At 43.5% G+C, this 60,948-nt stretch overlaps 1 protein-coding gene across 1 annotated transcript; it reads left to right on the plus strand.

Annotated features, from left to right (window-relative positions):
* Nucleotides 1–9,606: 9,606 nt before the first annotated feature.
* LOC118362128 (brain-enriched guanylate kinase-associated protein-like) lies at nucleotides 9,607–55,862 on the plus strand. The gene is made up of 6 exons (XM_052485834.1): nucleotides 9,607–9,807; nucleotides 13,050–13,211; nucleotides 16,283–16,349; nucleotides 47,467–47,574; nucleotides 48,295–48,378; nucleotides 52,106–55,862. Exons 1-6 carry the CDS (start codon nucleotides 9,737–9,739, stop codon nucleotides 53,693–53,695), a joined length of 2,082 nt encoding a protein of 693 aa, XP_052341794.1. The 5' UTR covers nucleotides 9,607–9,736; the 3' UTR covers nucleotides 53,696–55,862.
* Nucleotides 55,863–60,948: the final 5,086 nt, after the last annotated feature.

Genomic DNA, 60,948 nt, shown 5'->3' on the forward strand with positions numbered 1-60,948 from the left:
CTCAACACTCAATCTGTGCCTAGCCATATGGAGATGGTTCCTCTAGGCAAGATGTTCAATCTTGCCATGGCATGAATGGCAGGGCCGCAGGGCAAACTGGTCTTGATGCTGTTAGAACGTTGACTCTTCATTGGAGAACTCTCCAGAGGGAGCATGTGGCTCAGTGAGATTGATTAGATTGGTTTTCCTTTAAGGTTTTCCAATCTAACCAATCTCATAGAGCCACATGCTTCCTCTGGAGAGGTGTCAGAGACTGATCCAGATCTCGATGTGCTTGTCACAACTCTACACACTGACACCTCTACATACTGACACCTCTACACAATGACACCTCTACATACTGACACCTCTACACAATGACACCTCTACATACTGACACCTCTACACACTGACACCTCTACCCCCTGACACCTCTACACACGGACACCTCTACACAATGACACCTCTACACACTGACACCTCTACACAATGACACCTCTACACAATGACACCTCTACACAATGACACCTCTACACAATGACACCTCTACACACTGACACCTCTACACACTGACACCTCTACACAATGACACATCTACACAATGACACCTCTACACAATGACACCTCTACACACTGACACCTCTACACAATGACACCTCTACACACTGACACCTCTACACAATGACACCTCTACACAGTGACACCTCTACACACTGACACCTCTACACACTGACACTGACACCTCTACATACTGACACCTCTACACACTGACATCTCTACACACTGACACCTCTTACTACACAGGGCGGTAGTCATTTAGGCAGGTTACCTTTGATTTCTTGAGCACAGGGACTATGGTGGTCTGCTTGAAACATGTAGCTATTACAGACTTGGTCCGGGAGAGGTTGAAAATGTCAGTGAAGACACTTGCCAGTTGGTCCAGGCATTCTCTGAGTACTGCCTTGATCAGCCTGTTGCATGATGACGAGGAACATCATGGCCCGGTCCTAGATGACTTTGTAGAGTGGTGTGAGGAACATCATGGCCCAGTCCTAGATGACTTTGTAGAGTGGTGTGAGGAATTACACTTGGTCCTCAATACCAACAAGACCAAAGAGATGTGCATAGACTTCAGGAAGCGTACAACACCTACCTCTGCAACATCTATAAGAGGTCAGAATATAGAGATTGTAGAGGAATACATATACCTGCGTGTCCTCTTGGACAATAAGCTTCAGTGGAGTAAATGTACAGACCTGATCTACAGAAACTGTACTTTCTCAAAAAGCTGGGATCTTTTAATGTAGACTATACTATACTGACTGTGTTTTACAAATGTACAAATCTTTAATTGAGATTATTTTGAACTTTTTGTATTGTTTGTTGGTTTGGCAATGCCACTGTCAGCCAGAGAAATATGCTGAGAAGGATTATCACCACAGCAAGCAAGGTACTTGGAGTCAAACAGACAGGCCTGGATGAGATCTTTAAGGTCAGGGCCCTCCGCAAAGCTCACAAAATAATTTTGCTTATATCGGCTACGAAGAGCGTGATCACAGTCATCCGGAACAGGTGGTGCTCTCATGCATGCTTCAGTGTTGCTTGCCTCGAAGCGAGCATAAAAGGCATTTAGCCCCCGTCTGGTAGGCTCGCGTAACTAGGCAGCTCAGGGTCAGCCATAGTAGTACTCAGGGTCAGCCATAGTAGTACTCAGGGTCAGCCATAGTAGTACTCAGGGTCAACCATAGTAGTACTCAGGGTCAGCCATTGTAGCACTTAGGGTCAGCCATAGTAGTACTCAGGGTCAGCCATAGTAGTACTCAGGGTCAACCATAGTAGTACTCAGGGTCAGCCATAGTAGTACTCAGGGTCAGCCATAGTAGTACTCAGGGTCAGCCATAGTAGTACTCAGGGTCAGCCATAGTAGTACTCAGGGTCAGCCATAGTAGTACTCAGGGTCAGCCATAGTAGTACTCAGGGTCAGCCATAGTAGTACTCATGGTCAGCCATATTAGTACTCAGGGTCAGCCATAGTAGTACTTAGGGTCAGCCATTGTAGTACTCAGGGTCAGCCATATTAGTACTTAGGGTCAGCCATAGTAGTACTCAGGGTCAGCCATATTAGTACTTAGGGTCAGCCATAGTAGTACTCAGGGTCAGCCATATCAGTACTCAGGGTCAGCCATAGTAGTACTTAGGGTCAGCCATTGTAGCACTTAAGCCCCCCCCGACCCCAGACAAACACATACACAGGCAGGGATGAGGCATGAGGGAGTATTAGTGAGTTTAGTGAGTTTAGTGATGTGGCACCACAGCAGGGGAGAACTATTTATTATGAACAATTTCCTCCCAATGAGCTTCAAGTGTTACAATAACACAATGTGAGGGATTCCCTCCTCGTTATGGTATACCTCTATGGTTTATCTCTATAATGCAGATGCTCATCAAGCATCATCATCCTCCACCTGATCCACAAGTAACTAAATTCAAACATGGCCGATACACTTGTGTTTCTTAAACAATATACCAGACCTGTGTTCAAGTAGTATTTGAAATATTTCTAATACCTTGATGAACGTTTGGTTAAACCTGCCTGGAGTGACAGATTGGGATGGTTGTGCACTTTTGGAACTATGCCTTTGGGTTCCATTGCATTTGACAAATGTATTTTTAAATACTATTTGAACCCAGGTATACAACTGGCAAATCAAGGACTATGATCAGATTAAACAGATGATGTGGGCTGCTTGTCGTGGCTACTCACAACATCATTAATGTTCTTCTTCTCGTGGATAGAGCTTGCTGTGAGGATGTGGTTTCCTCAGAGAACATTCGAAAAATAGAGAACATATGAAAACAAATGCAGATACTGTATGTATATTGCATGATTTATTTGACAATTAAAATAATTAAAATACAACCACACATGTGCATTTAAAAATAATCCAGGAAAACAGAAACTAGTTTAGAAATGTATTTCCATTGTGGTCCTCAATGGAACATCAGATAATCCCTTTTGAGATGTGAACTTTGAGTTGTATTTTCCCCTGGTCATTGCACAGTTCCCTAGTCTCATATTGTTGATTTTTATTTATTTAACTAGGCAAGTCAGTTAAGAACAAATTCTTATTTTCAATGACAGCCTAGGAACAGTGGCTTAACTGCCTGTTCAGGGGCAGAATGACAGTTTTGTACCTTGTCAGCTGGGGGATTTGAACATGCAACCTTCCGGTTACTAGTCCAAAGCTCTAACCACTAGGCTACCCTGCCGATAAGTAATTACTCTGCTGACAAGATCCACGGTGTTGGTTATTGCCTTTGGTGAAGTACACGGGGGAATACACAAGAGAAACGTACATTTCTGGAGTGTTGCATCACAATCCATTTCTGGAGTGTTGCATCACAATCCATTTCTGGAGTGTTGCATCACAATCCATTTCTGGAGTGTTGCATCACAATCCATTTCTGGAGTGTTGCATCACAATCCGTTTCTGGAGTGTTGCATCACAATCCATTTCTGGAGTGTTGCATCACAATCCATTTCTGGAGTGTTGCATCACAATCCATTTCTGGAGTGTTGCATCACAATCCATTTCTGGAGTGTTGCATCACATTCCGTTTCTGTGCTGTGCCCACAGAAAATATTGAAAGAAGTTGGACGGAAACTTTTTAAAATTCATGCAATTCGTACAGCCAACATTTCATAATGTTGTTTTCACATTGATATACATATACACAGTTTTTGCATTAATTTACACCAGGTACATGTACTTATTTTTGGTTTGTTCTCATACTTACACCAGTGTCATTACATTGTAAGTACTGTAGATATTATTACCGAGTACAAGGGTTGGCAACAGGCAACCTGCAGGCCAAGTTCAACAAGTGCAAAAAATGTGCTTCATTTTAGGAAATCTGTTCCTAAGTCGTCCCACAAACGAACAAAAAAGATAGATATGTGATCATGTCTCAATGTAATCAAGGTATGAAATTATTGTTATTTTCAAATGAAATCTATTCGCTCCGCCAGAAATTGGCCGGCGGCTGAACCCAGTTGACCTCTGACCTAGTACCTACAACTGTTATACTCCATCATGTAAAGTGGGACGGCTACTCAGCCAGTACGTTTTGTGGTCGTTATGAAGTCAATCTGGTTCCTTGAATAAGATTTTAACAGATCTGTTTTCGATGAAAGGCCCACACAGTCTCTAGGCTATAAAGAGTGATTACATTACATTACATTGTGGGCATTAACATTTCAGACATCCGTTTGATCATTTATAAATATATCTGGGAGGTAGCTCGATCTCACCTCCCATGACTCACAGACACCAAATAACCTCCTGACGCTGGCATCAGGCACTACACTTAAGATGGATGGCGCATTGCAGACCTGTTCATCTGAATTAAACAGCGTTGATATTTCATTAACACAAAGAACCACGAGAGCTGCTCTCTCTGAGAATAGAATGAGAACGTTATGATTTTACAAATGTCACAATAGGGGACACACAGTGAGGGAGTCACAATAGGGGACACACAGGGAGGGAGTCACAATAGGGGACACACAGGGAGGGAGTCACAATAGGGGACACACATGGAGGGAGTCACAATAGCGGACACACAGGGAGTCACAATAGGGGACACACATGGAGGGAGTCACAATAGCGGACACACAGGGAGTCACAATAGGGGACACACAGGAAGGGAGTCACAATAGGGGACACACAGGGAGGGAGTCACAATAGGGGACACACAGGGAGGGAGTCACAATAGGGGACACACAGGAAGGGAGTCACAATAGGGGACACACAGGGAGGGAGTCACAATAGCGGACACACAGGAAGGGAGTCACAATAGGGGACACACAGGGAGGGAGTCACAATAGCGGACACACAGGGAGGGAGTCACAATAGGGGACACACAGGGAGGGAGTCACAATAGCGGACACACAGGAAGGGAGTCACAATAGGGGACACACAGGAAGGGAGTCACAATAGGGGACACACAGGGAGGGAGTCACAATAGCGGACACACAGGAAGGGAGTCACAATAGGGGAGACACAGGAAGGGAGTCACAATAGGGGACACACAGGGAGGGAGTCACAATAGGGGACACACAGGGAGGGAGTCACAATAGCGGACACACAGGGAGGGAGTCACAATAGGGGACACACAGGAAGGGAGTCACAATATCGGACACACGTGGAGTCACATTAGGGGACACACAGGGAGGGAGTCACAATAGGGGACACACATGGAGGGAGTCACAATAGCAGACACACAGGGAGTCACAATAGGGGACACACATGGAGGGAGTCACAATAGGGGACACACAGGGAGGGAGTCACAATAGGGGACACACAGGGAGGGAGTCACAATAGGGGACACACAGGAAGGGAGTCACAATAGCGGACACACAGGGAGGGAGTCACAATAGGGGACACACAGGGAGGGAGTCACATTAGGGGACACACAGGGAGGGAGTCACAATAGGGGACACACATGGAGGGAGTCACAATAGCGGACACACAGGGAGTCACAATAGGGGACACACAGGGAGGGAGTCACAATAGGGGACACACAGGAAGGGAGTCACAATAGGGGACACACAGGGAGGGAGTCACAATAGGGGACACACAGGAAGGGAGTCACAATAGGGGACACACAGGAAGGGAGTTACAATAGGGGACACACAGGAAGGGAGTCACAATAGGGGACACACAGGGAGGGAGTCACAATAGGGGACACACAGGAAGGGAGTCACAATAGGGGACACACAGGAAGGGAGTTACAATAGGGGACACACAGGAAGGGAGTTACAATAGGGGACACACAGGGAGGGAGTCACAATAGGGGACACACAGGGAGGGTGTCACAATAGGGGACACACAGGAAGGGAGTTACAATAGGGGACACACAGGAAGGGAGTTACAATAGGGGACACACAGGAAGGGAGTCACAATAGGGGACACACAGGGAGGGTGTCACAATAGGGGACACACAGGGAGGGAGTCACAATAGCGGACACACAGGGAGTCACAATAGGGGACACACAGGGAGGGAGTCACAATAGGGGACACACAGGGAGGGTGTCACAATAGCGGACACACAGGGAGTCACAATAGGGGACACACAGGGAGGGAGTCACAATAGCGGACACACAGGGAGTCACAATAGGGGACACACAGGGAGGGAGTCACAATAGGGGACACACAGGGAGGGTGTCACAATAGGGGACACACAGGGAGGGAGTCACAATAGCGGACACACAGGGAGTCACAATAGGGGACACACAGGGAGGGAGTCACAATAGGGGACACACAGGGAGGGTGTCACAATAGGGGACACACAGGAAGGGAGTCACAATAGGGGACACACAGGAAGGGAGTTACAATAGGGGACACACAGGAAGGGAGTTACAATAGGGGACACACAGGGAGGGAGTTACAATAGGGGACACACAGGGAGGGAGTCACAATAGGGGACACACAGGGAGGGAGTTACAATAGGGGACACACAGGGAGGGAGTTACAATAGGGGACACACAGGGAGGGAGTTACAATAGGGGACACACAGGAAGGGAGTCACAATAGCACTGGGGAGTAAAGGGGAATGAGAGGGGGGCGGGTAGCTACAAGCACAACTCCTTACTCCAGCAACAACATAGTTCCGACCTCTCACACTGCAGCTGACAGATAAGCCTCAGCTAGCGACCGTATTCAGCCTCTATCCCGGCTCCTCTTTGTCTTCTACCCGGCAGTGTCAACGCGAGATTAAAATACAATAAGTAGTGGTGTCTTTGGAGCGAATGAGGCAGGCGACAAACATTAATTTTGCCTCTGTGTTCTGCCGGGCCCCGATAAAGTTTTACTGCAGCCCTGTTAGTATTTACACTGAGGCTTTGGCTCTTTAAGCACAGTGATAACACTTTCCCAGGGATATGTAGAACTTCTTTGTCATGATATTATCAGGTTAATAGGTGCCTGTAGTTGGCAGGAGTATCGTTTATCGGGTGCATTGCTAGACATTTACAGTATCTAAGCCTATTCTGTTTGTGCTGTTATTTCAATAAGATACTATCTGAGTGATGGGGAGTACTAAGTGGAGTCACAAATTTACACTTGACGTTCGTTTCGAAATTCCCTCTTGCATTTCAACTTCGTTTATGCCTTCAACCTCTTGAAATCTTGAAAAGAGACCATTAGTGGAGAGATTTCATTTACTAAATGTTGAAAGCATACAATGGTGGAAGGTTCCTTTTGACTAATCACTCACCGTAGTCCAGATCCTGGAGTTGGGACGAGCATTAAGACTGGTGTCATTGTGAATAATCTACAGCCTGAAGTTTCTCTTTCATTTTCGAAATTTGAATGAACTGAATTAGAGTGAATTAGAGTTGGTACTTATCCATCACATTCTACTTTGAAATGTTTGAAGGACAGAAACCAGTGTTGAAAAAATCTGTGTTGAAAAAATAGTAATCTGTGAACGAAATCTGTTTAAAAAAAATCTGTTACCTTAATAGAAAATTACTCAAGTTCAAGTGAAAATACCAATTGAGTCAAAGTATTTGGTTTTAAATATACTTAAGTATCAAAAGTAAATGGAATTGCTCAAATATACTTAAGTATCAAATTAAATCAAATTAATTTATATAGCCCTTCGTACATCAGCTGATATCTCAAAGTGCTGTACAGAAACCCAGCCTACAACCCCAAACAGCAAGCAAGGCAGGTGTAGAAGCACATCACATCACATCTACCTACAGTAACTAGTATGCTGTACAGAAACCCAGCCTAAAATCCCAAACAGCAAGCAAGGCAGGTGTAGAAGCACATCACATCACATCTACCTACAGTAACTAGTATGCTGTACAGAAACCCAGCCTAAAACCCCAAACAGCAAGCAAGGCAGGTGTAGAAGCACATCACATCACATCTACCTACAGTAACTAGTATGCTGTACAGAAACCCAGCCTACAACCCCAAACAGCAAGCAAGGCAGGTGTAGAAGCAAGTATCAAAAGTAAAAGTAGAGATCATTTCTTATATTAAGCAAACCAGAAGGCACACTCCAACACGTAATTGGCAAACAAAGCGTTTGTTTTTAGTGAGGCCGCCAGATCAGAGGCAGTGGGGACAACCAGGGATGTTCCCTTGATAAGTGTGTGAATTGTCTTTCTAAGCATTCAAAACGTAACGAGTACCTTTGGGTGTAAGGGAAAATTAAGGAAATTAAAAATCCATCATTTTCTTTAGGGAAAAAAAGACTACATAAGTAGTACTTCAAAGTATTTTTTACTTAAGTACTTTATACCACTGGAAATGAGTGATAGAGGAATCAGTGTTAGAGAAATGAGTGATAGAGGAATCAGTGTTAGAGAAATGAGTGATTGAGGAATCAGTGTTAGAGAAATGAGTGATAGAGGAATCAGTGTTAGAGAAATGAGTGATTGAGGAATCAGTGTTAGAGAAATGAGTGAGTGATTGAGGAATCAGTGTTAGAGAAATGAGTGATAGAGGAATCAGTGTTAGAGAAATGAGTGATTGAGGAATCAGTGTTAGAGAAATGAGTGATAGAGGAATCAGTGTTAGAGAAATGAGTGATAGAGGAATCAGTGTTAGAGAAATGAGTGATAGAGGAATCAGTGTTAGAGAAATGAGTGATAGAGGAATCAGTGTTAGAGAAATGAGTGATAGAGGAATCAGTGTTAGAGAAATGAGTGATAGAGGAATCAGTGTTAGAGAAATGAGTGATAGAGGAATCAGTGTTAGAGAAATGAGTGATAGAGGAATCAGTGTTAGAGAAATGAGTGATAGAGGAATCAGTGTTAGAGAAATGAGTGATTGAGGAATCAGTGTTAGAGAAATGAGTGATAGAGGAATCAGTGTTAGAGAAATGAGTGATAGAGGAATCAGTGTTAGAGAAATGAGTGATAGAGGAATCAGTGTTAGAGAAATGAGTGATTGAGGAATCAGTGGAAATAAGATGTCTGATCACCTCCCACCCTTCAAGCTCCTCTTTGTCCTGTGTTAGTATAATCTCGTAAACCATGCAGTCAATACTGCCAACATTAGCCTAGCAGCAAAGCAGCAGGCCATCTCTACTTTCATTTACCTCCATCTCACTGTTAGTCAACCAGACCTTTCCCTACTACTCTGCATTTCCAGGGTGACAGTGACAAGGTTATAAACGCTAGCTAGCTCCTCCACTGATATAACAGTCAGCCCAGGTGGAGCGTGATGAATAGACACACAATACAGTAGGTTCTGTCAGCTCTGTAATGCTGATTTATAGGGGAATAACCTGCCAGCTAATTTAATCGATGCTTCATAGGATTTAGCTGTTTGTGGATGCGTTCTGTTGAGGATTATGAATTGGACAAAGGGAGAGATATGAAAGGGGAACTCATCAAGTGGCACATTGGAGCCTTTGGAGGAAGTATGAATCTTACCTTTGACCTTCGTAGATATTATCTGTGAAGAATGTGAGCTTGTTCAAAAAGAGCAAATGAATGCATGAGTTCACAGCACCTAAAAGCTAGTCGTAGTAATGTATAACATATACAATTGAATCTGTGACTGCAGCACTGTTTCTGTGGTCTGTTGGCAGGGTCAACACAGATAGACAACTGCTATCTGACTCCACAGGCAAGACTTATGGCCTGAGTGGTTGAGGTTAGACGTCACACTCTGCATCAGCATTATTGGGAATCGACTAGAAAACACATGAAAGTGAATGCAGAGCGAAGAATATGAAAAAGATATATATTGGGAGAACAGCACTCAAAGCTGGGAGAAATGGTTGCAAGCATCAGAAAAGAAGGTAAGATGGAAGTTTCCACTTTTAAAAGCCACCCATTTCATTTCATTCGATCATATCCACTTCAAGACAAGAATCCACTTCATTCATTTTATTTCTTAACACCATTAAACGATTTAAAATGCTGTGGTAGAAAAAGTACCCAATTGTCATACTTGAGTAAAAGTAAAAATACCTTAACATAATTGTGAAAGTCACCCAGTAAAATACTACTTGAGTAAAAGTCTAAAAGTATTTGATTTTAAATATACTTAAGTATCAAAAGTAAAAGTATAAATTATTTCAAATTCCTTAAATATTGACGATTTTCTTGCTTTTTAAAATTACGGACAGTCAGGGGAACACTCCAACACTCAGAAATAGTTTTTCAAATGAAGCATTTGTGTTTAGTGAGTCTGCCAAATCAGAGGCAGTAGAGATGAGCAGGGAAGTTCTCTTCATGAGTGCGTGAGTTGGACCATTTTCCTGTCCTGCTAAGCATTCAAAATGTAACTTTACTTTTGGATGTCAGGGAAAATGCATGGAATAGAAAGTACATTATTTTCTTCAGGGACATAGTGAAGTAAAGGTAAAGGTGGTCAAAAATATAAATAGTAAAGTAAAGTAAAGATACCCCAAAAAAACCTACTTAAGTAGTACTTTAAAGTATGTTTACTTAAGTACTTTAGACCACTGTTCAAATTGAATCTCAATTGAAAGCCATTGTCATGGTACCAATTTCATTACATCAGTCTGTTGTTCATTTAACACCTTATTTCTGTGTCCAACAATTCAGATAACAAAGACAGGCAACCTTGAAAAGCTGACGTTGTGCTATATGTTACCAAATACAGTCTATGATATTTCCCAATTTCAGTATACTAATTAGTGTTTTATGCCACAGAAATCAATGCAATGTGCACACTATGCCTGCCAATCACTTACTGCTTTCAGTGACAGTCTTGTAAAGACTTTGTAGGAAATGCAAGGGCTAGCCTAGCATGTCAGAGTCTGGGTTTAACCCACAACTTAAGTCCCTAAGACACCTATCATAACGTCCAGACTGGCAGGCATAACGTGTTGTCCAGACTGGCAGGCATAACAGTAGACTTAAAGCTGCAATATGTGACCCAACTAAATTCACGTAGAAATGTGGGTTATAGATCTGTCATTCTCATTGAAAGCAAGTCTAAGACATGGTAGATGCTATTTCTATTCTCTTCCCATTCTTAAGTTTCATTTTTGTACTCCAGCTTCAAACAGTTGAAAGTACAATCTTTCTGGTTCTGGGACATATATTTCACAGCGGTTTAGATGGTGCAGTGATTCTCTACACTCTACTTGCTTGTTTTGTCATATAAACTCAAATTAGGCAAACTATTTTAATTTTTGCAACCAGGAAATGGCGGAGCGATTCCTGCATAGCGCATCTTTAACTGACTTATTTCCTACAACCTCACTGCAGTTTTGAATACCATGCATCCATAATTTGTAGGCAGACAGAGTCAAGCCTTTGTCCTACATCGTTCTAATGCACTGTAATGTCTTTCATCTTTCAAGCTGGTTGGCCGTGTCAATCTATTTCTGCAATAGCCAACCAGGCTGTGAGAGAGTCACATGATCCCTTAAAAGGGGCCGTCCTCTGAGTTTGGCGCTGAACTGCTGTGACATGAGACCAGTGTGGCAGTGGCAGTGTGATAGTGAACATCTCCAGGAGTATTGTCTCTGAGCCAGAATCTAAACCCCCAGAGAAAACTGCCCCCCTGTTCTTCATTCCCTTTCCTACCTAGTACTTCATTCCCAGCCTCTCTCTTTTTCTTTGTCTGTGTATGTCTTTGTCTCTCACACACACACACACACACACACACACACACACACACACACACACACACACACACACACACACACACACACACACACACACACACACACACACACACACACACACACACACACACACACACACACACACACACACACACACACACACACACATGCAAACACATATTCTCTCTCTCATTTACCATAGAAGGTCAGAGAAACTCATTACGTCAAAGAAACTTATTGACTCATGCACTCTCCAGATAAAAATTCTCAGTATTCTCCTATAGATACATACTGTACACAATCTATATAAAACCAAACGTATTCACCAACCAAGCCCAATAACCCCATTCACATCCTTCCTCCTACACACACACAAATCCATCATGGTGCTGCATCTCGATAGAATCAGAATCTCTTCCTGGTTTGCCAGTGATTTCATGCTGGAGAGGTGTGTAACGGGAGTGACCCATTACAGAATTGTGAGCTGGTTCCTGTTCCCTGGCTGTCAATGGAAAATCATTAGCGCTCTAGCTTCCATCCATCAATACATACCCACAGGCCTTCCTTGGCTGGGGATTTTCACACCAGCTGAATTAGATTTCACCTCCATTTCATGCCTCTCTCTTTCGCTCTTATCTAAGTCCGATTGTGTTTTTATTTTTACCCTTTATTTAAGTAAGTCAGTTCTGGACAAATTCATGTCATGCAACCATACTGTAAACAATTAATACCTTTTGAGAATGTCAAATGTATATTTTTAATCACACTTCAGAAGACAGTCAATATGTAGATGACATTATATAATTATCAATACAGAAACATTTTGTTTAGGTCTTGAATATCTAACGTATGTTATGTCTAGTCATGAACTTGAATTTGTACATAAAGAATATTTAGCATTGCTCACATCCACGGTTGTGGAGTAATTGATTACAGTTACATGCGTGAAAATATACATTATAACACTTTTCTGTTTTATCAATTACATTTCATTCAACATTGAAAAAATGCGGTAGTTTAAATTTGTTCGACCTTAGCGAGCCTGACCACAAGTCCGAGACCACTATGATGTCCGAGACCACTATGATGTCAGAGACCACTATGATGTCAGAGACCACTATGATGTCAGAGACCACCATGATGTCAGAGACTAGTATGATGTCAGAGACCACCACTATGATGACACACCAAATGCATTTGATGGATATTTTTGATGGATATCCAAAAGCAACTGAAAGTAATCAGATTACATGACTGATTTTGGGTAATCCAAAAGTTATGTTACTGATTACAATTTCGGACATGTTACTAGTAACTAACATATTGCATTTAGAATATAACCTCCCCAACACTGCTCACAGCCTGAATTAAGACCTAATGATACCATGAGCTGTTTTGACCTCGTTGTCTGTCTGCCTGTCACTCTACTTCCTGCCTAGTTCTCTACATGATCACAAGGATGATCTTCGCAAGCGTCTGTCTTACACCACCCACAAACTAGAGATGGTGGAGTCTGAGTTTGACTCCACCCGTCAGTACCTGGAGACGGAACTCCGTCGAGCCCAGGAAGAGTTGGAGAAATTCACTGACAAACTACGCAGGTATGTCAGTCCTGTTACACCATCTCAGTCCTGTTACAACATCTCAGTCCTGTTACAAAATGTCAGTCCTGTTACAACATGTCAGTCCTGTTACAACATCTCAGTCCTGTTACACCATCTCAGTCCTGTTATAACATCTCAGTCCTGTTACACCATCTCAGTCCTGTTACAACATGTCAGTCCTGTTACACCATCTCAGTCCTGTTATAACATCTCAGTCCTGTTACACCATCTCAGTCCTGTTACACCATCTCAGTCCTGTTACACCATCTCAGTCCTGTTACAACATCTCAGTCCTGTTACACCATCTCAGTCCTGTTATAACATCTCAGTCCTGTTACAACATGTCAGTCCTGTTACACCATCTCAGTCCTGTTATAACATCTCAGTCCTGTTACACCATCTCAGTCCTGTTACACCATCTCAGTCCTGTTACAACATGTCAGTCCTGTTACACCATCTTTAGTATCTTACCACAGCTGTTGTGTCTAACAAATCGTGACTATGTCATCGTTCATCTTAACTCAATGAGTCAATGTATTTACACATCTACTAATTCAACTGAATCTGCATTGGGAATAATCTAATGCAAGGTTCTCCAACTATTGTCTGTGATTCTTCCCTGCAGTAACATACCTTGATTCAACTAATCAATGTCTTCAGTCCAGACCATAATTAGCTAAATCATCTGTGTTACTGCAGAGCTGAATCAAAAGCCAAGTAACTATGAAAGGTAAAGCAATTTACAACCGAATTACTTATGTAGCCAGTGGCTTTTCAGTTCCCTAAATTACTGGCCTCATCTGGGCCAGATATAGAGAAAAACTTAACTTCCCTTTGATTGGGAAGTTACCATATTTACTTAAAGTAATAAACATAGCAAATTACTTAGGGGAGACGGGGACAATACTAACACATTTTGACACATTTTGACATTTTAACAGTGTAGATATTTCAAAATTTCACACAAACAATTTACATTTCTCTGCAAATTTTTAGAGACCTGTGTAAAATGTGGATTCTTCACAATTATATCTTGCAAGACCCAAAGTCAGAAAAGGTCCTGCTGTTACAATGAACCCCAATAGCACGGTTAGCTGTAACAGTATATGGGACAGTTGTACCAATGTCTTTAATTGTCAAAATGACGGTTAGTATAACAATGCCACTGATATTTGGATGAAATTACACTAAATTTAATTTAAAAGAAAATACTTTTATCTTTTAGGGATGTCATAGTTTAATATTATAGTCTGTATTAGTTGTCAAAATGTTCTCAGTTGCACTGCCAAAGTTGCCATAAAGCAGTGGAAATGTGCTATAAATATATGAATGTATCTCTAGATTATATAATTCTAGATGAGAGTAAATTGCGTTAACATGGTGTTAAAACCAACCCCGAGCATAGGAGCCTTTACTTATTAATTAAAGTCAATACTAATCAAAAGATCATATCTTATTGATCAAAAATTATATATGTTTAGATACGTGGAGAATGTTCCACAGATCAAAAATCCAAAAAGAGAAATAACCTTATTTAAAAAAAAAAAAATATATATATATATATATATATATATATATATATATATATAAAATCCAAAATAATTGATTCATTTGAAAAAAATATTCATAGACATGTGGAGACACTAATCAAGCATTGGCACATTGAATAAAACCTTTTGTTTCTAATTTGAGTTATTTAACCTGTTACAACTAACCTGTGTTACAATTGTCCAATGTATCCCCCTGCAATAGCAATATGAATTGAACTTGTGACAGTGAACAAATGAAGCATACAGAACATGTTCTGAGAGAAATCATTGTTGACCATCCTGCAACGTAACCTCCAGGCCCACTTCAGTTCTAGAGCGACGTCATTTCCTCTATGACAGACGTTTATTTTAACAATGGATCTCCACAGCTGCTTCGTCAATGGGGTCAAAAATGCTACAATGTATCCAAACCCCCATGAGACCAGGGCCAGTGATAATGGATCTCAACAGCTGCTTCGTCAATGGGGTCAAAAATGCTACAATGTATCCAAACCCCCATGAGACCAGGGCCAGTGATAATGGATCTCAACAGCTGCTTCGTCAATGGGGTCAAAAATGCTACAATGTATCCAAACCCCCATGAGACCAGGGCCAGTGATAATGGATCTCCACAGCTGCTTGATAATGGATCTCAACAGCTGGTTCGTCAATGGGGTCAAAAATGTATCCAAACCCCCATGAGACCAGGGCCAGTGTATCCAAACCCCCAAACCCCCATGAGACCAGGGCCAGTGATAATGGATCTCAACAGCTGCTTCGTCAATGGGGTCAAAATGCTACAATGTATCCAAACCCCCATGAGACCAGGGCCAGTGATAATGGATCCAAACCCCCAAACCCCCATGAGACCAGGGCCAGTGATAATGGATCTCCACAGCTGCTTCGTCAATGGGGTCAAAAATGCTACAATGTATCCAAACCCCCATGAGACCAGGGCCAGTGATAATGGCATGCAGCACTGTGTGGTTTAAAAAAAAGAGATAGTAGCCTAATGCTGGTAATGATTGAACTAATGGAAAGTGGTGATGGAAGAGCAGCTTATTCCATTAAAACCCACTAATGTTTTGGAAGCCGACCAGAAACAGTGTTTTGTGCAAGGAAACACACCTCGCGCTGAAACGTTGCCAAAATTCCTCTGCTCATTCATGAGTCATGCGTCAGTCCAATGGGTTTGATTATGCATTCTTCATCGGCTTTTCTCTCTCTCTCTCCCCCCACAAAAAAAAGCACGAAAGGAATTCAAAATCCTGCTTTGATCACATGAAATTGTTTTTTCCATGCTTCCATTGTGAGGCTAGGATTCTCGTCCAAAAATAATTACTGTACAGTATAAATAGTGCAGTACAGACAACCAGAGATATCCATTGAATAATTTTCAAATCCAAATCCATTGCTTTGGATTTTCATATTCATCATCTTGACAAAAAAAGTCAATGAATACTTGGTTTTGAAAGCATGTTCATTCTCTGACTTACATAGCCAATGTTTCACCAATATGTACTCTTTCCTGTCATGCAGGATCCAGAGCAGTTACGCAGCTCAACAGAGGATCAATCAAGACCTGGAGGACAAGGTGCACAGGACGGTAAGACACCTGTTTCAGCCATACTGTACACCACACTGCTACAGCCGTACACCACACTGCTTCAGCCATACACCACAGTGCTACAGCCATACACCACAGTGCTACAGCCATACACCACACTGCTACAGCCATACACCACACTGCTACAGCCATACACCACACTGCTACAGCCATACACCACACTGCTACAGCCATACACCACACTGCTACAGCCATACACCACACTGCTTCAGCCATACACCACACTGCTACAGCCATACACCACACTGCTACAGCCATACACTACACTGCTTCAGCCATACACCACACTGCTTACACCACACTGCAGCCATACACAGCCGTACACTGCTTCAGCCATACACCACACTGCTACAGCCGTACACTACACTGCTTCAGCCATACACCACACTGCTACAGCCATACACTACACTGCTTCAGCCATACACTACACTGCTTCAGCCATACACCACACTGCTACAGCCATACACTACACTGCTTCAGCCATACACTACACTGCTACAGCCATACACCACACTGCTACAGCCATACACTACACTGCTTCAGCCATACACTACACTGCAGCCATACACCACACAGCTACAGCCATACACTACACTGCTTCAGCCATACACTACACTGCTACAGCCATACACCACACTGCTACAGCCATACACCACACTGCTACAGCCATACACCACACTGCTACAGCCATACACCAGCCCATACACCACACTACAGCCACACTGCTACAGCCATACAGCCATACACCACACTGCTACAGCCATACACTGCTTCACACTGCTACAGCCATACACCACACTGCTTCAGCCATACACCACACTGCTTACACCACACTGCTTCAGCCATACACCACACTGCCAGCCATACACCACACTGCTACAGCCATACACCACACTGTACACCACACACCACACTGCTTCAGCCATACACCACACTGCTACAGCCATACACCACACTGCTTCAGCCATACACTACACTGCTACAGCCATACACCACACTGCTTCAGCCATACACGACACCACTACAGCCATACACCACACTGCTACAGCCATACACCACACTGCTTCAGCCATACACTACACTGCTACAGCCGAACACCACACAGCTACAGCCATACACCACACTGCTTCAGCCATACACCACACTGCTTCAGCCGAACACCACACAGCTTCAGCCATACACCACACTGCTTCAGCCATACACCACACTGCTACAGCCATACACTACACTGCTTCAGCCATACACTACACTGCTTCAGCCGTACACCACACTGCTACAGCCGTACACCACACTGCTTCAGCCATACACCACACTGCTTCAGCCATACACCACACTGCTACAGCCATACACCACACTGCTACAGCCATACACCACACTGCTACAGCCATACACTACACTGCTACAGCCATACACCACACTGCTACAGCCATACACCACACTGCTACAGCCATACACCACACTGCTTCAGCCATACACCACACTGCTACAGCCGTACACCACACTGCTTCAGCCATGCTTCACCACACACACTGCTTCAGCCATACACCACACTCAGCCATACACCACACTGCTTCAGCCAGCCATACACCACACTGCTTCAGCCATACACCACACTGCTACAGCCATACACCACTGCTTCAGCCATACACCACACTGCTACAGCCATACACCACACTGCTACAGCCGTACACCACACTGCTTCAGCCATACACCACACTGCTACATACAGCCATACACCACACTGCTTCAGCCATACACCACACTGCTTCAGCCGTACACCACACTGCTAGCCACCCACACTGCTTCAGCCATACACCACACTGCCAGCCATACACCACACCATACACTGCTTCAGCCATACACCACACTGCTACATACACCACACTGCTTCAGCCAGCCATACACCACACTGCTACAGCCATACACTGCTACACTGCTACAGCCATACACCACACTGCTTCAGACGTACATTCATTTGAAGCTTCAGCCATACTCCAGCCATATACAGCCATACACCACACTGTCAGTGGAAGCTAGCCATGGGAAGAGCTATATACACCACACTGGAGCCATACACCACACTGACAGCCATACACCACACTGCTCATTGCCAATGGCTGGAATTAAATAAATGGAACGGAGTCAAACATGTTGTTTCCATATATTTGATGTGTTTGATACCGTTCCATTAATTCCATTCCAGGCATTACAATGAGCCCGTCCTCCTATAGCTCCTCCCACCAGCTTCCTCTGCACACCGTGTTGGCACCTTTGGGACTTTTCGATTGGTTCCGCCAGTCAAACTCAATCAGGCAGAACTAAAGTAACATCAACCTTCCCATTTGACATCATTGAGCTGATATGCATTGGGTACTGACCTAAAATAAACTCTATTGTTGCTGTCAGTTTGTTGCAAGTTGCCAGCAGCATGGTGTCAGCCTCTGACACTCTATACTGGTGTCAACGAAGCAGCTCAGATACACTATCTCATCTTAGTTCTCCTGGAAACAGACATCCAAGACCAGCCTACATCCGACAGTGTGGGTTGCCAATGGCTCTCCTACAGCCCTTTCCTAACTTATAGGCTATTGAACTAAAGTGCATTCCATTTAGCCAGAATTGTGAAGGACTAGCCTTGTTTATACCAGAAAGACAATTTGAATTGGCAACATTCCGACCTTAATTGGCATTCTGACCTTAATTGGCATTCCGACCTTAATTGGCATTCCGACCTTAAAGTTACTGTGTGTTACATCACCTTATGCGCCCATAAAGTCCTGTCACTTAAGCATCCACTTCTTTACCCCATCTCTTCACAGCTGGGATGGAGGGGCATTAATGAGATGCTGGTATTGACATTACTGGGATAGATTTGTTGTGTCCTAATGATCCCTGTAAGTACCTCAGCTCTCACTCACTTTGTTCTCATAAATAATGTAGGAGGTGTACAGAGGCTTGCTCTGCTCTCCCCGTCAGCCATTCCAGTCGTTCCCTGGGGCCCTGCAGCTCGCCACGTCAATAAAGCATCTAAGGAATAAGAGATCTATAAAGCAGCTGGCCAGGAATATCTTTATAAGACAGTCAGTCAAGTATCTCTCTATAAGGCAGCTCTCTATAAGACAGTCAGTCAAGTAGCTCTCTATAAGGCAGCTTTCCATAAGACAGTCAGTCAAGTAGCTCTCCATAAGACAGCTGTCTATAAGACAGGATTCCATAAGACAGTCAGTCAAGTAGCTCTCTATAAGACCGTTATCTATAAGACAGTTCTCTATAAGCTAGTCGGTAAGGCAGATCTCTATAGGACAGCTCTCTTTATGACAGCTCTGTATAAGACAGTTCACAATTATTTTTGTTATTTTTTTGTTGTTGATTTTTGTACCTTTATTTAACCAGGCAAGTCAGTTAAGAACAAATTCTTATTTTCAATGACGGCCTAGGAACGACAGATTTTTACCTTGTCAGCTCGGGTATTTGAACTTGCAACCTTCCGGTTACTAGTCCAACACTCTAACCACAGTTCTCTTTAAGACCGTTCTCCATAAGACAGCTCTCCAAAAGGCAGTCATTCAGGCAGCTCTCTATAAGACAGTCCTCTGTAAGACAGCTCTCTATAAGACAGTTCTCTTTAAGACCGTTCTCCATAAGACAGCTCTCCAAAAGGCAGTCATTCAGGCAGCTCTCTATAAGACAGTCCTCTGTAAGACAGCTCTCTATAAGACAGTTCTCTATGAGACAGCTCTCCAAGAGGCAGTCATTCAGGCAGCTCTCTATAAGGCAGTCCTCTATAAAACAGCTCTCTATAAGACAGTTGGTCAGGAAGCTATCTATAAGGCAGTTCTTTAAAATGTAGCTCTCTATAAAACAACTCTCTATAAGACAGCTCTCAATGAGATAGATCTATAAAACAGTTCTCTAATAGGCAGTCAATCAGACTGCTCTCTATAACACAGCTCTCTATAAGACAGTTCTCTATAAGACAGCTCTCTATAAAACAACTCTCTATAAAGCAGCTCTCTATAAAACAACTCTCTATAAGACAGCTCTCTATAAGACAATTCTCTATAAAGCAGCTCTCTAAGAGGCAGTTGGTCAGGCAGCTCTCTATACGACAGCTCTCTATGAGACAGCTCTCAATAAGACAGTTCTCTATAAAGCAGCTCTCTAAGAGGCAGTCGGTCAGGCAGCTCTCTATACGGCAGCACTCTAAAGTACACTTCCCTGTGTGGCAGCTCCCTATAAGACAGTTAGTTCTCTTTAAAACAGTTCTCTATAAGACCGCTTTCCAAGAGGCCGTCATTCAGGCAGCTCTCTATAAGACAGCTCTCTAAAATACAGCTCTCCATACGGCAGCTCTCAATAAGACACCTCTCTATAAGACATCTCTGTTTAGGACAGTTTTCTATAAACCAGCTCTCTATACGACAGCTCTCTATGAGACAGTTCTCTATAAAACAGTTCTCTATTAAACAGCTTTCTATAAGTCAGTCGGTCAGACAGCTCTCTATAAGACAGCTCTCTATACAGCTGCTCTCTATAAGACAGCTCTCTATACAGCTGCTCTCTATCAGGCAGCTCTCTATAAGACAGCTCTCTATACAGCTGCTCTCTATAAGACAGTTCTCTATACAGCTGCTCTCTATCAGGCAGCTCTCTATAAGGCAGCTCTCTATACAGCTGCTCTCTATCAGGCAGCTCTCTATAAGACAGCTCTCTATACAGCTGCTCTCTATCAGGCAGCTCTCTATAAGACAGCTCTCTATACAGCTGCTCTCTATCAGGCAGCTCTCTATAAGGCAGCTCTCTATACAGCTGCTCTCTATAAGGCAACTCTCTATAAGGCAGCTCTCTACACAGCTGCTCTCTATAAGGCAGTTCTCTATAAGACAGTCCGCAGGCATCTCTCTATATGACAGCTCTCTTTAAGGCAGCTCTCCATAAGACAGTTCTCTATAAGACAGCTCTTTATAATACAGGCGGTCAGGCAGCTCTCTATATGCGTCACACTCTAGTGAGTTGAGAAATAATGTTTACCTCCCCTCTCACCATTCCAATTAGATTTAAATTCCGCTTGGTAAATAAACAAGTCGATGGCTTGATAGTTATTGGTTCACAGGTCTCCACGGCACTCCTTATGTGACATTTCAATGGAGTTCTTTGAATATTTTATAGTGTTTAAGACGAAAAGGCTATCAAATATTAATGTTGATGATAAGGCTGACCTGTTGCTCAGGGTCAAGCATGAGTGCATTAAAAAAAGGAGAGCTCCATCTCTGTCTCACTGAGCAACACACAGAGCATAGAGAACACCACACACACCCTAATCTCTCGTGGACAGACTACATAACATAAATGGTATCTTTAACGTCAGTCAAAAGATTGCTGGATGTGATAACTAACGCGCGACAGTAGTTCTAGTGCTTTGATGTTTCCCGTCACTGTTTATTTGGATGCATAAGGTTTGGTGGAGGTGGATGCATAAGGTTTGGTGGAGGTGGATGCATAAGGTTTGGTGGAGGTGGGTGCATAAGGTTTGGTGGAGGTGGATGCATAAGGTTTGGTGGAGGTGGGTGCATAAGGTTTGGTGGAGGTGGGTGCATAAGGTTTGGTGGAGGTGGATGCATAAGGTTTGGTGGAGGTGGGTGCATAAGGTTTGGTGGAGGTGGGTGCATAAGGTTTGGTGGAGGTGGATGCATAAGGTTTGGTGGAGGTGGGTGCATAAGGTTTGGTGGAGGTGGGTGCATAAGGTTTGGTGGAGGTGGGTGCATAAGGTTTGGTGGAGGTGGATGCATAAGGTTTGGTGGAGGTGGATGCATAAGGTTTGGTGGAGGTGGGTGCATAAGGTTTGGTGGAGGTGGGTGCATAAGGTTTGGTGGAGGTGGGTGCATAAGGTTTGGTGGAGGTGGATGCATAAGGTTTGGTGGAGGTGGATGCATAAGGTTTGGTGGAGGTGGATGCATAAGGTTTGGTGGAGGTGGATGCATAAGGTTTGGTGGAGGTGGATGCATAAGGTTTGGTGGAGGTGGATGCATAAGGTTTGGTGGAGGTGGGTGCATAAGGTTTGGTGGAGGTGGGTGCATAAGGTTTGGTGGAGGTGGGTGCATAAGGTTTGGTGGAGGTGGATGCATAAGGTTTGGTGGAGGTGGGTGCATAAGGTTTGGTGGAGGTGGGTGCATAAGGTTTGGTGGAGGTGGGTGGGTGCGGCGTTTCAAGCAGAACGTTTTTGGAAAGGGGGTGGGGCTTTGGCTGAGTTTCTGTTTTAGGCTAGTGGAGACTTAGCTAATCTCATTAGTGTATTTTCTCATGCATCTTCTCCAGAACCTAATCGAGCATCTGATGTAATTACGCAAGATTTTTGGGATGGTTTCCGAGATTACATACACTCAACCACCCGTCACGCACGCACGCACGCACGCACGCACGCACGCACGCACGCACGCACGCACACACACACACACACACACACACACACACACACACACACACACACACACACACACACACACACACATACATCATCTATAAGCATATGTCACACTCTAAATGGTGGCTAACGAGTGACATAACAATTACCACAGTAGGGTGCATTGTCAAAGGTGACCTAACGCACTATGTATGTTTATACCCCATTTATAGAGTGTGACTTACGCTCATTAGATGATTTGTGAAGCATTCATGTAGTGCTTATGAAGCCTTTATGTATGCTATATAAAATCGTTATAAGGTGTACTTTGTTTAAAGTAGGACCCATTATAACATAGGCATAATAACCAACAACAACTATCATGTAAAAAAAAAAATATCCCAAAATTTATGAGGAAGATGATAAGAGTAAAAACACCTGAGAAGGGTTTAATGATTATTCCATACTCCTGCTGAATTGAGGTGGGGCGGTCTCTCTCAGTGATCGGCTACTGTATGTGGTCTTTGGTGTGAGATCTTAGATGAGAACTCCGGTATAAATCGATCGAAACACACGCAGTCTCATGGTGAGAGGCCCCTCTCTTGCCACTCTCAAAGTAGTTACATGATCAGAGACGCAGCGCAATCAATGTCCAAAGTGATTGCCCTGCCATGGAATCTTGTTAGAAAACTATTACTCCCCCTGTCTCCCCAGTCGAGAGCTCCCCTTTCCCATTCGTTCCTCCTTCAGACACCGAAGACAATGTCATTACTGTTCAAGATGAGACCGCGGCCACGCTACAGGTTCATATTTAAGACGTATCATGATTAAAACTATATTTATTTTTTTATCTCATCAGAATTGAAATTTGAGTCACCATGGCTCCCTATCTGTGAGGACGTTTTAATAGAAGACGACCGTGTGTGAAATTAATTTATTTTCCCAATCACCTCTTCTTAGATGATTAAAGACAAAGTGATTTCCTCAGGCAACTGTTCATACAGAAGATAGTGATTTGACTAGTTCCAAAAGTATGGCCATCAAAGCACAACCAACGCGCAACATTGTCTCAACGTTGATTCCAGCCACCCCTATTTGTGGGCTACATGTTTTGTATTCTATCCATTGGTGCTGAGGTAGAAGACGACATGACCGATTTTGAACATTGATCTAAGAAAACTCTATAATTTACACCAATTCTATAGTGTTTGTGTATTTTTCGTTGTTTATTCACCCATCGCTTAGCCTGGATTTTTGTAAGGTCTGAGTAATCCTCATTGCATTGTCATACGGAGAAAAGACAAGAGCCGAAAAATTAATCACAAATCATATTCTGTCACGCACACTTCTTTTGTATTCCAGTTGTGAAATTATTGGTGGTTGGCTTTTCAAAATAATAGTCTGTCTAGCGACCTTGCTGTAACTAATCACTGTTCATGTCAGGAAATAGTAAAGGATTTCCTCAGAAGTATGCCTGATTCTGATTGCCATTCCTTTATTATGTCTCACAATGGTATTTTCAAGGGGAAAATATTTATAGAGCAGGAAACGGTCTTAGGTAGACACTGCGAGAAAATAGGTTCAAGCAAATCAAACATGCAATTAAGAAGTTCTGAGCAGAAACCAAAAAGGTAATTAAAAAAATATACAAACCAAACAATTGAACCAACACCCTAGAGAATGTAGAATGTAGAATGTAGAATGTAGTGTAAGCGGGTTGTCCGAAAGTGTTTACATAATTTTATGTAGCGACAGGAGTTGTTTCTAAACGTGTTACCTGACTAGGGCCCGGAGATTGTCCTGGTCAAGTCACCTGGTCAGGGAACAACTCCTGGCCCTATTTGTGTGGAATGCAGCCCTCCCTGACTGTGCTGACTGTAGTGTTGACAGAGGATTCTTGTCCATTGCTACTTCCCATTCTGGGACGGCTACCCCCTTCTGGGACGCCCCCTTCTGGGACGGCCCTTAGGAAAATCAGATCACGCCTCCATTCTGCCCCCCCCACCCCCCCCTTCTAAAGGCAGACACTTAAACAGGAAGTACCCGTAGTAAGGACTGTTCAACATTGGTCTGACCAATCGGAATCTATGTTTCAAGATTGTGATATGTTCCCGGGTTGCCTCTGAGAATAATTGACGTATACACAGTGACTAAGTTTATCAGGAAGTGCATAGAGGATGTTGTTACCACTGTGACAATTATAACTTATTCAATCCAAAAAACGTGGATAGATGGCAGCATTCTCACAAAACTGGAAGCACGAACACCGCATTTAACCACGGCAAAGTGACTGGGAACATGGACGAGTACAAACAGTCCAGCTATGACCTATATAAGGCAAACAGACAGGCAAAACAATGGAGTAACAGTTCAACAGCTCAGACATGAGACGTATGTGGCAGGGACCGATCTGGGCCACCACCACTCACGAGGACTGTGAGCTCTTGTTCTCCGTGGCTGACATGAGTAACACATTTACGAGTGTTAACCCTCACAAGGTTCCCAGAGCATGTGCAGACCAGCTGGCTGGAATGTTTTCAGACATATTCAATCTCTCCCCATCCCAGTTCCTGAACCCAAGAAAGCAAAGGTAATTGAACTAAATGACTATCGCCCCATAACGCTCACTTCTGTCATCATGAAGCGCTTTGAGAGGATAATTAAGGATCATATCACCTCCACCTTACCTGACAGCCAAGACCCACTACAATTTGCATACCGCCCCAACAGGTCCATGTTGATGCAATTGCCTGTACGCAGCCCTATCCCATTTTGACAAGAGGAATACCTATGTAAGAATGCTGTTCAGACAACAGCTCAGCCTTCAACACCACAGTACACTCCAAGCTCATCCCTAAGCTCGGGGCCCTGGGTCTGAACTCTGCCCTGTGCAACTGGGTCCTGGACTTCATGACGGGCCGACCCCAGTTGGTGAAGGTAGGCTACAACTGCTCCGCTATGCTGATCCTCTACAAGGGGAGCCCCACAAGGGTGCGTGTTCAGCCCCCTCCTGTACTCCCAGTTCACTCATGACTGCATGGTCTCTTTCTCCATCATCAAGTTTGCAGATGACACAACAGTGGTAGGCCTGATTACCAACAACGACGAGTTAGCCTACAGGGAGGAGGTGAGGGCTCTGGCGGAGTGGTGCCAGAAAATAACCTCTCCCTCAACGTCAGCAAAATGATAGAGCTGATCGTGATCTTCAGGAGACAGCAGAAGGAACACGCCCCATCCACATCAATGGGTCGTATTGGAGAGGGTGAAAAGCTGCAAATTCCTCAGTGTTCACATTACTGACAACCTGAAATGGTCAATCCACACAGACAGTGTGGTGAAGAAGGCGCAACAGTGCCTCTTCAACCTCATGAGGCTGAAGGAATTTGTCTTGGCCCCTAAGACACTCATAAACTTCTACAGATACACCATTGAGAGCATCCTGTTGGGCTTTATCACCCCCCAGTACAGCAACTGCACAGCCAATAACCGCAGTGCTCTCCAGAGGGTGGTGTGGTAGCCGGGGGCACACTGCCTGCCCTCCAGGACATCTAAAGCACATGGTGTCACAGGAAGACCAAGGAGATCATCAAGGACATCAGCCAGCCAAGCCACGGCCTGTTCACCCCCCTACCATCTAGAAGGTGGAGACAGCACAGGTGCATCAAAGCTGGGATCGAGAGACTGAAAAACAGATTCTATCTCCATGCCATCAGACTGTTAAACAGTCATTTTTCAGCCACTCCATAAAAAGTATTGTAAAATAACTACAGTTTTGGCAAGTCGGTTAGGACATCTACTTGGTGCATGACACAAGTAATTTTCCCAACAATTGTTCACAGACAGAATATTTCACTTATCATTCACTGTATCACAATTCCAGAGGGTCATACGTTTACAGTTGACTGTGCCTATGCATGGCTTTAGAAGCTTCTGATAGGCTAATTGACATAATTTGAGTCAATTGGAGGTGTACCTGTGGATGTATTTCAAGGCCTACCTTCAAACTCAGTGTCTCTTTGCTTGACATCATGGGAAAATCAAAGGAAATCAGCCCCCAAAAAATTGTGGGCTCCACAAGTCTGGTTCATCCTCGGGAGCCATTTCCAAATGCCTGAAGGTACCACGTTCATCTGTACAAACGATAGTACGCAAGTATAAACACCATGGGACCACGCTGACCATACCGCTCAGGTAGAAGACTCGTTCTGTCTCCTAGAGATGAACGTACTTTGGTGCGAAAAGTGCAAATCAATCTCAGAACAACAGCAAAGGACCTTGTGAAGATGCTGGAGGAAACAGGTACAAAAGTATCTATATCCACAGTAAAAACGAGTCATATATCGTCATAACCTGAAAAGCCGCTCAGCAAGGAGAAGACACTGCTCGAAAAACCTCCATAAAAAAGCCAGACTACGGTTTGCAACAGCACATGGGGACAAAGATCATACTTTTTGGAGAAATGTCCTCTGGTCTGATGAAACAAAAATAGAACTGTTTCGCCATAATGACCATCGTTATGTTTGGAGGAAATAATGGGCGGCTTGCAAGCTGAAGAACACCATCACAACCGTGAAGCACGGGGGTGGCAGCATCATAAAGTGAGGGTGCTTTGCTTCAGGAGGAACTGGTGCACTTCACAAAATAGATGGAATCATGGGAATCGAAGATTATGTAGATATATTGAAGCAACATCTCAAGACATCAGTCAGGAAGTTAAAGCTTGGTCGCAAATGGATCTTTCAAATGGACAATGACCCCAAGCATACTTACAAAGTAACAAAAAACAAAACAGTTCCATGTGGAACACACAGACACAGAAAAATATCACCCACAACTCAAGGGTGAAAACAGGCTGCCTAAGTATGGTCCTCAATCAGGGACAACGATTGACAGCTTCCTATTTTTGAGAACCATACCAGGCCAAACACAGAAATACCAAATCATAGAAAAAAGCACATAGACTGCCCACCCAACTCACGCCCTGACCATACTAAAACAAAGACATCACAAAGGAACTAAGGTCAGAATGTGACAAGGTGGGACAACCACACATCACAAGCATAGAAAGTAAATGTTTCCTCAATAACGTAACTATTAGTAGAGTCAGAGCTAGAAGGTGGGGGTAGGGGGGTCAAGTGCAAGTGCTGGTTTATTAGGGACTCCAGAACAGCCTGAATTCTTTGGGCATTCTACAAGGTGTCGGTGTCACGCCCTGACCGTATAGAGCTTTTTATGTCTCTATTTTTGGTTTGGTCAGGGTGTGATTTGGGTGGGCATTCTATGTTCTTTATTTCTAGGTTTTGAGTTTCTATGTTTTGGCCGGGTATGGTTCTCAATCAGGGACAGCTGTCTATCGTTGTCTCTGATTGGGAATCATACTTAGGCAGCCTGCTTTGCCACCTTCGGTTGTGGGATGTTGTTTTTTTGTTAGCTCTGTGTAGCCTTCAGAATGTGACGTTCGTTTGTCGTTTTGCTTAGTGTTCAGTTGTAAATGAAGTATGAACACCACGCTGCACCTTGGTCCGACTACTCTCCCTCTTCCGACGAGGGTTACAGTAGGAAACATTCCACAGGTCCATGCTGACCTGATGGCATCACACAGTTGCTGCAGATTGGAGTGCGGTACATTCATGCTGTGAACAGCCCATTCCTCTTTGCATCACTTATTTGTTGAACGTGGAACAAGGGAGAGCTCTGTTCGTTATTCGGAAAGTTTGTTGTTTTGGAATGTTTTGAAAGTCCCTGAAGTGTTCTATTGATCAATGGTTACTAGCTAGCTACCTTTAAAGTCTGGATCCCGTGACACGGTTGGCATCAGTTGCTGGGACCGCTGCTATCTGTCCAGGGATCCTGTTGACCAAGGGTCTGAAGAGCTGCTTGGCACAGCAACTAGCCTAGCTGCATATCAAGCTGGCAGGGTTTTCTTGAGGGCTTGAACGCAGCCCGCGATGTGGTTAGCCAATGTGGTAGGGACTCCGGATTGTCCTGGGCTTGTAGCTGTCTAGATCCTGCTGTTTGTTGCTGTTTCCATCTTCCCTGCGACGTGCCCTGTCTGGAACTGGGAGCAGTAACAGCATAGTTTATGTTGCTACCATGACAAAGACCAACGTTCTGACCCTTATTTCCTTTGTTTTGTCATTATTTAGTTTGGTCAGGGCGTGAGTTGGGGTGGGCAGTCTATGGTTTTTTTTTAATGATTTTGGGATTTCTATGTTTCGGCCTAGTATGGTTCTCAATCAGAGGCAGGTGTCATTAGTTGTCTCTGATTGAGAATCATACTTAGGTAGCCTGGGTTTCACTGTGTGTTTGTGGGTGTTTGTTTCCGTGTCTTTGTTTGTTTCACCACACGGTACTGTTTCCGTTATTCACGCTTTGTTTATCGTTTTGTAGTGTTTCGGTTTATTTCATTATTAACAACTATGAACACTTACCACGCTGCGTTTTGGTCCGATCCCTGCTACACCAGACGAAGAGGAGGAAATCAGCCGTGACACGGAGGGAGTACTGTTGAGGACAGTGGTGTCTCTCTATCACAGGCAAAGGATTTTTTATATTTAAAAATTGTTCTACAAGAAGTTGTTACAACAGCAAGAAAATAGCTTCAAGTGTTGTGTCCAATTACTGGTGGAGTCAACTAATAAAAGAATGGATGACCTGACCAGAGAGGAGCAGGACCTGAAGAACAGTTTGCAATTCTCCCAGGATCAACTCGATGAGTTGAAACAGGAGAACGGCAAGATGACACCAATCTGTAAGTCATTGAGAGAGGATGTCATGTGTCACGTTCGCTAGAATAAATGTCGGACCAAGGCACAGCGGATGTTGAGTTCCACATTATTTAATAGAAAGTGAAACTAAGCAAAGACAAAAACCAATTAATAATAAACTAACAACAAACCGTGACAACATAGATTCTATGTGCACAAACTACAATATCCCATAAACACAGGTGGGAAAAACAACTACTTAAATATGATCCCCAATTAGAGACAACGATTACCAGCTGCCTCTAATTGGGAATCATACACAATCACCGACATAGAAAAACAAACCTAGAACCCCATATAGAAATAATAAACTAGACTAACCCCTCAGTCACACCCTGACCTTCTCTACCATAGAAAATAAGGACTCTCTATGGTCAGGACGTGACAGTACCACCCCCCAAAGGTGCGGACTCCGGCCGCAAAACCTGAAACCAAAAGGGAGGGTTAGGGGGGTGTCTAGTGTCGGTGGCGGCTCTGGTGCAGGACGAAGTACACTCTCATCCCGCGGATCCGCCAGCATCGGAGGCGGCTCTGGTATGGGACGAAGAACCCGCTCATCCCGCAGATCTGCCAACATCAGAGGCGGCTCTGGTGCGGGACGAAGAACCCGCTCAGCTTGCAGATCCACCATCTTTGGTGGCGGCTCTGGTGCGGGCCGAAGAACCCGCTCATCCTGCGGATTCAGCCATGGACCCAGGCTGAACACTGTGCCTGGACTGGACCTAGATGCTGAGGAAGGCTCCTGCCATGGAGCGAGACTGGACACTGACCCTGGCCTGGACATCGGCGCAGGGGAAGGCTCCCGCCATGGAGCGGTTGACTGGACGCTGTACCAACGCAGAAGAAGACTCTGGCCTTGGAGCTGAACTGGACGCCGTGCTCAGACTGGGCATCAGCGCAGGGGAAGGCTCCGGCCATGGAGCTGGAGGTTCCAGACCGTTGATCATCTCAGGAGGTTCTGGACCGTGGACCGTCTCAGGAGGTTCCTGGCTGTGGACCGTCTCAGGAGGTTCTGGACCGTGGACCGTCTCAGGAGGTTCCTGGCTGTTGACCGTCTCAGGAGGTTCCTGGCTGTGGAACGTCTCAGGAGGTTCCTGGCTGTGGACCGTCTCAGGAGGTTCCTGGCTGTGGACCGTCGTTGGAGGTTCCGGACTGTTGACCGTCTCAGGAGGTTCCTGGCTGTGGACCATCGTTGGAGGTTCCGGACTATTGACCGTCTCAGGAGGTTCCGCGCTGTGGACCATCGTTAGAGGTTCCGGACTGTTGACCGTCGTTGGAGGTTCAGGACTGTTGACCGTCTCAGGAGGTTCCTGGCTGTGGACCATCGTTGGAGGTTCTGGACTGTTGACCGTCTCAGGAGGTTCCGCGCTGTGGACCGTCGTTGGAGGTTCCGGACTGTGGGCCGTCGTTGGAGGTTCAGGACTGTGGCCCGTTGTTGGAGGTTCCGGACTGTGGACCGTCGTTGGGGGTTCCGGACTGTGGACCGTCGTTGGAGGTTCTGAACGGTGTAACTGTCGCCGGAAGCTCTGGACTGGGAACTGTCGCCGGAAGCTCTGGACTGGGGATCGTCGCAGGAAGCCTGGTGCATGGAGCCGGCACTGGTGGTACCGGACTGGTGACACGCACCTCAAGGTGAGCGCGAGGAGCAGGCACAGGACGTACTGGACTGGGGAGGCGCACTGGAGGCCTGATGCGTGGGGCCGGTACAGGTGGCACCGGACTGGTGACACACACTTCAGGGCAAGTGCGGGGAGAAGGAACAGGACGTACTGGGTTGTGAAGGCGCACCGGAGACCTGGTGCGTATAGCCTGCAACAATGGTACCGGTTCGATGACACACCTCACATGGCAAGTGCGAGGAGCTAGCACAGGATGCACTGGGCTGTGGAGGCACACTGGAGACCTGGTGCGTAGAACCAGCACAAATTGTACCGGAACGATGACACACTTCGCATGGCGAGTGCGAGGAGCTAGCATAGGACGTACTGGGCTGTGGAGGCGTACATCTGGGCGAGAGCGAGGAGCAGGCACAGGACGTAGGGGACTGGGGAGGCGCACTGGGACCAGCATGTAATTCTATGAATCTTACCCAGTTGATTAACTCACCCACTCGCCCAACTCTTAAATGCCCAGATAAATCTACCCTGATTGATTTGGTATTGACAAATGTTCCACATAAATATTCTGGGGTTGGTGTTTTTTGTAATGATTTAAGTGACCATTGTGCTGTTGTTGCTATTAGAAATACTAAGGTTCCTAAAACAAGCCCAAATTTTATTCGTAAGAGAAATTTTAAGTGTTTTAATGAGCAGGCTTTCTTTCATGATTTGTTTTATTTTGACAGGAGTAAGATTGAGCTTATCCCTGATGTGGAAACCGCCTGGAAATTCTTTCATGATGTTTTTTTCCAAATAGTAAACAGACATGCCCCAACCCGAAGGTTCAGGGTCAAAGGGCGGGATAATCCATGGTTTTCTTCTGAGCTGTCTTGTATTATTCACGACAGTAATCTAGCCTGGGCTAAAGCAAGGAAATCATGTTCTGATGCTGATTGGCTTATTTTTAGGCAATTACGAAACAAGTGTTATCTTCTTCTCAGGAAGGCCAAGTCTGAATATTTACTGTCTGTTACCACTGATAACCTGAATGACCCTAGAAAGTGTTGGAAGGCTATTAAGTCTATGTCTGTTAACAGAAATTATAATGAATTACCGTCATGTGTTTTGAAGGACTCTGTTGCTGTATATGACAAAACTGAAATGCTGAATTGTTTCAATGAGCACTTTGTATCATCTGCTAGGTGGTTTGATTCAGTGTCCTCTGTCTCTGTACAACCCTGTGTGGATGAACCAGTGAGAGTCAAACTTTCAGCTTTTTGCCATTCTCAGTGCAGGTGGTACATAAAGCCCTGAAATCCTTAGATCAGAGAAAGCCTGCAGGTCCTGATCTTTTGGATCCCTGCTTTTTAAATATGGCAGCTGATTTCATAGCTGAACCACTTACATATCTGTTCAATCTAACCCTGGAATGTAATGAAATTCAGAAAATCTGGAAATCAGCATTTGTCCAACCACTTTTAAAAGGGGGAGATCCAACTCTTTTAAATAATTATAGGCCAATCTCAAAGCTGTCACCCCTGGTGAAAATACTTGAAACCCTTGTGAGTGAACAGCTAAAATAGTTTTTTATTTACTTAAGTACCAACGCATATGTTCAATTGGTCGGATTACCAGAATATAGTTAATTTCCCCCCACCTTCTGATGTTCCCAGAATCTCTATGTTAACCAAGGGTTTTGCAAATGTAACATCAGTAGGAGAGGAAAGAGGGGGGAAAGAGGTATTTATGACTGTCATAAACCTACTCCCAGGCCAATGTCATGACACTAGACTAACCCCCCAGTCCCAGTCACTAGACTAACCCTGACCCACTCTACCATAGAACACAAGGATGGTCAAGACGTGACAGCATTTGAATGTATGATATAATGCACAGTCAAAAAGGAACAACATTGCTGTGGACAGAATTGCAGAATCTCCACATGGACGGAGTCTGGGGACAGAGGGAAATAATCTCTGAGAAACTGAAGAGGTGGAGCGCTCCCACAGGACTGGTAAACCCACCACCTGCCTAGGTGACAGGCCCAGGCTGATAGTGGTCAAGTTCCTGAGGTTCAAGGACAAGGTAGCGGAACGTACATCTTCCTCAACGAGGACTATCCTGAAACTGTGCTCCAAAAGAGGAAAGAACTCACCCATGAAAACTTCCAGAGCGCTTGGGGACATTGCTTACATCTGCTATGACAGCAGATGTCATTGTCCACCCTCCCTCCCAAAAGCCAGGAAGGGATGAGAGAGCCAAGCCTATGGGTTCGTAGCTTCAACCCCAAAGCACACACACACTTACGCACACTTACAACTGATTACTGGACTGCTGAATGTTTGTTTTTATCTTTCCTTGTTTGCTCTTTACCATATTACGTCAATCTCTGAGAATCTTCAAAGGAAAGGGCTAAAAATAGCCCATAGTAATATACAGTATGTAGCCTTAGAAATAAGGTTCATGAAATCAATAACTTGCTAAGATTAGATAACACTTGTACATTAACCATCTCTGAGACTCATTTACATAATCCCTTTGATGATACAGCAGAAGCAATACAAGGATATAACATCTAAAGAAGAGACAGTAATGCTTATGGGGAGGTGTTTCTGTATATATTCAGAGCCATATCCCTGTAATGCTTAGAGAAGATCTCATGTCAAGCATTATCAAATTGTTGTGGTTGCAGGTTCACCTGCCTCGTCTAAAGCCATAGGCCACCAAATGCTAACAGTCAGTATTTAAATAATGTGTGTGAAATGCTTGATAGTATATGTGATGTAAACAGAGAGGTCTACTTTCTAGCTGTTCGCTCAAGAGGAAGCTTCTCACTGTAACCAGTGCCTGTAATCTGGACCAGGTTATTAATCAACCTACAGTTAAAGTCAGAAGTTTACATACACCTTAGCCAAATACATTTAAACTCAGTTTTTCACAATTACTGACAATTAATCCTAGTAAACTATTCCCATTTTAGGTCAGTTATGATCATCACTTTATTTTAAGAATGTGAAATGTCAGAATAATAGGAGAGAATTTTATTTAAGCTTTTATTTCTTTCATCACATTCCCAGTGGGTCAGATGTTTACATACACTCAATTAGTATTTGGTAGCATTGCCTTTAAATTGTTTACCTTGGGTCAAAAGTTTCAGGTAGCCTTCCCGCAATAAAGGAACTTTGTCCCATTCCTCCTGACAGAGCTGGTGTAACTGAGTCAGGTTTGTAGGCCTCCTTGCACGCACACTCTTTTTCAGTTCTGCCCACACATTTTCTATAGGATTGAGGTCAGGGCTTTGTGATGGACACTCCAATACCTTGACTTTGTTGTCCTTAAGCCATTTTGCCACGACTTTGGAAGTATGCTTGGGGTCAATGTCAATTTGGAAGACCCATATGCGACCAAGATTCAACTTCCTGACTGATGTCTTGAGATGTTGCTTCAGTATATCCACATAATTTTCCTGCTTCATGATGCCATCTATTTTGTGAAGTACACCAGTCCCTCCTGCAGCAAAGCACCCCCACAACATGATGCTGCCACCACCATGCTTCATGGTTGGGATGGTGTTCTTCAGCTTGCAAGCCTCCCCCTTTTTCCTCCAAACGTAACGATTGTCATTATGGCCAAACAGTTCTATTTTTGTTTCATCAGACCAGAGGACATTTCTCAAAAAAGTAAAATCTTTGTCCCCATGTGCAGTTGCAAACCGTAGTCTGTCTTTTTTTATGGGGGTTTTGGAGCAGTGGCTTCTTCCTTGCTGAGCGGCCTTTCAGGTTATGTTGACATAGCACTGGTTTTAGAGTGGTTATAGATACTTTTGTACCTGGTTCCTCCAGCATCATCACAAAGTCATTTGCTGTTGTTCTGGGATTGATTTGCACTTTTCGCACCAAAGTACGTTCATCTCTAGGAGACAGAATCGTCTCCTTCCTGACCGGTAGGATGGCTGCGTGGTCCCATGGTGTTCATACTTGCATACTATTGTTTGTACAGATGAACGTGGTACCTTCAGGCATTTGGAAAATGCTCCCAAGGATAAACCATACTTGTGGAGGTCTACAATGTTTTGTCTGAGGTCTTGGCTGATTTATTTTGCTTTTCCCATGATATCAAGAAAAGAGACACTGAGTTTGAAGGTAGGCCTTGAAATACATTCACAGGTAAACCTCCAATTGACTCAAATCATGTCAATTAGCCTATCAGAAGCTTCTAATGCCATGACAACATTTTCTGGAATTTTCCAAGCTGTTTAAAGGCACAGTGAATTTAGTGCATGTAAACCTCTGACCCACTGGAATGGTGATACAGTGAATTATAAGTGAAATAATCTGTCTGTAAACAATTGTTGGAAAAATCCCTTCTGTCATGCACAAAGTAGATGTCCTAACCGACTTGCCAAAACTATAGTTTGTTAACAAGAAATGTGTGTAGTGGTTGAAAAACTAGTTTTAATGACTCCAAACAAAGTGTATGTCAACTTCCGACTTCAACTGTACCAGGTTGTTAACAAACACTACAGGAACAAGATCATCCATGTGTATTGATCACATTTGTACTAATACTGTAAAACTTTGTTCTAAAACTGTATCCATACCCATTGGATACAGTGATCACAATATAGTGGCTATATCCAGGAAAGCCAAAGTTCCCAAAAATATTTTTCTGTGACTCTTATGTGGATGATGTTAAACATATTTGTTGGTCTGATGCTAGTAATAAGGAGCATCTAGACACTGCACTTTGTGAATTTATGATATTGCTTCTTTCAATGATTGATAAACATGCACCTGTTAATAAACTGGCTGTTAGAACTGTTAGGGCTCCATGGATTGATGAGGAATTGAACAATTGTATGGCTGCACATCTTACTGCAAATTGAGAAATGATGTGACAACAAAAAGAAAAAGAAACTGTATTATGAAGCCAACATCAATGATATAAAGAATGAGGGAAAAACCATTTGGAGTACTTTAAATGAAATTATGGACAGAAAGACAAATTTAACTCCATCGTTCATAGAATCAGATGGCTTATTTTAATCATTACTTAATTGGCAAAGTGGACAAACTTAGGCAGGAAATGTCAACAACGAATAATGAGCGATCATATTAATGCATAAAAAAATCTAAAAATTAAAGATAGGCATTATAATTTTGAATTTTGTAAAGTAGTGTGGGAAAGGTGGATAAATTGATATCGAACAATAATGACGAAAATGGCATTGACAACTTAGATGGAAAGCTAATGAGGATGATAGCTGATTCTATAGCCACTCCTATCTATCTTATCTTTAATCTGAGCCTGGAGGAAAGTGTTTGTCCTCAGGCCTGGAGGGAAGCCAAAGTAATTCCGCTGCCCAAAGTGGCCTTTACTGATTTTAACAGCAGACCTATTCACTTGCTAACAGCTCTTAGCAAACGGTTGGACAAAATGTGTTTAACCAAACACAATGCTATTTCTCGATAAACAAATGAACAACAGACTTTCAGCATGCTTCTAGAGAAGGGCACTCAACATGTACTGCGCTGACACATATGACTGGTGATTGGTTGACAGAAACCGATAATAAGAGGATGGTGGGAGCTGTACTGGTAGATTTCAGTGCAGCCTTTGAAATTATTGACCATAATCCGTTGTTGAGAAAAATTAGAGTACCAGTCAAAAGTTTTAGAACACCGACTCATTCAAGGGTTTTTCTTTACTTGTACTATTTTCTACATTGTAGAATAATAGTGAAGACATCAAAACTATGAAATAACACATATGGAATCATGTAGTAACCAAAAAAAGTGTTAATTAAACAAATCAAAATATAAGTTATATTTGTTATATTAGATTCTTCAAATAGCCACCCTTTTTCTTGATGACAGCTTTGCACATGCTTGATTGGAGTCCACATGTGGTAAATTCAATTGATCGGAGATGATTAGGAAAGGCACACACCTGTCTATATAAGGTTCCACAGTTGACAGTGCATGTCAGAGCAAAAACCAAGCCATAAGGTTGAAGGAATTGTACGTAGAGCTCCGAGACAGGATAGTGTCAAGGCACAGATCTGAGGAAGGTTACCTATTTATTTATGCAACATTGAAGGTCCCCAAGAACAGAGTGGCCTCAATCATTCTTAAATGGAAGAAGTTTGGAACCACCAAGACTCTTCTTAGAGCTGGCCGCCAGCCGAACTGAGCAATCAGGGGAGAAGGGCCTTGGTCAGGGAGGTGACCAAGATCCTGATGGTCACTCTGACAGAGCTCCAGAGTTCCTCTGTGGAGTTTTGAGAACATTCCAGAAGGACAACCATCTCTGAATCACTGAGTGCCCAGACGGAAGCCACTCCTCAGTAAAAGGCACATGACAGCCTGCTTGGAGTTTGCCAAAAAGGCACATAAAGGACTCTCAGACCATGAGAAACAAGATTCTCTGGTCTGATGAAACCAAGATTGAACTCTTTGGCCTGAATGCCAAGCGTCACCTCTGGTGGAAACCTGTCACCATCTCGACAGTGAAGCATGGTGGTGGCAGCGTCATGCTGTGGGGATGTTTTTCAGCTGCAGGGACTGGGAGACTAGTCAGTTTTGAGGCTGAATGGGCAAGAAAAAAGATTTAAGTGGCTTTGAACAGGGTATGGTAGTAGGTGCCAGGCGCAACGGTTTGTGTCAAGAACTGCAACGCTGTTGGGTTTTTCCTGCTCAGCAGTTTCCCGAAAAGATATCCAGCCAACTTGACACAGCAGTGTTCCAACAGCTGGTTGGCTGGTACTCACAAAAAATCATTCTTTAACCTGTCTCCTCTCCTTCATCTACACTGATTGAAGTGGATTTTACAAGTGGCTTCATTGGAGTCAATATAGGCCAGCATCCCTGTGGAATGCTTTCGACACCTTGTAAAGTCCATGCCCTGATGGAATTGAGGCTGTTCTGATTAAGGGTGTGTGTGTGTGCTTTCCTAGACCTCGACTAAGCAGGCAGCTCCCGGCCCTACTCACACTGCAGTGGGTGGTTCAGAGACACTTCATCCATAATAACAGTTCTCATCAGTGTGTTGCATTTCTGCCATGCTCACTAGTATGCCAGAAGTGCATGTTTTCTGAGTCACAGATTTCTCAAGGTGCCATTCACTGTGTTCTCATTAGTCAAAGCTTTTCAATGAAAACAAAGCATCATTCTGCTTTGTTCAGCGTAAAAAGTCACATGCTAGTTGAGTTTCCATTGTATTGATGTTGCTACTCGAGGTGCCAAAAATATCAGAGAGGATTTGATGATATGCTGAAATGTTTGACTTGATCTTCTTAAATCATCCCGTTGTTTTTTTCCCCCGGGCCTCTTGCTCGTCTTCCCGTCTTCACATTTGACCTACCAGAATGCGTTACCCCTCATCCATTAACTGGGCTTGTTGTCGATTGATGGAAATATCTCAAACAGCTATCAAACTGGACCTCGATAAAGATATGAACTTCTTCAAAAAATACTGTCTCTCAACCTAAGAATTGAAATTGTGCCAAAAGGGGAAAAGAAAACCTAATGTTCAGTAGAAGCACATCAAACTTTAAATTAAATGACTTTTATGTCAGATATGGCATTTAAAACTTTAGGGCAGGTGGTTATTTATGAGACGGTTGGAAATCCTTTTTCTTAAGGTTAGAAACTGTATTTGTTCCACAGAAGCCTATATAACCTTGTGTGTTTCTCTCCCCTTTCCCAACTTGGGGTGGCAGGTAGCCAAGTGGTTAGAGCATAGAGGCGTCAGGTAGCCAAGTGGTTAGAGCATAGAGGCGTCAGGTAGCCAAGTGGTTAGAGCATAGAGGCATCAGGTAGCCTAGTGGTTAGAGCATTGGGCCAGTATTCAAAAGGTTGCTAGATTAAACCCTCAACTGACAAGGTAAAAAATATGTTGTTCTGCCCCTGAACAAGGCAGTTAACCCACTGTTCCTAGGCCATCATTGTAAATGAGAATTTGTTCTTAACTGGCTTGCCTAGTTAAATAAACAAAAAAAGTTTTCTCCCCTCCCCCAACTTCAGTGTTTGTTGGCCTGGAGAAGATGGCAGTTCAGCAGAGACAGACAGACAGCCTAAACGGCATGGGGAAATCACAATACCGTAGTCATACCGCAGTCATTCACAAACCACGTTCTTTCTCACCCAACACACATTTGTACTTATTTCCACCCTCTCCTCTCAAAATCATTACAGGAAAACAGAACCCGGGAGTCAGACCTTGTTTATCTTACTATTCCATTAGAATTTTACATCATACGGCGAGAGGAATCAATATCTGTTGGGTTTGTGCAAAACAGGGTACCATTTTGATTTGAACGGTTGTCATGGAAACCACAACCGCCCAATCCTGCGGCAGTGGTTGGATGGGAAGTTGAGGGGAAATGTCTAATTGCCCTGTGCTCTGACCCTAATAACAGTCAGTCACAATTCGTGTCAATGTGACCTTCGGCATCGTTATATTGTACAGTAGGAAATGGAGCAGGACACGACTCAATCTAGGAGTAATTCTCGCTTCATTGTCACCCACGGAGCGTTCTATTCAGCAGAGAGGACAAAATGTAACCTTGGTCATTACAAATTGTTTGGTTGTTACCTTAGTCTATACAGAGCCAATCTGGATGTAGATACAATAGCAATTTACGAGTGAGGTTGGTGTTATCTATTCTCATCATGTTTCCTCATCTCACGGTTTACAAGGAATGGCTGACTCAGATTTGATTAAAATCACGGTGCATGAGCCATTTGTCAATCTGATGTCAAGAGATAAAGGTTTTTATTGTTCCCTTGGGAGTGTAATATATAAATAAACCCACTGAAAAACACAGTTTAGCTACAAATTGACAAGAATATCACAAGTGAGGGAGATAGATTACATCTGCATGTCAGAATACAATCTTTCGATATTCATCTATAAACCCAGTAGTATTCTGGATTTGTCATATATGGGGGATTCCAAGGCTGCGGGAGTGGAAAGTATTTTGGGGTATCAGGTTGTTTTGGCAACTTTCACAAAAAAATATTTATTGGGAGGAAGGATATTTGAAAAGCTTTTAAGATTTGTATGACAAATCAATTTTGAGAAAATCATGATGAAAGTCAACATTTTAGGCCCTTTTTAGATACAGTACATGCCTTCTGTAAGACCATATGATCTTTGAACTGTACATGAAACAGACAACATCTTGGTGTCCAGACTCCTTATAGTGTGCTCTAAAATATGGACTATGTCTTGATTATTAAATACAATTTCCTACATTCATTTATGAAACATGAACCCTTTACACTCGTGGGAATTGGTCTATATGGATAGGGCTGCATTGAAATGTTTCTTCCAGAAGAACTATGGAAAGCATATGCATACCCATGGTAGCAATCAAAAGATAAAAGGTTTGGAGATTACAGCAATGAATGTTATTTTTACTGTGCTTTTCGACACATTTGTTTATTACTAAATCTGAAAATGCTCTGGATACATTCAGTGACATGCTAAGAATACTCTTGGGAAATTTGGGGTAGATGGAACATAAGACAATAAAATGACAAGGGTTTGAGTGAGAGGTCTTAACAGGAGTCTTCAAGTGGTCACACAACTCTCCAAAGTGTGCACAGTTTCTGTGTAATTTCAATGCAATTTTATGACTCAAAGAAGAGTCTTCAACTGTAAGGTGCTATTTTTTTCTTAGCTGTGCCATTGAGGAACTAGATAAAGCAAGCACACTTGAAGTTGTTTTCTTTTGAAAACAGCCCTGCATCCACACTTTCACACAATGTTTACACATTCCAAAAACGGTCCATTATAAATCGCAATCAGCGGGTGGACATCATTTGAAAGCATGTTCTATTGCCAACATGGAAGTTACAAGATAGGATCTCAAAGTGTTAGGCAATTCAGAGAAGCAGATCGTCATTTTAGTGCACATAGAATAGTCACGACTCGTGCATTCAGATGTGTGTTCCCGACAAATTTCTCACAATACAACAAACACAGGCTCATTCTGTTCAGAACAACCCAGGGTATGACGCTGTGTCATATTGTAACTAACAGACTCATTCTGTTCAGGACAACCCAGGGTATGACGCTGTGTCATATTGTAACTAACAGACTCATTCTGTTCAAGACAACCCGGGGTATGATGCTGTGTCATATTGTAACTAACAGACTCATTCGGTTCAGGACAACCCAGGGTATGACGCTGTGTCATATTGTAACTAACAGACTCATTCTGTTCAGGACAACCCAGGGTATGACGCTGTGTCATATTGTAACTAACAGACTCATTCTGTTCAGAACAACCCAGGGTATGACGCTGTGTCATATTGTAACTAACAGACTCATTCTGTTCAGAACAACCCAGGGTATGACCCTGTGTCATATTGTAACTAACAGACTCATTCTGTTCAGGACAACCCAGGGTATGACGCTGTGTCATATTGTAACTAACAGACTCATTCTGTTCAGGACAACCCAGGGTATGACGCTGTGTCATATTGTAACTAACAGACTCATTCTGTTCAGAACAACCCAGGGTATGACGCTGTGTCATATTGTAACTAACAGACTCATTCTGTTCAGGACAACCCAGGGTATGACGCTGTGTCATATTGTAACTAACAGACTCATTCTGTTCAGGACAACCCAGGGTATGACGCTGTGTCATATTGTAACTAACAGACTCATTCTGTTCAGGACAACCCAGGGTATGACGCTGTGTCATATTGTAACTGTACATCAAACACAGTGATCATAAACGTTGACATTGTACTGTATATGATATGAGTTTTATGATATGGACATGTGAAGTGCACATTTGGACTGATGGATGTTTGGCTTGCTTGTGTAACAGTATAACTTTAAACCGTCCCCTCGCCCATACCCGGGCGCGAACCAGGGACCCTCTGCACACATCAACAACAGTCACCCACGAAGCATCGTTACCCATCGCTCCACAAAAGCCACGGCCCTTACAGAGCAAGGGGAACCACTACTTCAAGGTCTCAGAGCAAGTGACGTCACCTATTGAAACGCTATTTAGCGCGCACCACCGCTAACTAGCTAGCTACTTCACATCCGTTACATTTGTATGACATCAAAGCAGTATTTATTATAATCCTTAACGTTTCATCTTTCAAAATAATCATCTGTATTTACAGCATTTCCCTCACTCAGACAACAAGTAATGTGCAAAAGTTTCCCGTTAGCAGGAGGGAGGGAGGCATCTTGTTGCAAGCGGTGTTCCAGTTCAGAACAGCTGTCAGTCAAAACAAATACTGTGCTGTGAAGCGGTTGTTTGAAGACGTACTGTTTGTAAAAACACAGTGAATGGGAAAGTGGACCCGAAGGGAACTCGCAATCCTAAAGAAGGGTTGTGATTTGTTATTCATTTATTCAACATGGTTATTATTTTTTTGTCTCATCAACAATGTCTAATATTTTAGACATTGTTCGTAACAATATACTCTTCAAATACGTCAGAGTGGGCTCTCTGGTACTTTTAAATGATATGACACATTTTATATGGAAATTGACATTACAGGTCATTATCTGGTAAAAGATAATAGGACGGGACACAGATCCTGAAGAAGTTTTAAACTCTTAGAGGTTAATGTGAAAATGTGCATTTTAGAATCTAGACATATTCCATATGTTAGAGCACACGATAAGGAGGATAATGACACCAAGATGTTGTCTGTATCATGTACGGTTCACAGATCATAGGGTCATACAGGAGGCATGTATAGGTCTAAAAAGGGCCTACAATTGCCAATTTCATCCTGATTTTCTCAAAAATGCAGTAGTTTGTGATGGGCTTCGGGGGACACCTACAAGCTAATGAGCAGTCATTCTGACTGCAACATTCTAACAGTATTATTAATACATTTCAGATACGCAAAAAAAATAAATGTGGTTGTGTTTATGAAGGCCTTGGGTAACAGAATGCGATTTGTATTTTATTTTACATAACACAATAGTATTTTCATTTGTTTATGTTACTGTAGGCTGCATGTAAAAACAAAACAAAAAAACAATTCAAGGGTTCAATCAATTTTATTTGTGGAGTGTCTTTGTTAGAATTATGAAACCGGATGCATATGTTTGGAACACGGAAACTGCTCCTTTTTAAAACAACAAAAAATCTAAATAAATACCCCAACCACCAAGACGCACGGTTAAGACACGTGTTCAAATTTTGAAAATATCAGTAGCCTAAGCAACATTATAAGCACCAGGTGGCCTTGATAAATAGTGAAGCTCAGCACGAAATCAATAACGGCATTATGATGAATATACAGTGGGTATAGAAAGTCAAAATGTTCACCATTTGTTGCCTAACAGCCTGAAATGAAAACACATAAAATGATTATTTGTCCGGCATTATTTACACACAGCCCGCCCTGTTCTTCATTCACAATTGATGATTACATAATAAGGCTTCCATCACTCATCAACTCACCCATTCTCCCCATTCATTTATTTAATCTGTTGCTTTACAGTGCCTTAGGAAAGTATTCAGACTCCTTGACTGTTTACACATTTTGATACATTACAGGCTTATTCTAATGGATTAAAAGAAAATCCTAAGCAATCTACACAATCTACCGATAATGACAAAGTGATAAACAATTTTGTAGAAATGTTTGCAAATGTATTAAAAGTAAAGAAATACCTTATTTACATAAATATTTGGACCCTTTGCATTGAGACTCGAAATTGAGCTCAGGTGCATCCTGTTGCCATTGATCATCCTTGAGATGTTTCTACAACTTGATTAGAGTCCACCTGTGGTAAATTCAATTGATTGGACATGATTTGGAAAGGCACACACCTGTCTATATAAGGTCCCACAGTTGACAGTGCATGTCAGAGTAAAAACCAAGCTATGAGGTAGAAGGATTTGTCTGTAGAGCTCCGAGACGGGATTGTGTTGAGGCACAGATCGGGGGAAGGGTACCACATTCTTAATTGGAAGTAGTTTGGAACCATCAAGAATCTTCCTAGAGCTAGCCGCCCGGCCAAACTAAGCAATAGGGAGGTGACTTCTACACCTGCATTGCTTGCTGTTTGGGGTTTTAGGCTGGGTTTCTGTACAGCACTTTGAGATATCAGCGATGTACGAAGGGCTATATAAATAAATTTGATTTGATTTGTGACCAAGAATCCGATGGAGCTCCGAGACACGCCTGGAAGAAACCTGTCACCATTCCTACGGTGAAGCATGGTAGTGGAAGCATCATGCTGTGGGGATGTTTTTCAGCAACACGGACTGGAAGACTAATCAGGATTGAGGGAAAGATGAACAGAGCAAAGTATAGAGAGATCACTGATGGGAACCTGCTCCAGAGTGCTCCGGACCTCAGACCGGGGTGAAGTTTCACCTTCCCACAGGACAGCGACCCAAAGCACACTACCAAGACAACGCAGGAGTGGCTTCGGGACAAGTCTCTGAATGTCCTTGAGTGGCCCAGCCAGAGCCCGGACTTAACCCCAATTAACCCCTGGAAATAGCTGTGCAGCGACGCTCCCCGTCCAACCTGACAAAGCTTGAGAGGATCTGCAGAGTAGAATGAGATAAACTCTCCAAATACAGGTGTGCCAAGCTTGTAGCCTCATTCCCAAGAAGACTCGATGCTGTAATCACTGCCAAAGGTGCTTCAACAAAAGTACAGAGTAAAGGATCTGAATACTTATGTAAATGTAATATTTCAGTTGATTTTTTATTTTTTTTATAAATTAGCCAAAAATGATAAAAAACTGTTTTTGCTTTGTCATAAAAAAAAAAAATTTAATCAATTTCTGAATAAGCTGTAATGTAACAAAATGTGGAAAAAGTCAAGGGGTCTGAATACTTTTTGTAGGCACTGTATGTGTGAAATTAGTTTCGATATAGTTTATGTTCACTTTCGAGGTAATTATCGGGAAATGATTAGCTGTACACTGCACTTTCAACTGTCGGAAGAATGAGCGGAGCAAGCCCCACTGTCGGGAGAAGGAGCGGAGCAAGCCCCACTGTCGGGAGAAGGAGCGGAGCAAGCCCCACTGTCGGGAGAAGGAGCGGAGCAAGCCCCACTGTCGGGAGAAGGAGCGGAGCAAGCCCCACTGTCGGGAGAAGGAGCGGAGCAAGCCCCACTGTCGGGAGAAGGAGCGGAGCAAGCCCCACTGTCGGGAGAAGGAGCGGAGCAAGCCCCACTGTCGGGAGAAGGAGCGGAGAAAGCCCCACTGTCGGGAGAAGGAGCGGAGCAAGCCCCACTGTCGGGAGAAGGAGCGGAGCAAGCCCCACTGTCGGGAGAAGGAGCGGAGCAAGCCCCACTGTCGGGAGAAGGAGCGGAGCAAGCCCCACTGTCGGGAGAAGGAGCGGAGCAAGTCCCACTGTCGGGAGAAGGAGCAGAGCAAGCCCCACTGTCGGGAGAAGGAGGGGAGCAAGGGAAACCATTAGAAGAAGGACATGCAAGCCCCACTGTCGGGAGAAGGAGCAGAAACCCCACTGTTTGGAGAAATTAGGATTCTAATACCCACTGTCGGGAGAAGACTTATTTAGTCCCAGTCAAGGAGAAGGGCAGAGCAAGCCCCAAATGTCGGGAGAAGGATGACCAGTCAAAATGACTGCTTTGTCGGGAGAGTGTTAAGTTCCTATTTGAGAATTGAGAATGAGACTGCCAAAGACCATCCAGGGAGAAGGATTACAATGGGGAAAACCATTAGAAAATGACATGCAAAGACCATCCAGAGTGAAATATATTACAAACAGAAACAGTTCTGTTTGTGAAATTAGACTCTAAGACCATCCAGAGTGAAATATGATTATTTAGGAAAAGTCATAGGAATGAATGAGACTGAAAGAATAAAAAATATTACAATGATGACCAGTCAAAATGACTGAGACTTTGCCAAAGACCATTTAGTGTTAAATATGTTACTATTTGAAATTAGGAATGAATGAGACTGCCAAAGACCATCCAGAGTGAAATATGATTACAATGTGGAACGTCATAGGACTGAATGAGACTGCCAAAGACCATCCAGAGTGAAATATGATTACAATGTGGAACGTCATAGGAATGAATGAGACTGCCAAAGACTATCCAGAGTGAAATATGATTACAATGTGGAACGTCATAGGAATGAATGAGACTGCCAAAGACCATCCAGAGTGAAATATGATTACAATGTGGAACGTCATAGGAATGAATGAGACTGCCAAAGACCGTCCAGAGTGAAATATGATTACAATGTGGAACGTCATAGGAATGAATGAGACTGCCAAAGACCATCCAGAGTGAAATATGATCACAATGTGGAACGTCATAGGAATGAATGAGACTGCCAAAGACCATCCAGAGTGAAATATGATTGCAATGTAGAATGTCATAGGAATGAATGAGACTGCCAAAGACCGTCCAGAGTGAAATATGATTGCAATGTAGAATGTCATAGGAATGAATGAGACTGCCAAAGACCGTCCAGAGTGAAATATGATTGCAATGTAGAATGTCATAGGAATGAATGAGACTGCCAAAGCAACATCCCAGAGCTGATTAATAAGAGTCTTACAGAATGGATTTGGATATCAATACCAACCTATTGCTCAAACTGACATTAATTGACTTGTATTTCATTTATCTCCCACCCCTGAATTTCAAAACAATTATGACTATTGTGCGTCGGGGACTTGATGATGCATCTTTTGTCAAATCCTGCCACACAACAGGATGTTGAAAATGATTGGGTGAGGGGAGAAAGCATCTCGTAACCGTTTATTGTTTGAGGCTAAATCACAGGAAATACTAAGGTGTCAGGTTTCGGGGTAAAAATGACAGTCGCTGCAACCGCAATACAAGAAGCTTTAATTTCTCAGGACTCCAAGATTGCTACTTTCTCTCACCCTGGCAGCGTAATTGATTTGATATGGACACTGGCCAATGTAATCTTCCTTTAATTACGACCTGCTACTGGCAGAGAAAGAGCGTGAACCCCTGACTGACTGCTCTTCACCTCTTCTCTCATTCGTTTTCTCCTGCTTGCCTTTGACTTCCTCTTCCTCTCCTTTCACTTCCCCTTCACCCTCTTCTTGGTCTCTCAATTCCTAATTTCCTCTCTTTCTCTTCCTCTCCTTTCACTTCCCCTTCACCCTCTTCTTGGTCTCTCAATTCCTAATTTCCTCTCTTTCTCTTCCTCTCCTTTCACTTCCCCTTCTCCCTCTTCTTGGTCTCTCAATTCCTAATTTCCTCTCTTTCTCTTCCTCTCCTTTCACTTCCCCTTCTCCCTCTTCTTGGTCTCTCAATTCCTATTTTCCTCTCTTTCTCTCCTCTTTCCACCTTTCCTCTGTGATTTAGTCCCAGCACCATGAGGATGAGAAAAGAGCGCTGAGTCGAGAGATTATCGTCCTCAACAATCACCTCATGGAGGCCAAGATCACCATTGAAAAGCTCAGAGAGGACAATGTGAGTATATAGCCAGCCATTGCGCAAAATCCTTACTTCATGAGTTTTTGAAGGGATTCACTGAAAAAACTACACACCCAATTAGACCAAAGGCTGGTGATGGCCTTGCCTACCATGCCAACTCTAACATTAACATAAAAATCTCAGTACATTTTCATCATCACAACTTCTTCATTCTTTAAATTGCTAGAGTAAGATGTACAGTAGTGACCCTCAAATCAATAGGGGCCTGATCAGAGAAACTAGCACAATTTTTCTACGGGCGGATGAATTTGTTTCGGTAATTGATAGTGTGTTCGTCCCTTTGATTGTGTTCTCCCTATGTGGAGGCTTGCCTTGTGAGACCCTCAACTTTAAATGGAAGTCAACTTTTGGGTTGTCACAAGAGACTCGAGGGAGAAGAACAGATAAAGACTAGTAGTCAATTTGTAATATCATTTTTGAGGACACTATTTTTTGTTTGTCGAGCATTGGTGTGTATGCGAATGCCACACGCTGAAATTACTGTTGGGTCCCATTCTACTCTGATGTGCAAATACCATGAAATGACATGGAATTTACATTTATTTGTACATTTAATATAACTGCAAAGCAATTATTGTAGTAACCCATTTTAAATAGATTTAGGTCAGTTACTCCCATTACAATTAATACTGTTCTTAAGTTTGCATGGCAACCCAACCTATGACTCAACAACAGTGTTTATCTTTCCCATGCCAGGACCTGTACAGAAAGGACTGTAACCTGGCAGCACAGCTCCTACAGTGCTCCAAGTCACACCACAGAGCCCACAAGCTATCTGAGGTGAGTTCTGATCTGCTGTACAGTCACTCACTGCTAACAAACAGCCCCGTCTCAAATGCTGTTCTGTCAGGCTCTTGATGGCCACTTAATTCTCCCCCTGTTGATTTGACCTTACAACTGAGCACAACAGAGGACAAACTGTCTCCAACAACATCTAGTCCACACAAAGGGGAAGTAAGAAGTGAAGCATGAGCGAAAATCCTCATCAATTCTCTTAGAAATGCCTCACAGACATGGGATGATTTCTTCAACGTAATGTCAAGCATATATGAGCCAAGTAGCAAAGCTGCCTCGGAATGAAATTGAAGTAGTTACTGAAATACAGTAAGATAACAGGGACCACAGCGGTTGTTATCGATTGACACATTCAGCTGTCAATAATAACACTCGTATTTTCATACTGAAATAACAGTGATTGTTTTTTGAAAGCACATCCCTCTGAGTCAACTGAAAGTGAGAGTAGTAATGAATGTCAATGACCAATTCCCGGAGCACTGAAGAATCCGTTACAAACTACAGCACTGGATATGGCTGAGCGCGATCAAAGGGATGCTGCATGATTCTCATTGGGACTTAACTCTGCTAATTACCAGCCAGAGAAATTGATAGGTGTGCAGATGAGCCCCTCAGGAAAGCTGCTGAACACGGCAGGTTTGAGGCGCTAGTTAACCCTGCAGTCTCACCTGCTTCCCCACTCAATTCTCAACGGGGTAGGCAGGCTGCTAAAAATACGGAAGTTTACATACACTCAGGTTGGAGTCATTAAAACTAGTTTACATACACTTAGGTTGGAGTCATTAAAACTAGTTTACATACACTTAGGTTGGAGTCATTAAAACTAGTTTACATACACTTAGGTTGGAGTCATTAAAACTAGTTTACATACACTTAGGTTGGAGTCATTAAAACTAGTTTACATACACTTAGGTTGGAGTCATTAAAACTCATTTTTCAACCACTCCACTAATTTCTTGTTAACAAACTATAGTTTGGGCAAGTCGGTTAGGACATCTACTTTGTGCATGACACAAGTCATTTTTCCCACAATTGTTTACAGACAGATTATTTCACTTATAATTCACTGTATCACAATTCCAGTGGGTAGAAAGTTTACATACACTAAGTTGACTGTGTCTTTAAACAACTTGAAAAATTTTAAAATTAGAATGAAGACCAGCCTAAACTTTTGTTCTTCTTGTGGCTGTCCAGTGAATACAAGGGGAGTTCTATGTACTGTTAGCAGAGGGGACAGTCGTATGCACTGTTAGCAGAAGGGACAGTCGTATGCACTGTTAGCAGAAGGGACAGTCGTATGCACTGTTAGCAGAGGGGACAGTCGTATGCACTGTTAGCAGAAGGGACAGTCATATGCACTGTTAGCAGAATGGACAGTCGTATGCACTGTTAGAAGAAGGGACAGTCGTATGCACTGTTAGCAGAAGGGACAGTCATATGCACTGTTAGCAGAAGGGACAGTGTTAGCAGAAGGGACAGTCGTATGCACTGTTAGCAGAAGGGACAGTCGCACTGTTATGCACTGTTAGCAGAAGGGACAGTCGTGCATGCACTGTTAGCAGAAGGGACAGTCGTATGCACTGTTAGCAGAAGGGACAGTCGTATGCACTGTTAGCAGAGGGGACAGTCGTATGCACTGTTAGCAGAAGGGACAGTCATATGCACTGTTAGCAGAAGGGACAGTCGTATGCACTGTTAGAAGAAGGGACAGTGTTAGCAGAAGGGACAGTCGTATGCACTGTTAGCAGAAGGGACAGTCATATGCAATGTTAGCAGAAGGGACAGTCAGAAGGGACAGTCGTATGCACTGTTAGCAGAAGGGACAGTCAGAAGGGACAGTCGTATGCACTATGCACTGTTAGCAGAAGGGACAGTCGTATGCACTGTTAGCAGAAGGGACAGTCATATGCACTGTTAGCAGAAGGGACAGTCATATGCACTGTTAGCAGAAGGGACAGTCATATGCACTGTTAGCAGAAGGGACAGTCGTATGCACTGTTAGCAGAAGGGACAGTCATATGCAATGTTAGCAGAAGGGACAGTCGTATGCACTGTTAGCAGAAGGGACAGTCGTATGCACTGTTAGCAGAAGGGACAGTCGTATGCACTCTTAGCAGAAGGGACAGTCATATGCACTGTTAGCAGAAGGGACAGTCATATGCACTGTTAGCAGAAGGGACAGTCGTATGCACTGTTAGCAGAAGGGACAGTCATATGCACTGTTAGCAGAAGGGACAGTCATATGCACTGTTAGCAGAAGGGACAGTCGTATGCACTGTTAGCAGAAGGGACAGTCGTATGCACTGTTAGCAGAAGGGACAGTGTTAGCAGAAGGGACAGTATGCACTGTTAGCAGAAGGGACAGTCGTATGCACTCTTAGCAGAAGGGACAGTCATACTGCACTGTATGCACTGTTAGCAGAAGGGACAGTCGTATGCACTGTTAGCAGAAGGGACAGTCATATGCACTGTTAGCAGAAGGGACAGTCGTATGCACTGTTAGCAGAAGGGACAGTCATATGCACTGTTAGCAGAAGGGACAGTCGTATGCACTGTTAGCAGAAGGGACAGTCGTATGCACTGTTAGCAGAAGGGACAGTCGTATGCACTGTTAGCAGAAGGGACAGTCATATGCACTGTTAGCAGAAGGGACAGTCGTATGCACTGTTAGCAGAAGGGACAGTCGTATGCACTGTTAGCAGAAGGGACAGTCGTATGCACTGTTAGCAGAAGGGACAGTCATATGCACTGTTAGCAGAAGGGACAGTGCACTGCACTTTAGCAGAAGGGACAGTCGTATGCACTGTTAGCAGAAGGGACAGTCGTAGCGTTAGCAGAAGGGACAGTATGCACTGTTAGCAGAAGGGACAGTCATATGCACTGTTAGCAGAAGGGACAGTCGTATGCACTGTTAGCAGAAGGGACAGTTAGCAGAAGGGACAGTCGTATGCACTGTTAGCAGAAGGGACAGTCGTGTTATGCACTGTTAGCAGAAGGGACAGTCAGAAGGGACAGTATGCACTGTTAGCAGAAGGGACAGTCATATGCACTGTTAGCAGAAGGGACAGTCGTGCACTGCACTGTTAGCAGAAGGGACAGTCGTATGCACTGTTAGCAGAAGGCAGAAGGGACAGTCGTGCACTGCACTGTTAGCAGAAGGGACAGTCATATGCACTGTTAGCAGAAGGGACAGTCGTATGCACTGTTAGCAGAAGGGACAGTCATATGCACTGTTAGCAGAAGGGACAGTCGTATGCACTGTTAGCAGCCCAGGAGTGGAGGGGTTGTGAAAGTCCCACCGGGTCTCCTAGCTGGACTGAGTAAACACACAAGAATAAATTACTTCTCTAAACTCAAACTCTAGATTGGAGCCTAGGGAACAGCGTTGATAAAACAGCTGTGCGGATGTGGCGAGCATTCCATTCCATAACAGCGAGTTTGTGAAAATGTATGGGGAGATATGATAGTGGTTGTCAGACAGCATGGTCAATTAAGGAATATTTCGTTGGTCGATAAAGATTCGCTGGAAAAATCTTTAAAACATTACTTTGTTAGAGTAGTAAGTCCTCCTTTCTGTTTTTTATTGCTGTAATTTCTGAATCAACTTCTCTTCAATGAACTCCCATTTATTCATGTTTGTCTATCCATGTCTTTCTCCTTTCTATCGTTTAATATTTCTCTTCAACGCCCCTTTCTACTTCTCTCTCTTCAGCTGCCCATTGACTTCCAGGAGAGGGTGAGCTCCCACATGGAGAAGCAAGGCCGGGGCGTCACCATGGCGCTGTGCCACTCGCCCTACTCCGACGCTGTGCCCACCGCCGTCATCGCCAAGGTGCTAGAGAAGCCGGAGCCGGGCAGCAGCTGCCCCAACACCCGTTCGCCCAGCCCCCAGCCATTGGAGGATGAGGGCCATGACCATAACTTTGTGCCCACTAGCGCGGGCGGCGGCACCGAAAGCCTCCGGCGCCGCACAGCTTACCGCACATCGGACCTGTACTGCAGCGACACAGCCCTCTACTGCCCCGAGCGCTGGCAGGAGCGCAGACAGAGCGTGGATGTCCATGCCCGCCCCATGGGTCTAGTCCTCCAGTCCCAGAACTCCACAGACTCCAACCCCGAGGAGGAAGCCTTCCATTCGGGTAACTTCTCCCATCACGGGGCCCACTCCTTCCATGGAGAGTTTGCCGCAGGCTCCTTGAGGGCCTCTAGCTCCTACTCCAGCTTCAGCCAGGCATCGGAAGACGAGAAGGGCGGGGAAGGCTGCGGCGGTGGCCCCAGTAGCACCATGTCCTCCTCCCACCATGGGCTCTACATGGACTGGCGGGATGGAGGTTACGGCGAGCGAAAGAGCACCTCATCCTATGAGAAGGACAGCCCTCCTGGCCACAGTGTCTTCCCCAAATCCCACAGCTTCCAGCACATGGCAATGCCGCCTTCCCCCAGCCCTGCGAAAGGCGGCGGTGGCTCTTCACCGGCTTACGTATGCACAGCATCCTGCGGCTACAGTGAACCATACCACTCGCCGCTCATCGCATCGTCACACAGTGTGGGCTCAGCCCAGGGAGGAGGACCCCGGGATGTGGAGCGCTCCGATAGTCAGGCCAGCATGGTCAGCATGGTTGTCCCCACCGAGGAGGAACTGACTGGACGCTGGAGGCAGCTGAGCGTAGAGGACATCAACTCCTACTCCTTCAACCGCAACCCTGGCCGTGTGTCTCCCTACAGCTTCTCCGAGCAGCACTTTGCCATGGGCCCGGCCAAGATTAAACTGGGGCCTCTCTACAGCAGCTTCCATGAGGGGGACGACAACGTCTTCCTCCACAGCCATGTGCTGGACCAGTGCTTGGCTGCTGCCGCCAGTGGTGGCCTCTCACCCAGCCCCAGTCCCAGTCCCAGTCCCAGTCCCAAACACCCCAGCCTGGGCCTGCGGGGCAAGCCGGACAATCCCCCGCCCCTGTACAGAGCCAAGGTAGACAGCCAGGACTCAGAGTGCAGCCTGCAGTTCCTCTCAGGGAGCCTTAAGGATAAGGAGAGCGGGGCTGCTGGAGCGGCAGGGGGGAGCCTGAACAAGGAATACGTGGTCGTGAGCCCCAACAGCTCAGCTGAGTCCTTACATCACCAAAGCTCCCTGGAAGCCTCCAGTCTGCAGCACTGCCAGAGGGAGAGAATGAGGCCCAGCCCTAGCCCGGCACTTCCCAAAAAGAGTTCTCAACAATACCAAAAATTTGGAAGCACAGGAACAGGACTGAGCAGGAAGGACAGTCTGACCAAGGCCCAGCTGTACGGCACCCTCCTGAATTGAACCGCTCGGTAACACTTTACTTGGACCTGACAGGTATAATGCATTATGATGCGGTTATAATGCATTGTAAGACTTGTCATAAGCACGTATGACCCCCCTTAGAAATTCTTAATATTATCTCAATGACTAGATGATAGCAATTTTGAAAATGTGTTTCATAAAAGGACATAACAAACTGTAAACCTTGTGATAAGACATGAAAGCTCATACGTGCTTACAACAATTAATGAAGCATTATACCTGCCGGCTTCAAGTAGTGTAACCAACAGCTTCTCCTCTTATGCATGATGATTGTGTAGGTCTCCATGTTTCCGGTGGCAAGCACACAGTTGGTGTGGATGTGAGATGTTCTTGTATTCCGGCGAAGGCACGTTTCAAGCTGTATGAGAAGCTATACAGCTGTTGTTGTTGTTTTGGCTGTTTGTTTATGTCATGATACGGTGTAGTTATCAGAGATAACAGCCACTAGATTTCCGTACCGTTTCTTACAGTATATCATCCCCTTAGTCTCTCAGATAGCCATTCAGCAAGCTCAGAGCTATTTTGTGGAAGGCTCATATGTAAAACTATCCCTTAACCTTAACAATGACAGCATTGAGGCAGTAACTACTGTACATGCACTATTAGCATTTGAAGTATGTCAGTAAAACATGCCATTTAGTACCAAGCACATTGGTATCCTTTAGTACCAAGCATAACGCGTCCCATTCATTTGGGCAACAGACTGACTATTAGAGCCTCATTAGCATGGCATAACACCAACTAAAGGCTATCCATTATGTATATGATGTCCTGCTTCCAAGGCCTCATTTTCTCATCGACAAACTGCATGTTAATTATGCATATATGAATGGACTGGTTCTTCTAGGCAGAAAGTCATGGATATCTCCTGAACATTAGAGAGGCACTACAGAAATAAATGTTTATTTCTCTCACTCAATTAGCATATTGATACTTAGGAGGAACACGTCTGAAAAATACATTCGGTGTGTATTGGAATTAGATAAATCAAAGACAGTTTTAAAATACATATACTGTCGGTAACACAATATCAAAGACATTGTAAATACAACAACTGTAAAGTTGGTGGCGCAGTATGTGGTATTTTCCTGACGATAATACTAACAATATAAAGGAATATATTTACAATATGATTGGCAGGAATGTACCCCCAAAGAGCAGACATTGACAAGAGATAAATGATTTAAAAAGTTGCACAGCAGGTTGTCCAATATTCCATGTATCCAGGCTAGTGTTACTCTGTATGAATATTACATGTAGGAATTTGGCCCAAAGCACCCAACGTTTTAATGCCCAAATTGGAGAAAAAAAAGCATGAATTCAAATGCTGTTGCTTGAATTTATGAATACCCAACAACTAGTAAGTACATTTTGCCTTAATTCTGTTCAGTAGCTAGTCTACTCCTTTACTACAAGTCTGACAGTGGTATTTGTGTGTGTGTATCTACAGTATATCACAAAAGTGAGTACCGGTACACCCCTCACTTTTGTTGCCAGCGGTTTAGACATTAATGGCTGTGTGTTGAGTTATTTTGAGGGGACAGCAAATTTACACTGTTATACAAGCTGTACACTCACTACTTTACATTGTAGCAAAGTGTAATTTCTTCAGTGTTGCCACATGAAGAGGTTTACTCCAATATTTGCAAAAATGTGAGGGGTGTACACACTTTTGTGATATACTGTATATATATACATATATATATATACATATGTGTATATATGTATGTGTGTGTGTGTGTGTGTGTGTGTGTGTGTGTGTGTGTGTGTGTGTGTGTGTGTGTGTGTGTGTGTGTGTGTGTGTGTGTGTGTGTGTGTGTGTGTGTGTGTGTGTGTGTGTGTGTGTGTGTGTGTGTGTGTGTGTGTGTGTGTGTGTGTGTGTGTATATATATATATATATGAATGTTTGTGTGTGTATATATATGTGTGTGTACGTATGTATATGTATACAGTGCCTATAGAAAGTCTACAACCCCCCTTTGGATTTCATCACATTTTATTGTCTTACAAAGTGGCATTAAAAATGATTTAATTGTATTTATTTGGTCAACAATCCACACAAAATACTCTCATCTCAAAAGTGTTTTTTTTTGGTTGATTAATGTGGGAGGGAAAAAAACACTAATATACCTTGATTGATAAGAATCCCCCCGAGTCAATACGTGATAGAAATACCTTTGGCAGTGATTACAGTTGTGAGTCTTCTTGGGTTAGTCTCATAAGAGCATTGCATACCTGGATTGTGCAATATTTGCACATTTTTTTATTTTCAAAATCCTTCAAGCTCTGTTATGGTGTTGGGTATCATTGCTAGACAACCATTTTCAAGTCTTGCCATAGATTTTCCAAAACTATATTCCTTCGCTGTGTTTTTGCTGTTGTTGCAGTATGACTTTAGTGCCTTGTTGCATATATATGCATGTATTGGAACATTTTTATTCTGTATATTTGTATTCTTCTTTTTATTCTTTCATTTTGAGTTGAAATCGGAAGTTTACATAAACTTAGGTTGGAGTCATTAAAACTTGTTTTTCAACCACTCCACAAATCTCTTGTTAACAAACTATAGTTTTGGCAAGTCGGTTAGGACATCTACTTTGTGCATGACAAGTGATTTTTCCAACAATTGTTTACAGACAGATTATTTCACTTATAATTCATTGTATCACAATTCCAGTGGGTCAGAAGTTGACTGTGCCTATAAACAGCTTGGAAAATTCCAGAAAATGATGTCATGGCTTTAGAAGCTTCTGATAGGCTAATTGAAATTATTTGAGTCAATTGGAGGTGATCCTGTGGATGTATTTCAAGGCCTACCTTCAAACTCAGTGCCTCTTTGCTTGACATCATGGGAAAATCCAAAGAAATCAGACAAGACCTCATAAAACAATTGTAGACCTCCACAAGTCTGTTTCATCCTTGGGAGCAATTTCCAAACACCTGAAGGTACCACATCGGTACAAACAATAGTACGCAAGTATAAACACCATGGGACCACGCAGCTGTCATACCGCTCAGGAAGGAGACGCATTCTGTCTCCTAGAGATGAAGGTACGAAAAGTGGTGCGAGAAATGCAAATCAATCACAGAACAACAGCAAATGACCTTGTGAAGATGCTGGAGAAAACGGGGACAAAAGTATCTATATCCACAGTAAAACGAGTCCTATATCGACATAACTTGAAAGGCCGCTCAGCAAGGAAGAAGCAACTGCTCCAAAACTGCCATAAACTAGCCAGACTACGGTTCGCAACTACACATGGGGACAAAGATTGTACTTTTTTGAGAAATGTCCTCTGGTCTGATGAAACAAAAATAGAACTGTTTGGCCATAATGACCATTGATATGTTTGGAGGAAAATGGGGAGGCTTGCAAGCCGAAGAACACCATCCCAACCGTGAAGCACAGGGATGGCTGCATCATGTTGTGGGGGTGCTTTGCTGCAGGAGGGACTGGTGCACTTGACAAAATAGATGGCATCATGAGGATGAAAAATTAATTATGTGGATACCTTGAAGAAACATCTCAAGACATCAGTCAGGAAGTTAAAGCTTGGTCACAAATGTGTCTTCCAAGTTGACATTGACCCCAAGCATACTTCCAAAGTCGTGGCAAAATGGCTTAAGGACAACAAAGTCAAGGTACTGGAGTGTCCATCACAAAGCCCTGACCTCAATCCTATAGAAAATGTGTGGGCAGAACTGAAAAAGAGTGTGCGTGCAAGGAGGCCTACAAACCTGACTCAGTTACACCAGCTCTGTCAGGAGGAATGGGACAAAATTCCTTTATTGTGGGAAGGTTGTGGAAGGCTACCTGAAACTTTTGACCCAAGGTAAACAATTTAAAGGCAATGCTACCAAATACTAATTGAGTGTATGTAAACATCTGACCCACTGGGAATGTGATGAAAGAAATAAAAGCTTAAATAAAATTCTCTCCTATTATTCTGACATTTCACATTCTTATAATAAAGTGATGATCATAACTGACCTAAAATGGGAATAGTTTACTAGGATTAATTGTCAGGAATTGTGAAAAACTGAGTTTAAATGTATTTGGCTAAGGCGTATGTAAACTTCTGACTTCAACTGTAGGTCATTATTGTGGAGTCACTCCATTGTTGTTGCGCCATCATCAGTTTTCTTCCATCACAACCATTGAACTCTGTAGCTGTTATAAAATTACCAATGGCCTCATGGTAACATCCCTAAGCAGTTTCCTTCCTGTCCTGCAGCTCAGTTCAAAATGACGAATGCATCGTTGATGTGTCTGGGTGGTTTAATACATCATCCATAGCATAGTTATTAACTTGACCATGCTTGAAGATATATTCAATGTCTGATTTGTTATTGCTACCCATCTACCAATCACTGTGCTTTTTATGAGGCTTTCAAAAAGCTCCTTGGTCTTAGTAGTTGAATCTGTGCTTGAAATTCCATACTTGACTGAGGAACCTTACAGATGTTATATGGGGGACAGAGGAAGGGGTTGTCATTTAAAAATCATGTCAACCCCTATCATCTCACACAGAGTGAGTCCATAAAACTTATGATTGGTTAAGCCACATTTTATTTCTGAATTAATTAAGGCTTGCCTAAACAAAGGGGTTGAATTCTTATGCAATGACTATATTGTAGTTTAGTTATTGCATATTATTATTGGTATAAAAAAAATGTAGAATCAAATGTTAACTTTGACATTTTGGAGTATTTTGTGTAGCTCAATTACAAAACATTACAATTAAATCTATTTCAATTGCACTTTGTGACGCAACAAAATGTGAAAAAAGTTCAAGGGGGTGTACACTTTGTTTAGGCCCTGTATGTTGTTAATAATATTTCAAACAGACCATTAATATACCAGACAGATTTTCTACTCTACAATCTTGAACATTGTCGGCAGCAGCCGCATTGATCTCAAACCAAAACAAAGCACTTCTTGCTCTGACAAGTCCTCTCACTGTGGCGATTTATTTTGGGAATTAACTTCCCCCAAAACTTTATGACCGAGATACATTGTTCATGCCCTGGTCTCAGGATACCATCTGGGGGACGTGAACACCTCCAAAATACTGCTGAAGCCAGGGACAGAGAGGGCAAAGAGGCGATGCCTCCCCTCTGTGCACTGGCGTCACTGTAGCTCTTCCACCAGGCGTCCATTTTGGTTCTTTGTGTCCATTTTCGCAGAGATGACATTGTGAACAGACCTGATGATTTCCCTAAAGAGCAACAGTACTTCAATCTTAACTGCTGTACAGAAGGGTACGAGATTCTGACCCCGATAGACAGAGTATTTTTGTTGTGGATGTAACATAAGAAAATATAAATATATGTCATCATTACTATTGATATTTTTATCCTGGTTAAGTTGATGCTCTTTACTTTGACCCCTGAATAAATATCCACCTGTCCTGTTCTACCTCAAACTCCGTATGACAAATTACTTTTCAAGGAACAACAGGGCAGCTGGTTGTTTGATGCATGTTTCTATATTTTTGTTGTATGTTTATTTACCTAATAAAGAGGAGTATTGGACTGACACGTTGTGATCACCTATCATAATTATACACTGAGTGTACACAACATTTAGAACACCTTCCTACTATTGAGTTGCACCCCTTTGCCCTCAAAAAACATCTACAAGGTGTCGAAAGCTCTCCACAGGGATGTGTTGAATTCAGTCCTTCCCAAAGGTGTGTCAAGTTGGCTTGATGTCCTTGGGGTGGTGGACCATACTTGAAACACACTGGAAACTGTTGAGCGTGAAAAACCCAGAAGCATTGCAGTTCTTGATACAAACCGATACGCCTGGCACCTACTACCAGTGGTTTAAAGTACTTAAGTAAAAATACTTTAAAGTACTACTTAAGTAGTTTTGTGGGGTATCTGTACTTTACTATTTATATTTTTGACTACTTTTTCTTGACTACATTCCTAAAGAAAATAATGTACTTTTTACTCCATACATTTTCCTTGACACCCAAAAGTACTTGTTACATATTGAATGCTAAGCAGGACAGGAAAGTGGTCCAATTCACACACTTATCAACATAACATCCCTGGTCATCCCTACTGCCTCTGATCTGGAGAACTCACTAAACACACATGTTTCATTTGTAAATTATGTTGGAGTGTTGGAGTGTGCCCCTAGCTATCCGTAAATTTAAAAAAAAAAAATGGTGCCTTAAGGTTTGCTTAATATAAGGAATAACAAATGATTTATACTTTATTTTATTTTAGTAATTATATTTACTTTTGATACGTAAGTATATTTTAAACCAAATACTTTTAGACTTTTACTCAAGTAGAATTTTACAGGGTGACTTTTGCTTTTACTTGAATCATTTTCTATTAAGGTATTTGTACTATTACTCAAATATGATAATTGTGTACTTTTTCCACCACTGCCTACTATCATACCCCCTTCCACCACCATACCCCCTCCCACTACCATACCCCCTCCCACTACCATACCCCCTCCCACTATCATACCCCCTTCCACCACCATACCCCCTTCCACCACCATACCCCCTCCCACTACCATACCACCTTCCACTACCATACCCCCTTCCACTACCATACCCCCTTCCACCACCATACCCCCTCCCACTACCATACCCCCTTCCACCACCATACCCCCTCCCACTACCATACCCCCTTCCACCACCATACCCCCTCCCACTACCATACCCCCTTCCACTACCATACCCCCTTCCACCACCATACCCCCTTCCACTACCATACCCCCTTCCCTACCATACCACTACCACCTTCCACTACCATACCCCCTTCCACCACCATACCCCCTTCCACTACCATACCCCCTTCCACCACCATACCCCCTTCCACTACCATACCCCCTTCCACTACCATACCCCCTTCCACCACCATACCACCTTCCACTACCATACCCCCTTCCACCACCATACCCCCTTCCACCACCATACCCCTTCCACTACCATACCACCTTCCACTACCATACCCCTTCCACTACCATACCCCCTTCCACCACCATACCCCCTTCCACCACCATACCCCTTCCACCACCATACCCCCTTCCACCACCATACCCCTTCCACCACCATACCCCCTTCCACCCATACCCCCTTCCACCACCATACCCCTCCCTACCATACCCCCTTCCACCACCATACCACCCCACTACCATACCCCCTCCCACTACCATACCCCCTTCCACCACCATACCCCCACTTACCCCCTTCCACCACCAT

This window comes from Oncorhynchus keta, chromosome 29, assembly GCF_023373465.1.
Source record: "Oncorhynchus keta strain PuntledgeMale-10-30-2019 chromosome 29, Oket_V2, whole genome shotgun sequence".
NCBI classification, from domain to species: domain Eukaryota; kingdom Metazoa; phylum Chordata; class Actinopteri; order Salmoniformes; family Salmonidae; genus Oncorhynchus; species Oncorhynchus keta.

What these genes read in the sequence shown, in the direction of transcription:
- LOC118362128 (XM_052485834.1), top strand. Translation starts at nt 9,737, where the DNA reads ATGAAAAAGATATATATTGGGAGAACAGCACTCAAAGCTGGGAGAAAT. An exon ending in TTCACTGACAAACTACGCAG is followed by an intron (nt 13,212 to 16,282) that starts GTATGTCAGTCC and finishes CCTGTCATGCAG; the next exon opens with GATCCAGAGCAGTTACGCAG. An exon ending in GAGCCCACAAGCTATCTGAG is followed by an intron (nt 48,379 to 52,105) that starts GTGAGTTCTGAT and finishes CTCTCTCTTCAG; the next exon opens with CTGCCCATTGACTTCCAGGA.